General features: G+C 38.6%; 1 protein-coding gene across 1 annotated transcript; it reads right to left on the bottom strand.

Moving 5' to 3' along the window:
* Nucleotides 1-7,267: 7,267 nt before the first annotated feature.
* Nucleotides 7,268-53,008, bottom strand: LOC149170987 (uncharacterized). Its single transcript, XM_089425801.1, has 2 exons — nt 52,805-53,008; nt 7,268-7,876 (listed from the first exon to the last, which is right to left on the bottom strand). The coding sequence occupies exons 1-2, from the start codon at nt 53,006-53,008 to the stop codon at nt 7,268-7,270; spliced, it is 813 nt and encodes a 270-aa protein (XP_089281927.1).
* Nucleotides 53,009-72,089: the final 19,081 nt, after the last annotated feature.

Genomic DNA, 72,089 nt, shown 5'->3' on the forward strand with positions numbered 1-72,089 from the left:
AATTTCCCCCATACAATCTTAAAAAGTGAAACGTAGTACAATCTTAATCAATGAAATTAAGTAAATATATTTGTTGTACTAATGATAATTAAATATATTTGTTGTGATAATGATGAACCAAACTTGTACTATGAGTAGAAGCTTGGCAGATCTGAATATAGATCGGGAATATGAAATTCAGATTCTTTCTCATTAAAGAAAACTGAATTCTCAAAAAAATTTAGTAATAACTGAAATATTATTTCATGTATTACATCTTTAACAAAAATAGATACGAAATAAAAGTTCTGAAAGTTTTGTGAAACTATAACGCAGCAAAAGTAGAACTTCAGCTTAAGCAAAATGAACAATGTCGGTGAAGAGACTTTAAGTGAAGCTATACGCAAGATTCAACTATGCAAAATTAGAAACTCAGCTGAAGAAAAATGAAGACCACGCTTCGGCAATCGTCTTATAACATAACATTTTGTGTGAAACGTTATGATTTCGTCTTCACAGCTATGATTGTTTGGCAAATTAACACTGAAAAAAAAACATTTTCAGGTGAGACTATGGTTTCTTTGCCTACAGGAGGGAAATTTTCTTCACATACATACATCACTGACCATCGTTGGCGGTGGCATTCACCCATGAAATTCCGTTCCAGTAATTTCAAATTTTGCTTGTTGTTGTGATAAAAAATCATTTTGAATCATCCTCCGAAATATCATCCTGCCAAAGAGACTCATAAAAAATGTTGGGTATTTTTACATGGAGAAAATACCAAAAACCAAATAAACAAACACACAGAGGCAATGCTCTGTTTTACCTCCATAGGATCTTTTTGTGCACAGACAACTTAAAAAAAATTTCACAGAGAGACAGAGTATTTCACCACCATAAGAACATTCTATTCATTAAAATCTGATGCAAAGATTTACCACTGTAAAATCCTTTTTATATTCACTGGTGTGAAAAACAACTTACTGCTGTAATAAAAAGATTTACATAAGTTTACTGCTGTGAAAAACAAAATTACACAGGCTTACAAAATTTCACGCTCCACCGTTTCCTTTATCCACTACTTGTCCAAAACCACACATGGTTTTTCGGTTTTTACTACATCTTCATTTTTCAATGCTCCACACAAAAACATTACAACATATTTGTGCACTGCTGTGCATACACCCTCTGGTTCTTCACATTTTACACACTGCTGTGTGTTTTTCTTTTTACTGCACCCTCGTATTTTTACGCTACTGTGAACACACCAAAAAAAAAACTTCCCGTGTGCCATACATTATATTTTTAACACATGCCGTATATAAGAAATATAAAACATATATAAAAAAAATTAAAACTATGCGCCCATGCCCATATTAATGGGACTCCACCAAAAATTACGTATGTGCCCATAATCATTTAAGACGGGCCTCCACCAACCTTCGTAAATGCATTAAAGGCCTCAGCGTTTCCTCCACGGCGGTCAACGGAAAAGACAAGCACTCCACGCATGAGTTTTAATTTGATGTAGGCCCGTGCACCTTCAGGCGATCGACGGCGGAAAACATTCAACCAAATCGGACGGTGGACAAAGACATCGGAAGCCCTCACTTGAGTGAACGATAGCTCTCGATATGTCAGAGTTGCTTACGTCAGGCGAGAGCCACGTGCCTGCACCAAAACGCATCGGAGCAAAACATACGGAAACAGCTTTTCGTGGGAAGGTTGTGCGATGAGCTCTGGCCGGTTTTGTGGTTTTCATGCTGGTGGTTTTGGGTGAGAACGCACGGCTGCGTTGAAATTACATTTTCAACACTCCCCTTTAATTTCAACTGCTGGACATTCAGTCATACCGAGACACTTCCTCAAAAATTCAAAGCTCTTCTGATCCAGTGGCTTTGTCAAGATGTCTGCAACCTGTTCTTGAGTCCTGCAATGTTCTAAGACAATTTCTCCATTGTTCACTAATTCTCTGATGTAGTGAAACCTTGTATCGATGTGTTTCGTTCTCTTATGAAACACTGAATTCTTTGACAATGCAATAGCTGAGCTATTGTCACAAAAGATCACTGTCGCTTTTGCCTGCTCTTGGCCTAAGCTTCTCAACATTCTTCTCATCCACACTGCTTGACATGCTGCTGCTGTAGCTGCCACATATTCAGCCTCTGCTGTAGACAATGCTACAATGGACTGCTTCTTAGAAGCCCATGAAATGGCTCCTGAACCCATATGAAAAACATAACCGGAAGTGCTCTTCCGATCATCTACACTTCCAGCCCAATCGCTATCTGTGTAGCCAACCAAATCTGAATTTTCTGAGGCATGATATAGAATTCCAAACATTTTAGTGCCTTTGACATACCTCAAAATTCTCTTTGCTGCCTGCCAATGTGCCTCCTTTGGCCTCTCCATGAACCTGGAAATTAAACTAACAGCATACATTAAATCAGGCCTAGTTGTTGTTAAATACATAAGGCTGCCCACAATGCTTTTATACAAGCTAGGATCAAAATCCTTGCTGCTGTCCTCTCTGCTGAGCTTTAATCCCATCACTGTGGGAGTGATTGCTGCCTTGCATTCTTCCATCTTAAATCTGCTCAAAATTTGATTTACATATCTTGCTTGAGATATAAAAATCCCTTTTTCATTTTGCTCTACTTCTATGCCTAAGAAGTATCTCAACAAACCCATGTCAGTCATTTCAAATTCATCCTTCATGACTGATTTAAAATTCTCAATAAGATAAATATCATTTCCAGTGAAAATAACATCATCTACATACAAGACAACAATTAAAATTTTACCATCCTTTTCCTTGATGTAGACTGTGGGCTCTCCTTCACATTTGTCAAATTCATTATCTAATAGATATGAATCTATCCTGCTGTACCATGCTCTTGGCGCTTGCTTCAGCCCATAAAGAGCTTTCTTTAACTTGCACACTTTGTGCTCTTCACCTTTCTTCTCATATCCGAGAGGTTGTTCCACATAGACCTCTTCCATTAACACTCCATTTAGGAATGCTGATTTCACATCCATTTGGTAGACTTTCCAATTTTTTTGTGCTGCTATGGACAGCACTGCTCTCACGGTTTCCATCCTTGCAACCGGTGCGAAAGTCTCCTCATAATCTCTCCCATACTGCTGCTTGTACCCTTTGACAACCAGCCTTGCCTTGTGCCTTTCTATTTTTCCTTCAACATTGCTCTTGGTCTTATAGACCCATTTCACACCAATGACTTCTTTGCCTTTTGGTAACTCAACCAAATCCCATGTTTTGTTTCTCTCTATGGCATTCATCTCCTCATCCATAGCTTCTATCCATTTCCTATCTTTGATTGCATCCTTGAAATGAATAGGATCATCAACATGACAGTACAAGGCAAATAAGGAATTCATTCCTTCATCATAAATGTCACTTAGATTTCTAAACTTCTTACCTCGTTCACTTGGTGTGCAAGTGCTTGAAGATGCACTTGAATTTTCTCCTTGTGGTGTGCTTGGAAAAGCACTCTCATTGATCCTTAATGGTGTACCTTGCTGTCCTTGTGTTGTCCTCAATGGTGTCCCTTGCTGTCCTTGTGTTGGCGCTGCTGTTTGGGGATGTATTTCAGCCACCTCCTCATCATCTTCATCATGAGACAAACAGTTTTTGATATTCACTGTTTTCTCTATGCTTCCATCCCAAGCTTCTTCTTCAATGAATTGAGCATCCCTGCTGACAAAGAACTTCTTGGTAGATGGAATGTACAGCCTGTAGGCTTTGGATTCATCACTGTATCCAATGAAGATGCATTTCTCCCCTTTGTTGTCCAACTTCCTCCTTAGCTGATCTGGTATGTGTGCATAGGCCACACACCCAAAAACTCTCATGTGGGTGACTACTTGCTTTCTCCCACTCCATGCCTCTTCAGGCACTTTGTTCATGACTGCCTTTGTAGGACACCTGTTCAAAATATAAACTGCACAATGTACAGCTTCAGCCCAATACTCATTTGGCAAATGCTTTGCCTTCAGCATGCTCCTCGCCATATCCATGATGGTCCTGTTCTTCCTTTCAGCAACTCCATTTTGCTGTGGGGTGTACCGAGTTGTAAACTGTTTATGAATTCCATTTTCTCTACAAAATCTTAGGAATTCCTTGGAGATATACTCACCTCCTCTATCAGTTCTCAAAACTTTTATATGCAGCCCGCTTTGGTTCTCCACAAGTGCTTTGAAATTTTGGAATTTCTCAAACACTTCACTTTTGTTTTTAAGGAAATATATCCAAGTCTTTCTTGTAAAATCATCAATGAATGTCAAGAAATATAGGCTGCCAGCTAATGATGGAGCTTGCATTGGTCCACACAAATCTGAATGGATAATCTCTAAGGGTGCCTTTGCCCTTATGCTTTTCCCTGATGGAAAACTTTCTCTATGTTGTTTTCCCAATATGCAGCCTTCACAAAGGCTGTCCGGCTTCTCTATCAATGGCAATCCTTTCACCATTCCTTTCCTACTCAACAAATTCAGACCTCCAAAATTGAGATGTCCAAATCTCAAGTGCCACAACCAATTCTCATCCTTTGGCACGCTTTGGAAAGCCTCTTGGGTAACTGCTGCAATTTCTCCTTTGTTTTTCAAATCTGCCCGGATCCTGAGAGGGAACATCCTGTTCCTTGTCATCTTCACTTCAGCAATGCATCTTTTGCTGGGTGGTATATCCATGATGGTGCACACATCATTTTTAAAGAAAACATTGTACCCCTTATGGACAAGCTGTCCAATACTCAAGAGATTACATCTCATTCCGGGGACATAGTATACATCTGCTATGGTTTTCCTTTCTCCTTGCTTTGAAAGTATTTTTATTTCTCCTTTTCCCATAACAGACACTTTACTATCAGTTCCTAGTGTGACTTCTGATTTCACATTTTTATCTAGGGCAGAAAAGAAGGCTATGTTTCCGGTCATATGGTTGCTGCAACCTGAGTCTAAAAACCAAATTTCCTCATTGTTTGTTTCAGCCATGTTACAGGCTAACAACACATTACTTTGACTGCTGTTTTCTCTAGTAACATTTGCATTTTGTCTAGTGTTCATATCATGCTGTTTCTTTCTACAATCACTTGCATAATGTCCATACTTTTTGCAATAATAGCATTGAACATTAGATTTATCATACCTTTGTCCTTGAGTATGATGTTGTCCTCCTTGTTGGCTGCTGCCTTGACCTTGGTTCTGATTTGGATTGCTGCCTCTTCCTTGTGCATTTGATGGGCTGTTCCTTCCACCTCTGTTCTGGCTTCTGCCTCTTCCTCTCTTGTTTCCTCTGCCTTGACCTCTTCCTCTTCCAAAGGACATCTGGGTCTTGAAGGCTTGCTCTAGAGATGAGTTTTCATTTCTACTCAACCTCTGCTCATGTGTTATCAGTGATGCATGTAGCTCATCAACTGAAAATCTTGAGAGATCCTTTGTCTCTTCAATGGTGGTGAAAATGGCATCAAACTTTGAGGGTAAGACCCTCAATATTTTCTCCACAATCCTCCTATCTTCAATGGTTTCTCCATGAGTTCTCATTTGTGTGATTACACCAATCACATGAGTGAAAAATGAGTCAATGTTATCTGACTCCTTCATGTTCAAGTTCTCAAAATCCTTTCTCAGCAGTTGTAGTTTTGTTGTCTTCACTCTCTCCATGCCTTGATAGGCTGTCTTGAGGGTTTGCCATGCTTCATTGGCTGTCTTAGCTGCTGCTAACCTTGGAAACATACTCTGGTCTACTGCTAGATACAACAACACACGGGCTTTTGAATCTTTCTTCCTATTACTCTTCAACTGATCCTTTTCTCCCTGAGTTAATGCATTGAACTCAGTTTCATCTGCTGGTTCTTCAAAACCTTCCTCAACTATTTCCCATAAGTCTTGAGAAGCAAACAAGGCTCTCATAGTTATAGACCAGTAGTCATAGTTCTTCCCATTAAACTGTGGGAGCTGGGTGTTAAACAAACCCATACCAGTGCTTGTGCTGGCCATTCCTTGTATTCTGATCTATGCCTCTAAATCCTTGACTGTGTGTTTATAACAAATCACTGCTTCTTCAGCAACACAAAAAAAACTTTTGAAATACCTGAATCCTTTGTTGTCTGAGTCTTCTGTCTGCCTGAGAAGTTTTGCTGCAGCGACAACCTTCTCCCTTCAGCTTCTTTGTCACCTTCAAAGAGCCTAAGCCTGCTCCGATACCACTGTTGGGTATTTTTACATGGAGAAAATACCAAAAACCAAATAAACAAACACACAGAGGCAATGCTCTGTTTTACCTCCACAGGATCTTTTTGTGCACAGACAACTTAAAAAAAAATTCACAGAGAGACAGAGTATTTCACCACCATAAGAACATTCTATTCATTAAAATCTGATGCAAAGATTTACCACTGTAAAATCCTTTTTATATTCACTGGTGTGAAAAACAACTTACTGCTGTAATAAAAAGATTTACATAAGTTTACTGCTGTGAAAAACAAAATTACACAGGCTTACAAAATTTCACGCTCCACCATTTCCTTTATCCACTACTTGTCCAAAACCACACATGGTTTTTCGGTTTTTACTGCATCTTCGTTTTTCAATGCTCCACACAAAAACATTACAACATATTTGTGCACTGCTGTGCATACACCCTCTGATTCTTCACATTTTACACACTGCTGTGTGTTTTTCTTTTCACTGCGCCCTCGTATTTTTACGCTACTGTGAACACACAAAAAAAAAAACTTCCCATGTGCCATAAATTATATTTTTAACACATGCCGTATATATGAAATATAAAACATATATAAAAAAAATTAAAACTATGCGCCCATGCCCATATTAATGGGACTCCACCAAAAATTACGTATGTGCCCATAATCATTTAAGACGGGCCTCCACCAACCTTCGTAAATGCATTAAAGGCCTCATCGTTTCCTCCACGGCGGTCAACGGAAAAGACAAGCACTCCACGCATGAGTTTTAATTTGATGTAGGCCCGTGCACCTTTAGGCGATCGACGGCGGAGAACATTCAACCAAATCGGACGGTGGACAAAGACATCGGAAGCCCTCACTTGAGTGAACCATAGCTCCCGATATGTCAGAGTTGCTTACGTCAGGCGAGAGCCACGTGCCTGCACCAAAACGCATCGGAGCAAAACATACGGAAACAGCTTTTCGTGGGAAGGTGGTGCGATGAGCTCTGGCCGGTTTTGTGGTTTTCATGCTGGTGGTTTTGGGTGAGAACGCACGGCTGCGTTGAAATTACATTTTCAACAAAAAACCGCCGGAGTCACAGGATAACCATACACGGCATCATCTGAATACATGTTGGCCATTGAATCTCCATCCAAAAGGTTCATGATGATTCCAAGTTCAACAGCAGTATGGTCCACAAAGAAACTGAGCTCTGCACGAACATCGTCGTAATACGTCAAATTTCCTTCTGAATGCATGTCTCCTGTATCAGAAACCGAGGTCGCTTCAGGATTCCAGTCCGTCAGCTGTTTAATTATACTACCCTTCGCATCAACATCATCTGCTTGCCCTTTCAATCCGATTTCATCTTCCAGAGATTTCATAAGCCCGTTCAGCCTCTCGTCCTCAAGATGAATCGTAGTATGGATTTCTTCTGGATTACTGTTAATAGCATCCATATTATCGATCATCTCGAGCAAACCCATGAGATAACTATCTTGCATCAACTTTATGCTATTGCTTCTCTTTGCATCGGGCAAAGTCGATTCCCCATTCTGATACTCTTCTCTGCCTCGCTTATTCTGGGAAACTTGGGAAGAGGCGGCCAACAAATAAAGCAAAAGAGGGCCCGGTTTATATAAGATATCCGTTTTCCTCGAGCTTTGATAGTTATATATAGTCCTCTCATAATTAGACGACAAAATTTACTAGGACTAAAATTTTCCACCGAACCACTAGGCCATATCCATAAAACTCCAAAGTTCATTAGACCACATCCACAAAACTCATTCGAACTTTGATAGTTTCAAAGCCTTGACTACTGACTTTTCAACTATGCAGAGCCCTATCAAATATAGAGAGTTAGCTGTATGTTGAATGATAAGAGATTGTAGATTTTGACCAAAGTGTCGCATGAGGTGAAAGATTCCTAACCAACTCGATGTTGTTTCTTTTACTTTGCTTCCTTGCACCCGGCGAAGTCGAAATCATGTTGCCGAGGTACAGACGCCCTTTCAAAGTTAAAAAAACACGTAGGTCATTTAATGTCCAAATTGACCACATTTATGATTCAGATCTCCACACGTAAAGCTACTACAACTGCCAGTCTTCTGTGCTACTCTCAGGGTTAGTTCAACATTCAAAATCTCTCCGGGATTATCATGATCTATGTAGACTGAAGTCTTCGCGAATTGCAATTATCTCAACGGTATTCAACGCTCATCGAATTTTGAAACCTATTTTGTCCAGTAACTTTATATTGACTTAATCTTATTGGGCAAACAGAAAATATGAACAAAAAATTTCAATGATCCGCTACTCGCGTCATAGATTTAATTTGATTGGGCAATTGACTCTTTCTTGGGACACATGCGGTTCTGACCTTTCATGAATTTGATGGAATTGGTCAATGGGCATTACGATGAAATTATTTGCTGGCGTCATTGATTTAATTTGACTGGGCACTTGACTCTTTCAGGGAGAGAAGCGGTTCTGACCTTTCATGGACTTGATGGGATTGGCCATTACGAATATTCTAATTTGAAAAAGTGGAATTTGTAATTTTATAATATTTCGTAAACATTGCATTTTTATAAATGAAATGGTTGATTACACACACGTTTGGTTTATATTAGAATTGTTTGGTTTATATTAGAATTGATTTGACGAATTTCAAATAATGTTCGAGATTTGATAATTGGATAATATTTTTATTTTTGTATTCAAGCTTATGTGATCTATAATGAATTAAATAAAGTCTTTCAGTAGAAATCACATGAGAGAATTTTTTGGCCGACGTGTTTCGAACCAACAAGTGTGATTCATTATTAGGACCAGATGAAGAGGCAGACCATGGCAAAGGCTTAAAACGTCTACCTCTTCATTTGGTCCTGATGATGAACCACACTTGTTGGTTCGAAATGCGTCGGCCAAAAAATTCTCTCATGTGATTTCTACCGAAAGACTTTGTTTAGTATTTTTTATCTTATATATGATTTAATTTAATGGAAAGTAAGGAAAAATTGTGAATTTTTTGAATCTCTTAAGTTTGCAAGTCATTTTAATTCATTAAAATATAATTGTGCCATTGAAACACTGTGACATGGTTATCAATATTCTGAAACTTTTGCGTGAAACATTTGCCTTCCTCAAAGTGCATGAGTTGTACACCAAGTGAGACATATTTTACTTCCTCAAACTGCATGATTTGTCCACCAAGTGAGACATACGACTATGTAATGACATGGTTATCAATATTCTGAAACTTTTGCGTGAAACATTTGCTTTCCTGAAAGTGCGTGAATTGTACACCAAGTGAGACATATTTTACTTCCTCAAACTGCATGAGTCGTCGACCAAGTGAGACATATTTTACTTCCTCAAGCTGCATGAGTTGTCCACCAAGTGAGACAACATTAGAAATTCAGATCGAGAGCATAGAAAGTAATTATACAACACAAATCACACACTATATTTTATTCATCACAATAGTTCCATATATATATATATATATATAAGAATACATAACTTTTCTAGATCTTAGAATAGTGGATCTAGATAACTAATATAACTCACACATAAGAAATTGACACTTCTAGATTGACACCTAGGCACCCACAATGACAACTCACAACTACTTAAAACACATAGAAGCATTACTTCCAACACCCTCTGTTAATGTGTATATGTAGCAAATATAGAAAACACACATTACAATAACAAGACTGATTTTTCTCTCATAGTCTTCATCATCACTTACATCCACTCTAGAATCTCACAAACATTTCCCTTTCTTCACCACCACATCTTCCAGTTGTTACTTGTCCTCCATTTAAGACATAATTACCTCTTACCATCATTAACGAACTGTGTACAATTGATGCTTCTTGACCACCCTGCAGAATATCCTAGAAACTCAATATCTCTATCAACATGCTCCCATCCTAGTAGTATGCATCGAAATACATACTTCTAGTTATATAGGTAAGTTGTCTATGTATTGAGTTTATCCGACAGTGCGTCATACCACTGATCTTTTCACATACACACTTACATAGTCACAAAAATAGCTTATAATTGATGCTCTTGAAGCATGAAGCACAACAAGACCCATCAACGTATAATAGAGTCACTAAACAAGTCAATAATGTGTTTTCTCAGCGTTGAAAGAATGTCGAGAAACATTAACTTGAAAGATGTTTTTATGTTCATTCACTAGTCTTTCATATAATTACAATAGATTCATGATAACTTTATATGTCAAACCTTAAGAAAAAAATTCAAAATAAACACTAAAACATTGACCCACTATAGGCCCACAATGGATCTTCTCATTAACATCAAGTCATTGCACAGATCTATATTTTCTCTAGCATAGATACCCTGCAGGATGTATATTTCAGTAGTTTACACAGGTCCTCTTTGAACTTGTTTGATTTTCTTTGCAGCATTTATTGTTTTGTATAAAAGTTCATGGGTTTGAAATCCATTTTGAACCATGGAATTTCCATAAGTCGGGACATATTGATCCATTTCTTTAGATTGGGATCCAAAAGTTTTGACAGTAGCATCTTAAAATCAGAGGAAAACCAAGGCGACACTTTAATTATCCTTTGCAAATTTTTTATACATATCCATTAGATTGACATCATGGAACGACAAATAACAAACCATTAGAATGGTGCAACAAATTCTCTTACATGATTTCCTGAACCCATATTTGCCAAGCTCGACCATGTCGATTTTAGTGAGCCTTATTACTACATTTTAAGCATGATTGTTAGAAATTGTAATTACTCTCGCATGTGGAGTTGGCTAAACATAAAGAGTCAGTTAACTGAGTGATTGAGTGGTTGAGTGTTGAGTCATGTCAAGTGTGATAGATGACTTTTAGTGTGTGGTTTCATGTGGTTGCATGTCAAGATATTTTAGGCAAGTAGCTAGTTGGAAAAGGATAAATACCGTTCACTGGGTTCATTGTAAGAATCATGTTTTGTGTGATCAATAGAAGAGTAGCAACTTGTGTTTTGTGTGAATTCATGCTTTGTCTCCTCTACGATTCCAACAAATTGGTACCAGATCTAGGTTAAAGCCATAATATCTTAGTGTGTTGCAGCCCCAGATTGCAAAGCCACTGAAGAGAAAATTCGTTATTGTTGGTTGTAGAAGCCGTGAGCAGCCCCAGTTGTCGTCAACCACCATCGCAGCATCATCAAAGAAAAATGCGTGCTAGAGAGTCGCAAGGGTCCTCCTACATAAGCCACAACCTATGTTGTTGCCACCACCGTGAATCCTTGTTGTATGTATAGACTGTCACCGTTGTTGTGAGCAATGCATAGACAATGTGAAGAGCATTACTCAACACTTGGCTAAATTTTTGAAGTGTGCATCGACATGTATTTTTTTTTAAATTCCCATTGGTGAGTTCAAAAGTTTGAAAAGAATAAATTATTTGAAAAGGTTGTTTTTAAGGGTCGAGGACCACGTGGGCAAATACGATTTTATTTTGAAAGAGCATATATTTTTTTAAAGTGGGTTTTATTTTCAAAGTGGTTTTTTTCGTTTCAAAATGCCAAGTCAAAAACACTGGGTTAAAACGTAAGTTATATATGTATATTTGTGGAGCTGCATTATGAAGCACGCTTTTTTCATGGAAGAGATTTGAAAAGATATTAAAGGTTTTGAAAAGAGTGTGTTAGGGTCCAACCCTAACCCATTTATTTATGTAATAGGGTCGAGTCATCGTTATAGTTAGTTAAAGAGTCAATAAAACCCATATTAATAATTGTAAGTGGTTGACCCGCATTTAAAAAAGGGGCCACAGTTAGTTGCAAATGGGACATGGTAGTAGATAGAGGGTATTGAGAGAACCATGGTACTAACCCATGGTATTGCATGTATGAACCCAATATAAAGGATAGAGACTCCCCATTGAGGAGCATTGTGTCTTATTTTGTAATCGAGCTCTGCTTTGTTGTAGGTTACCTCCTTAAAGAGGCATGTGAACATTGCTTTCATCTCTGAATAATAAAATACTTGTTTTTTTTCTCATTTTATTCTATGTTCTAGGTTGTATTTCTTTGTATATTTGGTATTCTGGCATCTTCTCACATGTCAATAGCATAACAAGTGGTATCGAAGCGCTTTCCAGGGCCGGTAGTATTTCCATTTTTGGAAAAAAAAAATTAAGCTAGAGACGTGTTCAGGTGTCTTTAAACCACGGGATTTGTCGTTAAGCGCGTAAACCTGAGGATTTGGAGAGTTATGCACACAGGAATACAATAGGTGGTAACGCTTGTTGGACTCCCTTGTAATCCCTATGGGTACCCCTTCGAGTAGTAGCACATTAGATAGAACTGTGCACGAACTATCTTCCACATATGATCTAGGTATATCGGAAGCCCCCCTAGGCTCATTTGAAACCTCGCCTTAGATAAATCGTTGGCCATATTTCTGCTACATTACACCAAGAAAAACACTCGGGGAGATTACTCATGCGTACGATAGGGTATTTGGGTAGTACGGCTAAGGGTACAATTGATCCTCCTTAGTTAGTGCCCTGAAAGATTGGGCTGAGTACTATTGTTGGACCCTTATGTATATTGCGATCTGTAGCACCTGACACTCCTTGAGACCATAGTTCCCTTGACTCTCTGATGATTGCCCATTATCTTCTTTGCCAGATCAAATGTAGCAGTTGAGGTTCTGTCGCTACCGCAGTCCAATTCACATTCAACAGTTGGGGGTTTCACAGGCAGATCTGACCATTTGTGTAGTGAGGCTTGTGGCTCCTATACCCTGGGGCAATTCTCGTAGGACATTGGGCAGGATTAAGTTTTCTGAAAATTGGCCACTACAGTATTGATAAGCGGGGAGTAAAACTCCATTCAGAGTAAAAAAAAAAGTATGAGGCCTTCCCAGGACACTTATAAGGGACTTAGCCCATAAGAATCAAGACGACAAGTTGATCGTCGTGGTACCATTCACTTGTCAGCTTCAATTTTCAGGCAGTCTCAATTTTTTTCAAAGTGACGACAAGTGACCAGGATGTGTGTATGGTAGAAAACAGAGCTCAAGCCATGGCCAATGAGAAGATCGAGAGCCTTGAAAAACATTTGGTTTCTTTCAAGAACCTAGTGGACTAGATGCAGTAATTCATGGACGCATTCAAGAGGATCACTTCGGGGTTGCATTCAAAGGAACATGGTATTAATGAAGACCTTGAAGGAGAATATAGCCATCATACTCACTTCCATGGAAATCACCAACATTCCCACCCTCGACCACCAAAGCTGGACATGTATAAATTTGATGGCTCTAATCCGGAAATATGGGTAGCACAAATGGACCAATATTTCATTTTGAATGATATCATAGATGAAGAAACTAAACTACGTGTGGGAGCCCTTTACCTGGACCAAGAGAGATAGTAATGGTGGCAATGGCATCGAAAATGCTATCCTGGGAAAATTACTTGGCAGGTGTTCTCAAAATCCATTTGTGACCGCTTTGACCGTGAATCTAATTTTTTGGGTCGTCTTACTAAGCTTCGACAAACAGGCACAATAAAAGAATACATTTCAGCCTTTGAGACATTGGCCATCCGCATAGAAGGTCTGGGAGATGAATTCTACTTGGAATGTTTTATAAGTGGTCTCAAAGAAGCCATCCAAGGCCATGTCCGGATGCACCACCCACCTACATGGATGGACACTTGCACAAAGGCTATCGAAGTGGAACGTGCTTTAGCTTCCCAGTCACCTCGCCCAAATTTCATAGCCAAGGGATGCAACACCCAGGCTCAGGGCACTACCCAAACACTTGAGGTTCAAAAGGTGTCCCCAACAGAAATGGCTGAAAGAAGAAAACAAGGATTGTGCTACTACTGTGATGACAAATACTCCCTGGGATATAAATGCAAGGAACCCAAATTCTTTCAAATTTATGTTACTAATCACAGCTCATCTGAGGAAGCCCCACCTTTTGAGGGACCAGAGGAGGAAGTTGACGACACCTAGTAGGACAATGAGCTCCCAGCTACGCCAGAAGAACCAGTTATCTCACTACATGCTTTAGTATGCATTTTTGCGCCCCAAAATATCAAAATCAGAGGTTTTATTAAACATCGCCCTGTAGTAGTATTGATTGATAGTGGCAACACTCATAACTTTATCCATGAAAACTTTTCATTGTATTGTCAGGGAAACCTCTAATTTCCAGGTCCAGATTTCTGATGGGGGGATAATGCAATGTGAAGGCGGCTACGAAGATATCAAACTGCAGATGAGAGACTACCACCTAATGACCCACATGTTTGCAATAAACATGGGTGGTTGTGACAATGTCTTGGGTGCTGAATGGCTTCGCACACTATGCCCAATCACAATGGATTTCGAGGAGTTATACTTGAGTTGTAAGAAAAATGACCACATGCATACCGTCCGTGGAATCTAGGCAGGTGCTCCTTCTATCATTAGCTCACATCGAATGGAAAAGTTGTTGGCCATCATGGAGTTATCACCCAATTTAATGTCATCCATGCCATCGAGCCCACTTCTCTTCATATTCATCCTAAGATTCAACAAGTCTTAAACCGCCACCAGCAGGCCTTTGAAAAACCTAAAGCACTTCCACCCTCGAGAGGGGAACACGGTCATAACATCACTTTGGTCCCAGGGTCACAACTGCCGAATGTGCACCCATATAGATATCCTTTGGCGCAAAAGAACGAAATTGAAAAAAACATCAAGGAACTCCTGGAAGTCGATGTCATTCATCCTAGCATCAGTTTTTATTCATCTCCAGTGGTCATGGTGCTCAAGAAAGATGGGGAATGGTGCATGTGTCCAGACTTCAAGGCCCTCAACAAGCTCATAGTCAAAGACAAATTCTCTATCCCGGTTGTTGATGATTTGCTAGATGAACTACATGGTGCTCAATTCTTTACTAAGCTAGATCTTTGCTCGAGCTATCACCAAATACGCATGAAAGAAGTAGACATTACCAAGATTGCTTTCTGAACTCATGAAGTCCAATATGAATTTTTGGTCATGCCATTTGGTCTCTGTAATGCCCCACCCACTTTTCAAAGCCTAATGAATCACGTGCTCAAACCATATCTCAGAAAATTTGTCCTCGTTTTCTTTGATGAAATTCTCATCTATAGCCTCACCTCGGAAAAACATCTTCAACATGTAGACATGCTCTTACAACTGCTCAGGAAGTATAAATTATTTCTCAAATTTTCCAAGTGCTCTTTTGGCATGGAAGAAGTCTAGTATTTGGGCCACATTATGGGTCGTGAAGGTGTCTGGGTGGATCCCAAAAAGATACAGGCAATGCAGGATTGGCCCCAACCAAAAACCTTGAAGATTTTTAGGGGATTCTTGGGTCTCACAGGCTACTATCACAAATTTGTCTACAATTATGGTCGCATTGCTAGATCCTGCACTAACCTTCTCAAGAAAAATTCATTCCTCTAGACTAATGAAGCACAACAAGAATTTATGGCTCTCAAACAGGCCATGTGTTCCACTCCCATATTGGCACTGCCCGACTTCACCAAATCTTTTGTGATTGAGTGTGATGCTTCAGATACTGTTGTTGGTGTTGTCTTAATGCAGGAAGGTCGACCCTTAGCTTTCACCAGCCAACAACTTAGTGGGAAACACCTGGGACAATCTACCTATGAGAAGGAAATGATGGCCATCTTACGTGCAGTAGATACCTGGCGACCATACTTATTGGGGTGGCGTTTCCAAATATGCGCAGACCATCAAAGCCTCAAATATTTTTTGGACCAACATTTATCCTTGCCCTAGCAAAATAAGTGGCTGGCCAAAATGTTGGGATATGATTATGAGATAATTTACAATAAAGGGAATGAAAATGTAGTAGCAGATGCTTTATCATGCCAATTTTAGGATGAAAGCACCCTCCTATCAATCTCTCTTCCCGTACCAGATTGGATTGAAGAAGCCCGCAAGGAATGGTTTTCACATCCCTCTCTCTCCCAACTCATTAATAACTTGAGAGAAGATCCTAACTCCGAAGTGGGATACTCTTGGAAAGATGAGATTCTTCGCTACAAGGATAGAGTAGTGATATCACAAACATCCACCCTCAAAACGCAGATTTTGGTAGAGTTGCACTCATCTCCCACTACAAGCCATGCAGGCTTTCAAAAGACTTATGCTCGCACTTGTCGTTCTTTCTTTTGGACAGGCATGAAAACTGACATTCTTACTTTTGTAGCTGAATGTGATGTGTGTCAAAGCCACAAAGGAGAAACAGTCAAGTCCCCAGACACCTTACAGCCGTTCCCCATCCCTTCCTCAATCTGGACGGATGTTTATATGTATTTCATTACTGGTCTTCCGAAGTCAGGAAACAAGTCAGTCATCATGGTGGTTTTGGACAGGCTTTCTAAATATGCTCATTTTTGCGCCCTACCCCACCCATTTACCCCCACTATGGTGGCTTAAGCGTTCATGGACCAGATCTTCAAACTGCATGGCATACCCACTTCCATTGTGTTTGATCGTGACCTGATCTTCACCAGTAACTTTTGGCAAGAACTTTTCAAGCTACAAGGAACCCAACTCCAACTAAGTACTTTCTATCATCCCCAAACTGATGATCAATCTGAAGTAGTCAACAAATGTTTGGAGACCTACGTAAGGTGCCTCACTTCAGAAAAGCAACATCAATGGGTACAATGGTTACCTATAGCTAAATGGTGTTATAATACTAACCATCATGTAGCCACCAAGATGACTCCATATGAAGCAGTGTATGGTCAACTCCCACCTTCACCTACTTCTTATATCCTTGGATGATCTAAGGTGCAAGCAGTGGATCAAATCCTATAGAACCATGCAACCACGCTAGTCTGTCTCAAATATAATATCCGTCAAGCTCAAAATCGCATGAAGTAATAGGCAGACCAACATCGTTCGGAACACACATTTCAAGAAGGGGATCAGGAATTCCTAAGGCTGCAACCATACAAGAAAAAATCACTCAAAGACAAGGGTTGTCAGAAATTAGCTCCAAAATTCTACGGACCTTATCAAATACTTTAGCGCATCGGAGTAGTAGCCTACAATCTAGCATTGCCACCAACTTCAAAATTCCATCCTATCTTCCATGTATCATGCCTCAAGAATGTGGTGGGGAACAATTATAGAATTCAAACCAGTCTACCTCAATTCGATGAAGAAGGTTCACTCTGGCTCCAACTTGAATAGGTCCTTGACATGCAAGAACAACATTTGCGTGGCCGCACGACCAAGGAAGTCCTGGTTAAGTGGAAGGACACCTCTCCAGAAGATGCGACCTGGGAACCAACCACTATTCTTCAGCAGTTTCCCAGCTTTAGCCTTGAGGACAAGGCTGTTTTTTTGGGGTCGGGCATGTTAGGGTCCAACCCTAACCCCTTTATTTATGTAATAGGTTCAAGTCATAGTTATAGTTAGTTAAAGAGTCAATAAAGCCTGTATTAATAATTGTAAGTGGTTGACCCACATTTAAGAAGGGACCATAGTTAGTTGCAAATGGGCCATGGTATTAGATAGAGGGTATTGAGAGAACCATGGTACTAACCCATGGTATTGCATGTATGAATCCTATATAAAGGATAGAGACTCCCCGTTGAGAAGCATCGTGTCTTCTTTTGTAATTGAGCTCTGCTCTGCTGGAGGTTGCGCCCTCGAAGAGGCAAGTGAACATTGCTTTCATCTCTAAATAATAAAATACGTGCTATTTTTCTCATTTTTTTTCTGTGTTTTGGGTTGTATTTCTTCATATATTTGGTATTTTGGCATCTTCTCGCAGGTCAAGAGTCTAACAGAGTGATTTTTTTTATTTGAGGATTAAAAAGAAAATAAACATTGGAAAGTGAATTTAGGATTTTGCAAAAGTCTATTTATTTGCAAATTTTTTTGCTGTTTTTTCAAGCATGATAATTTTTTTGGTGAAGACTGTGCCTTACGAGGGTGCATATTGAAAGTAATACTTTTTTTCAGAGGCGATATGAAAGACAACCTCATGCAATCAACAGAGGTGTTATAAAACAAGGAATGACAGTAGTCATGGGTCGCAAAGCACGACTAAAGAACACTAAGAAAATGAATAAAATACAAGAGGCAGAGATTGTTGCCATGGTTAGAGAGGTTCAGGTCGTAGATGAGGAACTCAAAATATAGCAGAAGATAAAGAAGAAATCAAGGGTGATTGGTGTAGCTTTGATCTGCTACCACCTCGTATGTTTACAGGTGAATATTTTGATCATTATACTATCAAGATGTTAACTTTTCTTAGAGCTAAAGAGTTTATTGAGTATGAATCTAATAACCCATATGATGTAGTATGTGATGTTTTAGCATTGAATTTTATAAAATATGCATTGGAATAGAACTGTTTGTGTAAGGTTGAAAAAGATACAACTTCCTTAGAAGCATGGAAGATCTTGGAAGCAGAGTTTGGAACAAAGGAGAGTGACATGCAACAACACGTTATGTCACAAGCAAAGAAGTCAGCTGCAAATCTGAGGGTAGACGAGCAAGACTCTGAGAGGAAAACAGAGCTTGGAGAACCCCACTCAAAAGTGGATGATGGTTTTCAAGACCATAAAATTGAAACCCATTATGCAAGCATGCATATGGATGAAAAATTTGCAACAAAGATTGCAAAGAGAGAAGCTGAAGACTTTGTGTGTGAAACAGAGAAAGATAAAATAAATGCTCAAGGAATCCATTGTAACATGGATGATACAAATGATGGTGAATCCCACTGTGACGAGACACATGTGGATGATGACTGCAAAGTTATATTTGAATTAGTGAATCCAACCGCAGCTGATGGATTTGGTGAAGTTGAAATTGACAATGAGCACATGCATGCTCAAATATCCCAACATAGTGTGGATGGACATTATATTGATGATATGTGTGATTTCTTTTTTGAAACAGCGATTGATTGTTCCAATATGGTAAGCGCAATGTTTGATGAAACATTGAAGGTTGAAGCTTCCACCATAGCAGCAAGATATGAAGCAATTGAAACTGCTCATGAAGTAGTATGTGATCTAGTGGCAGTTGATGATCAAGAACAGGATAAATTGATTGAAGAGTTTTTGATGAGAATATCCACTAACGGCATAACAGTGGAAGACAACCTCCATGCAGTTGAAAAGAAGGAAAATGTAGAGCAAGAAGCTCTCACTAAAGAGAGTCATATTAAAGATGTTTTTAACATTGTTTTTTAATATGCAGGTGTTCAAAATAGCATGGGAGTAGAATTTGAAAACAAGGTTGTTGATATATTTGATGCAGATTTGAAGTTCATTGAAGAATGGATACAAAAACCAATAGAACAAATTGATGCGAGTCTTAAAGCAACAGCTAGAATAAAAGAAGAAGTACCTGATGATGAAAGTGAAAAGAATGATATGAAATACAAAGATGAATGAAATCAAGAAGAGATAAGATTCTGCTATCAAGAAATATGGCAGATAGAAAGTCAAGAATATGAAACGCAAGAAGCAAAGAAAAGAAGACAATTTGAAGATGCGATGTTATGGTAGTAGTCCATGGTTGAACGAATATTTGAAGAGGCATATGTAGTAGACAAGATCAAATTGTGTTTTTACACAAATTCAAGACAAGTCAGACAAAAACTCCAGCAGCACCAAGTGATAAAGCCTCCAACAAGAAAGCTCAATAAAGAATGAAGCAATTTCGAGGATATAGAATCTGGAAGTACAGAAAAAGAAAATGAAAATTTATAAAATCCGTGAGTCATTGTAAGCCTAGCTGAGACATAGAGCAATAGACATGTTTGTGTAATATTTAATTCATGCTGAGTCATGTTTGGTCATATAGTCGTAATTAAGGGGGAGTGTTAGAGATTGTAATTACCCCTGCATGTGGAGTTGGCTAAACATAGAGAGTCAGTTAACTGAGTGATTGAGTGATTGAGTGGTTGAGTGTTGAGTCAAGTCAAGTGCAATAGACGAATTTTATTGTGTGGTTGCATGTAAAGATATTTTAGGCAAGTAGTTAGTTGTAAAAGGATAAATACCCTTCACGGGTTCATTGTAAGAATCATGTTTTGTGTGATCAATAGAAGAGCAGCAACTCATTTTTTGTGTGAATTGATACTTTGTCTCCTCTGCCCTTCCAACAGTGATGTATTCTACAAGTTCTTTTTCCATTGGAATACACGCTTTTGCTTGAAAACTATATGCAGAAATATTGATCGATGTTGTAAATGGCCATGAAGCCAGGTCAATGCTCATTCCATATCTACGCAGCTGCAAGAATACCTCATAGCCGAAGAGATCGAGTCTCATTCTTTGTAATATCGCTAAAGAACGTTCACCAACTCAAACCTAGCTAGATGCTACTGACATTTTAAAGCGTTAAATGGCTATGCGATTGATGATAATGAGAATCGAACCAACATAGAACTCTCGTTGTTGCAGTTTTGGTTATCTCCTGAAGCATAGACAATGCCATCTCCTTCAATTAATTCACAACCATCAAACAAGATAATCTATCCCTCAGGAATGATAACACCAATATTGAGGGAGGGAATGGAACACCCCACAGCCACACCTAGATTTACAATTGAATCCATCAACAAGGGAGTGAACAGAACAATACACAACCACATCCAGATTTACACGACACTTTTTGTGAGGGAGTCAAGCTCAGATCAACTCTGATACCATATTAGAAGCAGAGAGAGCAATTACACAACACAAATCAAACAATATTTTATTGAACACAATGATATATATATATATATATATATATATATATATATAACTCTTCTAAATCCTAGAATAATGGATCTAAATCGCTATTACAACTCACATATAGGAAACTCACTACTTCTAGATTGACACTTAAGGACTCACAATAATAACTTATAACAACCTAAAATACATGGAAGCATTAATTCCAACCATTACTTCTTAAAAAGATATAAATTATATATTTTTTTGATATCAAAAACGTGTTCATCCTAATGTATTTTCATGACTTAGATATTTTCTAAAGAGAGTTGATGATCATATCGAACATCTAAAGTGGGGTTTTTTTAAGGGTGTAGAAAAACTAGTATATATATTAGTAGATCCCTCATCCCAAGAAATATTTCCTTGCGATAATAGAAAGCATATTATTAGGACGTTTTGGGGTTGCATAGTGGGTCATGCCTATAAATCATTTAAATATCTCAGCGTAAGAGTTAAGAGGGCTCATGCAGGTTTAGTGTGCCATTGCATTATTGAAGACTAGTAACCCACATTAAAATGGGTGTAATTTCTTCTATGAAATTAAACACGTAACATATAACTATTGATTTGAAATTTGACCTTTATCTTCGATTCACGATGTTTCAATATTTTTATTATTGTTATTCAATTTATATTCACATGAATTAACATTATATCAATGTGAAATTAAAAACACTTAAGAAAACAAAATGTTATTAAATTGAATTAACAGTATATATCAATGTGAGTTAAAAAATATTTATGAATACAAAATGTTATTAAATTAAATCAGAAGAGTTTATAATTTATCATCAAATATTTTAATGAAAACAATGTTTAACTTAATAATAAATATAAATTGAAAAAATGTAGTATCTGATTATAATTTCTAAATTTTTAATAATATCTTAATTAATAAATTTAGTTTATCTAAATTTTTAATAATATTTTAATTAATAAATTTAATTTATTAATATAATTTGAATTTAATATTGTTGAAATAATAATTAAGTCATATTTATTATCAACATAGATAGGATTTATATTGGAATTGGGGTTGATAAATTTATTTTTTTAAATAAAGAAATAGCTCAGATTTAATGTTTAGCCATTCTTCATCTAATATCGACATGGAGGGATGTGATTTATTGCATATGAACATGTTGTGCATTATAGTTCTGTTTAATAATTTTTATTTATTTGGTTATGTGTTCTCCCCTCTCCCCACGCCAGCTTGTCTTCGATTCAAATACTCTTGCAATTCTTCTCATTCACATTGTCCTCACCAGTGTTGGTAGTCACTTGCATATGTGTGCAAGTCGAATTCTTATCAGTCGCTCGATCACCATGAGAGACTATGATAAGAAGAAGAAGTTGAATTATTATTTATAGTAGGCGTAGCAGAAGTCCCCTTTCTCTCGAAAGCTACATTGGCAAGCACAGTCCTGCAACATATCGCAACCAAAGCTCGCCTTATCGAAACTGTCAACGTATCCCTAGTAATAATTACAGGCACAAACATTCCCCTAGCAGGGGTGGTGAATGCTTATGCCTTGTAGGTATGCGAAATCTCCATTTAAATCAAACCTAAGTAACTTGAATTGCCACAAATTATGCAATTGCAATTAAGCTAGTTAGCTCAACACCATGGATTGGAGGATTAAATCCACTTGGTTTTTGTTCATGTATAAATATGTGTGTGAATAGTGTGAATTATGAAACCTCAGGGATCGTCATATTTAGTGCAAAGAGGAGAGGAAAAGCTCCAATCCTCCCTTTGTATTGGCATTGTAGATAGAGAAGGGAAGAGTTGGGTGTTTGGGAAGGGTTTTATTTGATTATCAAGGGAGGAGCTAATTGAGGAAAAGCTCCAATCCTCCCTTTGCATTGGCATTGTAGATAGAGAAGGGAAGGGATGGGTGTTTGGGAAGGTTTTTATTTGATTATCGAGGGAGAAGCTAATTAAGAAATCAAAAACTTACGGGGCTATGATATTTTTGTTGTTTGGGTATGATGGCATGAATATTATTAAGAGCATAGTTACAAAATTCACCCGAATGAAGCGAAAAATACGAAAATTCGACAGTTTGATTTGTATACCGAATACTTCGTTGAAATTCGATTCGATTCACAATAATAATAAGTCAATCGATGGGTTCATGGACTTGAATAAATTGCTGAGTGTCTGAACACAAAATAGATAGCGGGATAGCCACATAGCACGGATCGAGGAATGAAAGGTAATTATTAATTTGGAATTTTTTTCTGGAAAGAATTCAGGTAGTTATTAATTTGGAAAAAATTTTCTCGACAGAATGCAAGGTAATTATTAATTGGTAATTCTTTTTTAAATTTCTATCATGCTTTGAATGCTTTATAAATTCATGAAAACAACAAAGAATTTGAACATCAACATTGAAAGAGAGCAAATTTGATAAGAGGAATTGATTTTCTTTTAAAGAGATATCGAGATAAATAAGTTTTGAAAATAATTTTTTTAAATATATATTTATTTTGAAAAAATCAAATATATTTCTAGTTTAGAGGCATCTAGATAAATAAGTTTACAACATAGATTCTTTAAATATGTATTTGTTAGGAAAATATTTTATGTGAGTTTTGAAACTAAGAAGGGCATAAAGTTTTGAAACGAAAAGAGGTTCTTTTTTCCAATTATATTTTAAATTTTTTATATTGTTTATATATATATATGTATTTGTTAGGAAAATATTTTATGTGAGTTTTGAAACTAAGAAGGGCATAAAGTTTTGAAACGAAAAGAGGTTCTTTTTTCCAATTATATTTTAAATTTTTTATATTGTTCATATATATATATATATCGATTTTGTTTTTCTGATTGAAAATTTTTCATCCGAATATTTATAGTAGAAGTCGAATTTGAAATTAAATTCAAATTTGGTAACTCTATCATTTTCTCTGCAAAGAAGGTAGAGGGTAGAGAACCCTTAGTTGTGTTTTTTCAAACACCGTACAAAAACTCTGCTCTATTCTAATTTGACCTTCTCTTGTTGAAGAATTTTGTGCCGAGCGTTGTCTTACGACCACAACCTGCACATACAATCCTGACAACCTTGGTTTTCTCTGGCCATAACACAGTGCTTTCAAATTATTTTAATTTTCCTTTCAACCCAACTGGGTGTTCGACAACATACTTCAATGGGGGTTTGTCGCATACCCTGCACCTACAATCCTGACAACCTTGGTTTTCTCTGGCCATAACACAGTGCTTTCAAATTATTTTAATTTTCCTTTCAACCCAACTGGGTGTTCGACAACATACTTCAATGGGGGTTTGTCGCATACTTTGGACACGCATTCGCAACACATCATCCAAAAGTTGCTCCACGTTGCTAAATATCAGGTTATAAAAGAAAAAAGTGAAAAGCGCCTACATAAATATAAGAGTCCAAAAAATTAAAAAGGTAAATGGGAAAGGGAGAGAGAGGAAAAGGTCAAATGCAAGTCCCCAACCATTAAATGCCTCAAATCGATACCACTTAGAGCTTCAACATATGGTCCTTTACTGTTCCATCAGAGCTCCGAAGGCTTGATACCATACAAGACAAGAATAATATTAACCTCATCTGACCTCTACTAAAATTTCCTTCAACGTGTGAAATAGTTCATCTAGAAACCATTTTGATTTCATATAAGTTGATGAGAAAATGGTGATGTGGATGAAGGAGGTTTCGATGGCGTGTCATATTTGATGAGTAATATTTTTCCCAACTTCCAGTTCCAGTTTGTCTAGAAAAACTCGTATCCCACAGGAATTAATACTACAGTATAGATTGATGGCGAAGGTGGTCTTTATGTCAAGGCCACGATGATTGATAAAAACATCGTAGCTTTTATAAGAAATCAGGGAAGAACACGAGGCCATGGAGGAGGAGGAAGCAACATAAGCATTGTCATTGTTGTCGTTTGTTTGGTGTGCCATTGGAATATGGATTTGGATAGACGGAAAAATCAGATGGATATAATAATAATAAAAAATGAAGAGAAAGCAAGTAGACCAAAGTGGTGGAAACTTAAGAGTTATGAATAACTTTACAATTGTTATGTATAGCCACTCTACTCCTACCATTTTCCGTGCTCCGTTTGCTTTTTCATTGAAAGGTAAAGGTATTGTATTTATGCATGTCCTTCTAGATTTTCTTAACAACCTTTGCAATCAACGCGTAGCTAGATAATCAACTCATGTGTTAACAACTTACAATTAGTTGAAGGAAAGTGTGACCTAAACTCACGTTTTCCATACGCTGACAAATTTTTGTGTTGGGTTTGTTGTGGAATGTACTATTTCATAATTCAAACCTTTTGCTTCCTTTTACAGTATCGTCCCTTCCATTTTATTTACATTTACGACAACAAATGATGTAATTATGGGTAAATTTATATTTTTACTAATAGTTAGTTTTGTAATGAATAGGAGTTATGTAACGAAGGAGAATCCCATATTAAATTTGTGAATGCCCGAGAGGCTGTATCATGGAGAATCATCTTTGATTAATAAATATTTCTAATTACTTGACCCATGGAGGTTTCCTTGACACATTGTCAAGGTTTTACCACGTAGATTTATTATGTCAATATGTGTGTTTATGTTTCTATTTATGCCTTTCTTGTTCAGTTATTGAATGATTGAATAACTCTGTAAACCCTACAACCTTGTCGATTTCTGGAAGTCCCCAAAAAGTTGTATCAGAGATAATTGGTGAGAGAAATTTTCCATCAGAGCTGTGAGAGAAATCGCGATCAGAGTCGTGAAGGTAGCATAGTAAATTTGTTTTTCAGAACTGCACTCTCGAGTTTGAGTCCAATCAAACGCAACGTAAGAATCGTTACTTTATGTTGATTGCTGAAGATTTTTCGTTGTCAAGTAAAGAGCCCTACATTAGAGCCACCAGAGAGAGATGTTATTGATGTCGAGGAGCGAGCGCCGGTGAAAAATAGAAATTTATTTTTTTAGTGGGTCTGGAAAATGACAAAGTATCACAGAGGAGCAAGGGGACTACCGCTAGCCAAGAAAAATACATAGTTCCATAGAGGAGCAAGGGATTATCATGTTTGATTCCGCAGATTTGCAGAGGGATTATGCTAATGCACAGACCCATTGGAGGAGTCTCAAAATATAACATCGTCGCTGGAGAAAGTAGTTGAACCGAATCTGTCAGAGTTGAAAACAGAGATTGTAGCCACTGAGAAAGGAAGAATGGTTAGCCACCAATTTTTTAATGCCAAGGTCCTTACTGGTTTGCTAGTTGTAGAAGAACTGTAGGGACGTGAAGTCTTGGAACAGGAAGCCCAATCAAAAAAAGGAATGAGGGTGTTGTGGAAGAGAAACATTCCTTAAGGAGTCCAGATGAAGAAATTCAGGTACAATTACTTTTAAACAAAAGAAAGAAATTTACAAAAAAAAATTGAAACAGAGTTATTCTTACAAAATCTGAATAGGGTTTAGAGACAAATTCATTGAAGAGGGTTTTTCTGTGTGAAAATTGTTGGGTGAAAATTTATGGAAATTGAATAGGGTTTAAAAGCAAGTTCTTGAAATTGAAACCAAAAGAACTTTTTTTAAAAAAGGAAAGCATAGTTGAAGAAAGGAAATCATAATTTTTTTGAAAGCATAGCTAGAAATTGAAGAAAGAAGGGAAACTAGGAAACCATAGTAGAAAGGTTTGTAGTAAGAAATGACCAAAATGACGAATGCAAAGTTCAAGGTGGAAAAATTCATCGGCAAGAACAACTTTTCTTTATGGAAACTGAAAGTTAGGGATTTTCTTGTGGAACAAGGGTTGCACAAAGCATTAGACAGGGTGAAGAAGAAACCTGCTAGCGTGAAAGATTTGGACTAGGAGGACTTCAATTTCTCGAGCTCTCAGCACCATCAGGTTATGCTTGGTGAATGAAGTTCTCTTCAATATTGTTGAAGAAACTTCAGTAGTAGGTTTGGGAGAAAAACTTGAGAAATTGTATATGAAAAAATTGTTAACCAAAACAAATTATTTGAAAAGACAATTGTATAGTCTTCGGATGAAGGAGGGTACAAAAGTTGTAGAACATTTAAATTTTTTTGAGACACTTATTTTCTAATTATCAGATATGGAAGTTAAAATTCATGAAAAAGACAAAGCTATAACCTTGTTGTGTTCTCTGCTGGAGTCGTGGAACCACTTCATAACTTCAATTAGTTTGAGCGACATTGATTCTTTTAAATTTGAATCAGTTGTTGGAGCTCTATTATCTGAAGAAGTACTGAGGAAATCAAGTATTGAAACATCTGCACCAAAAGCCATGATATCCAGAGGTGAAAGAAAGAGGTTCTTCCAAAAAAATGAAAGGGAAAGAAGTGTAAATCTAAATGATAGTACTACAACAAAATTGGACTCCTCAAGAAAAATTGTTGGAAATGGAAACGGATTGAAAACCAAAAGAAGGAAGAAAATCAATTTGATTCAAGTATGGTTGATGAAGTTTTATCTGCTGAAGTAGGAATAGTAGATGAAGCTTTACATTTTTGTAATGTCTATCAAAATGTTGAAAAGTGGCTATTAGACTCTGTTGCTTCTCATCACATGAGTCCACACAGAAATTGGTTTACTTCATATGAAGTTGCAAATGGTAGTTCTATGTTTATGGGTAATAATTTATCCTGTCAGATTGTTGGGATGGAAAATATCAAAATTAAAATGTTTGATAATACAGTTAGAACACTAACTAATATTAGACGTGTACCTGAATTAAGGAAAATTTTCATTTCTTTGGGAGTGTTGGACTCGTATGGTTACAAGTTTACATGTCATAATGGCATGTTTAAAGTGTCGAAAGGCGCTCTAGTTGTTTTGAAGGCAGAAAAGGTCAGAAATCTTTACAGACTCAAAGGATGTACTCAGGTCGGTGAGGCAGTGATTATGTCGAAGAAAGAAGAAGAAGTTACTCACCTATGGCATCACTAATTGGGCCACATGAGCAAGAAAGGTCTTTAGGTACTGATGAACTGAAAATTTTTCCCTGATTTGAAATCCTTGAAGTTGGATTTCTTTAAACATTGTGTGTATGGAAAACAAGGTAAACATAGATTTAAAACTCGAATTGATAATAGTAAAGAAATTTTGGACTATATTCATTCTAATATGCGGGGACCATCTCGTACTGTATCATATGGAGGTGCATTACATTACTTAATGTTTATTGATGATTTCCCCATAATGTTTGGGTTTATATGTTAAAAATAAAAGCTGATGTATTTAATGTTTTTAAATAATTTAAAGTAATGGTGGAAAAGAAAATAGGCAAACCAATTAAATGTTTGAGAACTGAAAATGGTGATGAATTAACTTCTCTAGAATTTGAAAAATATTGTAAGGATGAAAGTATTGTTAGGAATAAAATTGTTGTTTATACTCCTCAACAAAATGGTGTCGTTGAACGTATGAATTAGACTCATATGAAAAGAGCCAGAATCATAATCAGCGATGTTAACCTGCAAAAGGGGTTGTTGGTAGAAGCAGTATATATATATTTTTTTATTTAGTTAATAGATCACCTTCAGTTGCAATTAATTGTAAAATTCTTGAAAAAGTTTGGTTAGGTAAGTCTTGTGATTATTCACATTTAAGGATTTTTTGTTGGGATGCCTATGCTCTTATTCATAAAAATCAACGCTCAAAATTAGACCCAAAATCGAAATTTTATGTCTTTGTTGGGTATGACTATGCGGTGGAAGGATACAAGTTGTGGGATCCTTCTTCATAGAAGATAGTCATTAGTAGAGATGAACATTTGATGAATCTTCTCTTCTAAAGTAGGATGTTGAAAAAGTTGAATATGAACAAGTATTGCCAAATCAACAAATTTAGTTGGAGGCTAGGCCTTTTTCAGAAAGACGAAAGGAATGAGACACTTCTGAAGAAAAAAGTGAGGAAGATGCAAAGGAAACTATTGATGTTCTAGAACTAGTTCAACAACCAGTCACACTAAGAAGGTCTACAAGGGAAAGAAAAAAACCCAAAATGTATGAAGATTCCTCTTCATATTTTTTATTGATTACTGATTATGGAGAACCTTCTTGTTATCAGGAAGCAGTGGATGATGCAGATAGCAAAAACTAGAAGAAGGAAATGGACGAAGAAATGGATTCCTTAGCTAAGAACAAAGCTTGGGATCTTGTAGAACTTCCTGAAGGGAGAAGTGTTGTTGGATACACATGGATATTCAAGTTGAAGTGAAATGATGATGGAAATATCGATAGGTATAAAGCAAGGCTAGTTGCAAAAGGGTATTCTCAGGTTGAAGGCATTGACTTTCATGAGATTTTTTCACCAGTCAAAATACTTGTTTCTATTCATATTGTGTTGGCACTAACTATATTAATTGACCTTGAGTTCTAAGAACAGTTAGATGTTAAAACACTTTTTTTAGATGGTGATTTGGATGAAGAGATTGATATGGAACAACCAGAATGTTTTGTACAAGATCACAACAAAATATTATTTTTCAATATCATTAAATCATTGTATGGCCAGAGGCAGACACCTAGGCAAGGGTACAAGAAGTTTTACTTCTTCATGGTGAGCCAAAACATTATTAGAAGTGAGTATGATCAGTGTGTGTACTTCAAGAGTTTCAGTGGCATATTCATTATCTTGGTTTTGTATGTTGACAATGTTCTTATTGCAAGAAAAAGCATGGAAGAGGTCAATATGTTAAAGGCTCGACTCTCTAGGATGTTTGATATGAAGGAGCTTGGAGTGGAAAAACATATCTTGGTCATGGAAATACACAGAGACGGGAAAAATGGAACTCTTTGGTTATCACAATAGATGTATGTAGAAAGAGTACTTGAAAAGTTCAGTATGAACAATGCGAAACATGTAAATGTTCCATTAGCTTCCCATTTTAAACTTTGTTCGGTTTTGATTCCTAGAACTGATGAAGAAAAAAATTATATGTCTCGTGTACCATTTGTAAATTTTGGAGGCAACTTAATGTATGCAATGGTGTCTATAATACCTGACATTTCACATGTAGTTGGAGTTGTTAGTAGGTTCATGGAAAATCCAGGTGAAGAGCATTGGTGAGCAGTGAAATGGGTGCTTCAGCATTTAAGAGGCACAAATGACCATTATCTTTAAATGTGACAAATCCAATATTTATGCAAGAGTGACACCCATTAGCTCTTAGTACCAAAAATGCTATGAGAGGAACTTGGAGAAACCAACTAATGAAAATAAATTATGGATATAATAGATGTCACAGATATTTGGTGTTTGTACCTACTTGGTCAACATTTATAGATTATGATATAACATTGGAACCTAAAATACTTCATGGAGCAAAGGGTTTCATTCCTAGAAGTATGAAAATTGGTTACAAAAATGTTGGGAAATTATGATGAGATAATTTATAAGAAAGGAAAAGAGAATGTGGTAGCATATTATATCTCTTAAAAGTATGAAGAGGATGGTCCCTCTTTTCACTCTTCTTCATAACAATAAACTAGTTGAATGACATCCATAAAGAATAGTTAACAGAACCTAAGACAAATGACCCAAAAAACAACTTCAAATGAAACTCCATGCATATAAGGACTATACTTGGAAAAATTAAGATATTGATTATAAAGAGAATATGTATTTGACTAAGTTCCTGGTATTTAAATCAACAATGTTATCTAAACTCTATGCCTCTCCAATGGAAAGTCATTCAACATTTTATAAAACATATGAAAGGGTAAAAACGCTAATTTTGTGGGAAAGGAATAAAGAAGGAAATCCACACCTTTGTGGTAGAATAAAACAATGGAGAAATAGTGAAAAATGCAAGTGAAATCCTACCTTTACATATTTTATTTTTTATTTATTAAGTTTTATGTGATCCTTCAGGCTTAACCTGTGGCTTGAGGAGACGTGACCAAGTGTCATCTAAACCTTCAAAATCACTTGTGGATCACACCTACCCTCGGCCACACCATCCCTCAACTGACTATATTTTTTTGCACGTAACATCCCCCTAGCATAAGACACAATCTCCCCCCTTGTGGTTTGATCCTGGGTCGCCTTGCTGATGAGGCCCATCCTCCACCAGTTGTGCTAGTGGGACTTGACACAACCTTCACATGTTTTACCAACTATAAGTATTGACATTTCTATGGACTTCATAAGGAGGTTACCCAGATTTGGAAATAAAATAACATCATGGTTGTGGTTGATTTCATTTATAATTAAGCTCATTTTTATGCTATTCAACACCCCTTTAAATCTTCCATGGCCAGTCAAGTATTTATGGATAATATCTTTAAACTTCACGAATGATAGACGATGACCCCACTTTCAATAGAAATTTATAGCAAGAGTTGTTTCAATTCCAAGGCACTCAATTGAATCTTAAAATTTCATGTCACCCATGCACCAATGGTCATACTAAATATATGAATGAATTATTAGAAGCATATTTTAAGAGCTTCACTTTAGAATGACAATCACAATTGGCTCATTATTTACTTATAACATAATGATAGTATAATACAACTTATCATGGTGTCACTCAAATGAATCCCTTTGATTTTTTTCATGGCCAATAGCCTCCATCATTACTATCCCACTTTCCTAGATTTTCTAAGGTGCAGGAAGTATAAAATACCATTACACATTAGGCTAACATTTTCTACACCCTTAAGCATAATTTATTCATGGCTTAGAATAGGAAAAAGTAGTAGGTTGATCAACATCGTTATAAATTCAACTAAAATCCACTTTAAAGAAGGGAATTAGGTGTTACTTGATTTACAACCTTATAAATATACCTTCCTCAAACATAATTTCCACCATAAGCTTGCCCTCGAGCTTTATGGGCCTATAAGTTCATCATCTATATTGTTCCTTTAGCTTGAAAATTGAAATATTTTTTCCGCTATAAATAATCTCTAATATTTCATGCGTTTCTTAGAGAAATTTACTGGATCTAATTGTTGTTTTTAAACTATGATTCAAAAAAATGGATGGAAAATGTCACATTTGGTTGTAGCTATAGTATGTTATTCATAAAAGAGAGTGTCATCTGTGCCAATGCAATATTTAGGAGGTTCTTATATTGTTTAAGAATACATTGTTTTAGCATACCACATGGAAACCAATCAAGATGCTTCAACAATTCCCTCCAACTTTGAGGATAATGTTGATTTTTAAGGGACACATCTTCTAACATTCTATCCTAACCCTTAAAGTGGATAGATAGGTTTTTGTCTATTAGGTAATGTATAGCAAATAAATCTCATGTAATAGTGTGCATGTAACAATTGTAAGAAGGATTATTAGAAGGTTCTACCTACTAGAAAATTCATTCTCGAACATTCTCATATGAGGTATCTATAACTATATCAAGAAGTAAAAGCATTGTAATGAAATTCCTTGTGAATTATATTGCAATCATGTCTTTTCTCATTTTGGATATTTTCCCCTTAATGAAGCAAGTGAGCAGTGCTCTCACTAGAAAAGTATAGCATTTTGTGTTATTCCAATTATTTTATGGCTATTGTGGATTGTAATATAACTTTATTGCAATACATATAGGTAAATTTTGTTTTCTTTACTATGCATTTTCCAACTTGCTACTAAAGAACACCACATAGTTTGTGTCATACCTATTATTCCATTCATGTCATGCACATAACTACCAACGTAATATCATATATTAATGATATGTTTTTAAAAGTGAAGAATATATTAGGAGATTTATTACTGTAATATATGAATATCTGAATTTTAATATATAGATGGAGATGAATATATGGCAAATCTAGAAATTGGTCATTCTACAAATAAACCATAACATATAATTTTTGGAGAATAGAGGATATACAAATGAAAACAAAATTCATTGCAAGAGGGATAATTCCATTAGATAAGCTTTTAAACTCAAATTCAATACCTATGGAATCCTCCATGAAACCATAAATATTAGAAGTCAAGGACTCCAACCTAGGCATATAAAAAGATCTCAAACTCAACCAATTATCGAATACCCTATCTTAAAAAAAATATATTACTGCAATAGGTGTCTAAAGAACTCAAGCATGAATTTGCATGGAGGTATGAAGAAATTAAAAATTATGACCCTACCATTTTCTAATATTTATTTCTCTTGAAGGAAGATGTCCAAATGTTCATGTAGAAACATATCTAGCCTAGCCCCATGTTGTACCCTTTAGTACAAATAGAGATGGAAAACTTTAAGGTACCAAAAACATTATTTTGGTCAAATATCTAAAGGGGGTATAAAACATGGTTTCTATCTAAAAGAAAAATTGTGAGATAAGGCTCTCTATAAAATTCAAGCATTTGACTAGAGATTCCATAAAGGAAAATTACCCCTAGCCAAATAATAAAGATGGACCAAATGCTATAAGGAGTGGTTAGGTTGGAAATGATGTCCATGTTGGGTGAATTTTTAGGTATAATAAACTCTAAATGGACCTAGAAGAAGTACTAAAGACTACTTCTACCACTAGGTGAGGAATATTTCACTATGTAAGGATTCCTTTTAGGTTGGTATTGTTGGGGTTAATTTTTAAAGTGCCATGGGTTACATATTTTTTGATATCATGTATATGTTTATTGTGATTTATTTTCATGATAACTATTTTATAAAATTTTCATGGCAACTATTTTCTAAAAAGAGTTAATGACCATACTTAACATCTAAAGTAGGATTTTGAAAGGTGTAGAAAAAAAATTGTATCCCTCATCCTAATAATATTTCCTTGCAATAATCAAAATTAAATTATTGGGACATGTTGTGGTTGTATAGTGGGTGACGATTAATTTAGAAAGGATAAACACAATAAACACTATCTCTCTCCTCATCCCAAGATAATTCCCAATTACATTTCAATTCATTTGGAAAATGGAAATTCTTAGAATATGACAATGTTACCTTTATTGATTTGATGAAATAAACAAATTTAATAAAGAACAAAGTTTCCAATCAAACGGGAACTATGACCTCAAAACGAAAAGTGTGTATGTTGGAATGACTTTTTCTTTCTTTTATTTTTGTTTTGCATGCTAAATTTTATACATTTTTTTAAAAATGACAATGAAAACCAATTTTTTTGGCATAGAAAACACCTTAAAAATGAAAAGTGTTGATGTTGGAATGGTGTTTTTTTGGGGAAATTTTCAACATTTTATAGCAATGACATTAAAGATAAAATATCATGACTCTCAAGAACCTTAAAATTCCAACAATTTCCAAGCATGGGATTAAATATAAAATATCACGTCTTTGAAAATAATTAAAATTCCAACAATTTATAACCATGGTGTTAAAGATAAAATACATATAATTGTTTTCAACCAAAGCATTAAAGATAAAATATCACGACTCAGAAAAGACCTTAAAATTTTGAAAAAATTTCAACCATGGAATTAAAGCCAAATAACATGTCTATAAAAAACCTTACTTTTTCCACATATTTCAACCATGGCATTATGGAATAATTATATGACTAATTTTCTTTTAAAAATGAACAGTTGAATGAAAGAGTCATTATATCAACAATAATTTATTTTTTAAATGCTAAAAGTATAGCTATTTTAAAATCTTAGCTTAAGGCAACTTGACACATTGCAACGAAAATTTTATAATCAACCATCAAATTGGCATGCAGTATAGGAGACCTTCACCCATTGCAATGAAAACTTAAAAATCAGCTATGAAATTGACACATAGTGGAGGCGAACTTGATTGACTGTAATGAAAACTAAAAAATCCATTGTCAAATTGACACATATTGGGCTCAAGTTACTAGTTGAACATCGACACAATGGCTACACGAACAAATAAATAAATAAAAAAAACAAAATAAAAATTAAGGAAAAAATTAAATCATAACCCAAAAAAATTAAAATAAAAAAATAAAATAATAAGTAAAAAATAAAATTAAAATATTGAAAAAAAGAAAAATAAAAGATGAAAAAAATATATATATATATATATATATATATATATATATATATATATATATCTAACATAAAAATTTAAAATAATAAAATAAAAACAATTTTTTTTTAGAAAATACAAAACCGTATATATATACATATATATCTATATATACACACACACACACACACACACACACACACACACATATATATAAGATTTCTTTTTTATAATTTATATATGAATCGGCTAGCCACCACCTTGGCACGCTATCTCTTGGCAGTAAGGAGGGGCTGGCGGACCAATTCCTAAAATAGGCCTATCACCATCGCCTAGCCATGAAGGCGTCGCAAGTCAGGGAGCCCCTTTATGGCTGGGCAGGCATGGAACCCCTACATGCTAGTGGAACTAAGGGTCATGGGCGACTTGCCTTAGCCCATCTCCCCTTTATGGTTGAGTTGTTTTGGTAAGTCAATTCTAGAAATCATTCTGCCACGCCCGTGCAACCGTAAAGGGGTCATGGGACAGGGCACCTACCCTCGCATGTGACCCCTTGGCAGTTGGACAGGGGTGCCCTGTTACAGGGAAAAGTGTCTACATAGAACTGCTTATCCCACTAAGGTGTGTAGCTACCTTAGAAACAAACAAAGTAAAGCTACTTTCGTTTTTCCTTTATGAAGTATAGACGAGAGAAGAACAAAGAAGACCAACCTCTGTCTTGTGCTAATCTCCTAGTTCGATTCCTCTCTCTCTTAATAGTCTTTCGCTACTTGCTTCCTTGTACGCCCAGCTTCACAGAGTACCTGTAGGATCACAGTAGCATAAAACTATACAAGAACATGGATCTATAATCATAAACAATCTAGGATAAGATGTAAATTGACCATACAAATGCATAAAACATAAATGACAAAAGAGTATGGAGGAAAACTTGATTAGCTTTTATTGATAAACAAGAAAGAGCCAAGGGAGTTACAACCAGTTGTTCTGACCCAGCATCATCCTCTCAACAGGTAAGCCCTTCTTCACCTCATACAAAGCTTAGATCACCCAACACTCTGATGTTGTCTCAAGAAACCAACAACAATTCCTTACAATATGAAAAATTACAGCCTCTGGATCTCTGGGATGAGGGATCCATATATAGATATCTGTAAGGGAGATGAGTCAGCTTGTGATTTGATTAGTTTCTTCCCTCTCATAGTTCTTGCTTCCACTTGGAGATTGATGTTCTCTTACTCATCCTTGGTCGAATTCGGAGAGGCATGTGTCATAGGAGAAGTTTCTGGAAGACTCCATGCCTCTCCACCTTGCGGAATGACACTGCCATTTGTCACTTCTCGCCCATCGCACCCCATAGAAGGGCTTTTTGAAATGCAACGCACCCACATAATGTATTTAGGTGAGATGCAACGCACTTTGCCTATGGAGCAGCTGAAATGATCCTGTTTTGACCAGTTCTAAGCAGTTTTTCATGGAGAACTTCTGGGAGAAGATGTAATCAGTTGACCTTGCTCCTTTAAGGGATAGAAAAACACTTTTAGGGACTTAGGAGCCCTTTTTTTATGGACATTTCATGCTTGGGGTTGCAGTGCCCAAAAAATGTCTATAACAGTTGCCCCATAAAGCATGAGGTCGTTAATCTTTTGATGTCTGGTGAAATGCTTTATTATGAGGATCCAAAGTTCTTTCAAGCTGGGAGGAGACCTGTAATAAGATACAATACAATACATTATCTTCATAATATTTTCATGATCTAGCTGAGGCGGGCATTCCCATGCTCAACTTTATAAATTAATTTTCATGTACATAGGACAGACAATCGTCTGAGTGTAGACTGATGATTCTGATAGAGTCATCATCCCTTTGATTGGATGATTATATGTGCAGCAATGATGTACATTTGATGTCTTTATTTCCCTGAATATATATCATAGCCCGGATGGATGAAACTAGATCTGGGGTCTTCAATCTCGTTCGATCTTCACTCGAAGTACAAGTCTATCCATGTGAGAGATGTTCTGAAGTCGAACATGGAAATACATCTCCTGATTACCAGCCAATGATGTAAGATGTTAACAAATTTGAGAGGAATCACCGATAATGATAATGACCCTCAAGGTACTGCAGTACAATTCACGTGGTGTGAATAAAGGACTTGGCGTCGAACACCACGCAAAATCTTTCGGTCGAAGGCTATTGATGTAAACCTGTCGCCGGAAGTGAAAAAATTGCCATTGAAGCATGAAAGCTTCAAAGTACTGAACGGGATGTTCCTAGATCGACTTCTTGGATAATGAGCTGATGTCGACAAGAAGCGATTCGTAACAGGAGGGCCTTAATGAATCCCACATCAATGACACGGAACGGAGCAAATGATTTTAATGGAGGTGAAAACAATCTGATGACATAAGGTTCAGGGTGGCAATCATGAAAGAATGGAGTATAAATGTATTGTAGCGGGTGAGACACAGGTCAATTCTCTGAATGACTTCTCTTGAACATATCGGCGACACTGACGTGATGGATTGGTATCATTAACCCCAAATGTGGATGGTGTGATGGGACCATGGTGATGTGATCGGTGAATGAAACAACCCAACCCGACTTGGATGTGGAATGAAAGTGTCATGTTCAAGAGCGACTTGCTACCAACAAAGTTTCTTCAAGTTTTCTTCCCAATTTTTCCCCAGTCATTGCTGACCAGTACCTCTTTATTTTTGTCAAGCTTGAGGAGGATAACATATGCTTGTTCTATAATTTTCCCTTCGGGCAAACCCATCGCTATGTTTTAACGAGCCTAGAGATAGTGAAACTCGTTCTTGTCTGCTATGGACAAGTTTGTCGCTATTAGGTTTTAACGAGTTTAACAACAAAGATAACTCGGTCCTTTTCAATTTTAGAGAGTCTGAAAAGGAATGTAAAGGAAACTCCAAAATTCCTTTTTCGTCATCTAATCCCTTAAGTCCGAAAAAGTATAAAACAATACAGAAGGGATGAATTTTCGATCCTTTTAATGAGCCGAACAAAACAAGCGCTCGATCTTTTTGTGTAATAATCCCTCGGGTTCAAAAAGATTAAAATCTAAAGGAGGGATAGCACTTTTGGTCCCTTTAACGAGCTGGAGAGGCCAATGGCTCGGCAATCTTTTCATATTTTACGAGTCAGTTGAAAAGAGCTTAAAGGAGACTCGTCTTTTGAGGAACGAGTGATAAACTTGGGTAGCAGCTGATTCCAGGTAAGGTTTGGAATTTTCCAATCACGACAGTGTTACAAGGATGGCTAGTGGGATCACTCTTCGCATCTGTTCCTCAAAAGGGGTAAACAATCAAATGGAGGTGAATGATCGGCCAATACAGAGTGGAGGTGATGATGAGAACACGACCAGGGATTTAAAGGCTGAGGTACTACATTCACGATGGTTATTTACCGGAAATCGGTTCATTTTTTTTTATTGAGCTTAAACACTGGGGGAAACATTTGCTCATGACTTATGTTTATTTTTTAACGAGATTGAACTATGTGCTAAAACGGCTCGATTACTCCAGTCGTATAATAAGAATGTCCCATTTAAAAACGACAATTTTTCAAATCTTTGCCCCACATCCTTTCTTTATGCAAGTTAGGAAACGACCAATCCAAAAAAAAGATAAATAATCGCTCTTTGCTTGCACGCCAAAAGGTTTGCATGCCCCCAGGTATAAAACAGAGTTTCAAGGTCACCTTTCAAATCTCCAACAAAACATTTGTTTTATCAGGAAATGTCTACCTCTTTCAGGTTACCAAAGATTGTTTTATTCACACCGCAAACAAAACACTTCTTCAGCGATGTCTACCGAAATAGACAAAGGTGAGACAATCCACTCACATAACTTTGACGAGAGAATCTTATTCCAGTCTAACCCCGTCTTCTAATCACGGACGGGAGTACAGTCCAGTCATATATCTCTCGCGGAAACCTACCCTATACCCGAAGTTTTCCTACCGAAGCAGACCAGGGTGCATGCCCCCTGGGTTTCAGTCATGTCTCCCGAATCACTCGCGCTCATCAGGTGGACGGACTAGGGATTGATGAGACATTCCTTGTGTAAAAATACCATTTAGGGATGGTATATGACTATTTGCTATGCGTGATCCGGGAAATGAAAGCTGGTCTACGAGCTTGACCACTCTTCTTTCGTGCGGAAAACACATTACTCTAAAGAGTGATGAGACAATTGCTCCCATGCAATAAATATAGTCTCGTCCAAGGAGTAGATTATAATCCAGGGGTCCTTGAACTACCATTACGTTCATGTGAACGGTTTTCCCTCTCAATGTTATGGGCACATTGGGAAGGATCCCTAACGGTCGACTGGTTCCTTTGTTAAAGCCTGTTAGATTTCTTATCTCAGGCAAAAGCGATGGCGAACCAAGCGCTTTCCAAGCAGTCGAGGAAAGGATACTCACAGAAGCCCCTTCATTTATGATGGTACCAGCCATAACCATTCTATATATTTGAGCAATAATTCGGAATGGTACACTAGCTGGTAAACGGGGTCTGCCTAGTTCATTCCAGTCGAAGGAGACAACTAGGTTGCTTGGAGGTGGGACCGAATAGATGGCCAGGTACGACTCTGACGAACTTCCTTCCTGCGGTAAAGGAATGGGTAAATTGCCCCCATGTTCATCGGAGTCTGTGCTTACGAAAAGAATTTGGACGATGTCATCCTTATTCTCTTTTGTGACTGTATCATCTGAAGATGGAACCTCTGAAGGCAAGACCGGGTCAACTGACACCTCGACCTTTTGACTTCCTTCTGGTATCGGTTTAGATGGTTTGTCTTCAATGATAGATGCTTCGGTCGACCACCTAGGCGGGTCAGCTATATTTTTAACTAGTGATGGATTCGGCAAGAGTTTTTTATATCCAGGAGGAAGTCGTAACGGTGAAACCGGACGATCGTCCAAAACTCTTTTAGCCTCGTCTAAGAAGGGACAACGGTGGACGGCATGATCACCTTCGCACAGTTTACAAGGAAATCTATATTTTCCTTTTTGTCCTGGGGCTTCACTTTCACCAGTCAATGGTGTGTTTTCAACATGATCATCAGAGGTTGACGACACCGGGTTGTGCAAATGAGGAGACCAGTCCCTTAAGATCCAAGGGATACAAGGAAAATCTCTATGATAGTGGTCTCGTTTGCAAATGACACATGGTGATTTAGGCCTGGTCGGTGCAGTGTGTGGATTTTCGCTAGACGACGCTTGGTTGTCCCCTTTCGCTTTTGGCTCCTTCTTCTTCTTCTCTCTCTTCTTCTTTTCCTTCTTCTTCTCAGGTACTTCATTTTTGGCTTTACCAACCCCATCAAGCAAAGAGGAAGGAGGAGAGGAAGAGTTGGAGGAAGTAGAAGGTTGGTGGGTAACTCTGGATTCGTCTAGTTGCTGACTCGATTGTTCAGGAATTGCGGTGCTCTGAACGATAGAGGTTGAGAAGAGCCATACGGGCAAGCCGATTGTCAATCCTGGAAGTGACAATGTGGCCATATGGGGTGCACCAACATCTCCCCAAGAGGAGAAGGGACTAGGATTTCCTCCAAGGGGAATTCCTTGGTTGGTGGGTTCCATTTTCTCAACCTAAGATCAATGTAGGAAAGGGTGATGATTATTCCGTTTAAAATAAATTTTAGACGCTTTGACACAACTTGTTTTTTCAATTTTTAAGAGTCGAGAAAAAACAAAAGATGACTCTAGTCGCCTTCGATTTTTAATGAGCCTGAAGTGACAAGTGCTCAGATGGACCTTTTCCGTTAAGGAGTCTGAAAAGGAACGAAAGGGACTGCTCTGGAAATCTAGGTAGAGGGATTACCAAACCAATCGCAAAACTGCAGAATACTTTTTACGGTACGACACTCAATCTTCCTGAATGTTGTGTTTAGTGCATTGTGATCGATAGGGTGGCAGACACGGCTTCCTATGGATAAAGGATTAAGCCTGTTGTGGTCTCCCAAAATATACTCGACGGTACGTGGGAGCACAAGTCCGTACTAGCACTTATCGTCTCAAAGTGGAGGAATCACCCAACCATGAGTGAGAACAATAGTTGCCAGGTTTTACGACGCTGGAATACGTCTCTAGCCTAGACTTCTAGATGTTGTGCGTTAGGTTCCAAAGCGTTGTTAGGTTCATTGAATTTATTTTATAGTTGATCTTGCTTAAGAAATTTGCATTTTAGGTTCACCGCGAGATGTAAATGTACAATTCCTAAAATGCAATCTAAGATGATAAACAGTGTTTTATCTTCTTTGTGCAATGAAAATCCTAGCTACTAAGGAAAGAGAGACAATATTCTTTCACAAAGAGCAAAGAGCACACACTAAATGCACTGTCCTAAATGAAACCAATCAAACAGTCTAAATGAAAATGCACATGCATGTATTTGTTTTCGGATTTCTTAGTATGTGAATGGTAAAAAGAAAGCTAATGCGCAAATCTGAATTACTTTTCAAGCAACAATTACTAACAAGTTTCTTTTCAGAATCAAAAAATGGAGACAATCACAACACTTTACGATTCGGAAATGAATACTTGCTTTCGACACTAGAAAGACTACAAATTCAGACCAAATACAATAGCAACAGGGCAATCGACCATCAATAGCAGCCAAACTCTTTCCTATGACTCAAAACGACAGTTGTGACACTTTCAAATCAAAGGACGACTGTACAATTACGTTACTTTTTGCAAAGGAGAACTAAAAATGACTCAACAAATACACAAAAACATTTACAGTTCTTTTGCACAATGGAGGCGGAATAACCGCAAGGAAAAGGGGTTTCAAACAGAGATATACTGATTATAGGCAACAAAATTCATGAATAGAACTGAAAAGAATGAATCACAGAAACCAAAACTGAACAATGCCTAGTTTGATCAGCGCACCTGTAACACAGTGAACTTGAAATGCAACGCACCTACTACACTCGGGAAGTGCGCTGAATTTTAGATTCACAGAACAGTACCTGTGCTGGGCCAGAGACGAGACTTTGCTTGCGTTCCGGGTCACAGTTTGCAGTTCAGTTGATGGGTTTTGGCCGAGCAAATGGTAATCAGTAATGCAACAATCAGGGGTAGATCTAAGGAGGTTCTAAGAGCTACCACAAGGGCAATCAGAGAGTTTGTAAATAAGTTGTTTAATTTATAAACAAAACCCGGAGATTGACTGAAGCGACATTCATCTACTTTGCAAATGCAGTTCGAAAGCTACCTGGCTCGACTTCAGGCTCCATCTGTAAGTTTATAAAATAGGCAACAAGGAAGATAAACAAACAAACTAATTCGTCCCCAGCGGAGTCGCCATTTTGTTACAGGGAAAAGTGTCTACACAAAACTGCTTATCCCACTAAGGTGTGGTAGCTACCTTAGAAACAAACAAAGTAAAGCTACTTTCGTTTTTCCTTTATGAAATATAGACGAGAGAAGAGCAAAGTAGACCAACCTCTGTCTTGCGCTAATCTCCTAGTTCGATTCCTCTCTCTCTTGATAGTCTTTCGCTACTTGCTTCCTTGTACGCCCAGCTTCACAGAGTACCTGTAGGATCACAGTAGCATAAAACTATACAAGAACATGGATCTATAATCATAAACAATCTAGGATCAGATGTAAATTGACCATACAAATGCATAAAACGTAAATGACACAAGAGCATGGAGGAAAACTTGAATAGTTTTTATTGATAAACAAGAAAGAGCCAAGGGAGTTACAACCAGTTGTTCTGACCCAGCATCATCCTCTCAGCAAGTAAGCCCTTCTTCACCTCATACAAAGCTTAGATCACCCAACACTCTGATGTTGTCTCAAGAAACCAACAGCAATTCCTTACAATATGCAAAATTTCAGCCTCTGGATCTTTGGGATGAGGGATCCATATATAGATATCTGTAAGGGAGATGAGTCAGCTTGTGATTTGATTAGTGTCTTCCCTCTGATAGTTCTTGCTTCCACTTGGAGATTGATGATCTCTTACTCATCCTTGGTTGAATTCAGAGAGGCAAGTGTCACAGGAGAAGTTTCTGGAAGATTCCATGCCTCTCCACCTCGCGGAATAACACTGCCATTTGTCACTTCTCGCCCATCGCACCCCATAGAAGGGCTTTTTGAAATGCAACGCACCCACACAATGTATTTAGGTGAGATGTAGCGCACTTTGCCTATGGAGCAGCTGAAATGATCCTGTTTTGACCAGTTTTGAGCAGTTTTTCATGGAGAACTTCTGGGAGAAGTTGTAATCAGTTGACCTTGCTCCTTTAGGGGTTAGAACAACACTTTTAGGGACTTAGGAGCCCTTGGTTTATGGACATTTCATGCTTTCGGTTGCAGTGCCAAAAAATGTCTATAACATGCTCGCCCTAGCTCGTGGCCCCTGGGTAGCTAGGTGGGGCGGGGTAGGTTGATTTCGTGAATCAACCTACCACCCTTACCTAAGGCATGGCCCCTCAGCGGTTAGGAAAGGGCGGTATATATATATATATATATTATTTTTTTTTTTTTTTTATATATATATATATATATATATATATATATATATATATATATATATATATATATATATATATATATATATAATGTTTTCTTTTAGAAAATTTTTATATTTGATATATTTTTTTAATTTAAATGGTTAAATTACTAACACTAAAAAGAAAATGCATACTTAAGATATAAAAAAAATAAAGTGTCGAAAATAAACCCAAAATAAGGGGTTATGCTGCATCAACACTTTTCAAAATTGGCATGAAAATCACTAACATTTAAAAAAAATGTACATATTCAATAATTAAAGTATCAAAAATATGTTCCAAAAAAGGGTTTATTCTGAATCAACGCTTTTCAAAATCAGATGGTTTTTTCCTACGTCTAAAATGTGAGAGCTTGATCAAGTTTTCATTTGATTGGTAATTATGTTAAAACAAATACAATCATAATACATGATTCCCAGCCATATTGAAGAACAAAGAAATAGATATAAAATTGATCAAAATATACATTGTAGTAACCATAAAATCGCTTGATAAAAGTAAAATTATAAATTCCAAGTAACTTCAAACATGAATGTAGGTTAGCTTGGCATTGAAATAGTATAATAAAAATCTTCATATCCATTTTTGTTGACATTTATTTCAAAAAAAAAAAAAAAAAAAAAAAAACCTACAACATATTAATTGAATCTCATAACTTAATTCCCATATGGAGGAAAGGAAGAAAATCCTAAACATTCAAGCACACAAACAAAATTGATTTCTCCAAAAGTGATTAACGAACTTCCAATTCCACAAATATGAAAGTAGTTCCATATCATGAAGTCTCAAAAATGCCTTATAATATCATCTTCAATGTTTATCTATAAATAGAATACAATAATTATAGAAAATTGAAATGACTCTTTCCCTAACAACTTGGACAGATGATTATTCCCTAACATGTTGGAGAAAAGGAAGAGTACTTTCATTTCTGAATTGAGTGTATATTAGTCATATTTTGACTTCTAATGGAGTGAAAAACTCTTGTTCCACGGATTGCTTCACAATTATGTGGCAATGATCTATCAACCTCACCCATCACAATATTCCAAAAGTACTTGCTTGAGAAAAAAAATTCATGTAAGACAAATTTCGTGCAATAAATATAATTTTTTCTATATAAAAGAATGCCACCCCCCTCTCGCCACACACACAAACACATATATTTATATACATCTATATGCTTACCTAGGTACATGAACCATCCTTGGATTCGATACATGGATTAAATTTTTATTACTCCAGTTAACAACATCATATGAATCTATAAGTTAGTAAGCAGAGTAATTCGTTGATGGTTCCTATGTGCATGTTTTACACATGCCCCATCACTATCACGATCTCCTTTTCCATGCCATCTCTCAAAGAAATTCCATGTATTATGAATATTAGTTTTCTTATGAAGATGAGACAACCATGAATAATCGTGTTGATTTAAACTGACCAATGCAACTAACTGACCATAACCAATGTTCTTAAAAGTGATATCTCATCTTGATAATTCATTATAAATAATAATAACACAATGTTGAATAGACCAAGTATCAAGTGTACAATCATCACTAATGTAGAAATTGTACTATTTAATCTTTTCATGATGATTTTCATGAATACCATAACCATCGATACCAAGATTTGCATGGCTATAAAAAATATGCACAAGTATAAACACCTGGTCTGAATGATAATAATCATTTGGTATTTCCTTATGTGGAGCAAATGTGTAATTCTTGGAAAAATAAACCACTGATAATATTGTTCCATGAACTTCTCCATAAAATATGTCACGGAAATGTTTCCTTCAAGTAAATCAATCTTCTTGATGTAGTCGTTGAATTTATAACAAGAGTGTACAAAACATATTCATAAATTTTCCACATCACAGTGAGATTTGACAATAACGAATCATTAGGATCAATGGGATACTTAACATCAAAGTGTTCCAAATGAGAAAAATCATTGGATTTTCTTCCACCAACGCATTCTTTCTTATAAAATAATTGGTTATTTCCTCGTGCACATAATATCTTAGATAAAAAGTCACGAACACTTAAAGGAGAGAGATCATTGGACCAATATTGTATGCCTAATTTTAGAAATGTCTCATAATATAATTGGAATTATACATGGTATTGAAAGAAACATGTGTCATGAGGAGTGATAGGCCTCACATACAATGTCTTAAGCTTCAAGAATGTGCTAAGGGAAATCTTCACATAAGGTTACTCTCCATAAAATTATGGAATAATTCACCTTGACTAACCCATGTTATATGTTTGACATGAGTTTCATAAACCCCTCCATATATATGATGTCACACAACTTCCTTTTCATTTGATGACACATAGGAATTAACATGCCAAAACTCTTTCACCCTACCTCTCACCTTATTCAAAACTCTATCTTGATAGGATTTTCCACATATATTATCCCAACATACAATTTCATCATTCTCATATAATTGAATCATAAATTATTATACCTCCATATAATTTTTCTTGATGTTTCGTATATTTTTGTTGCCGTTGACATCAATCGATTTGGTGCAGTTCCTTTTCCAACAACACTTGTTAAAAATGCTCTACAAACACTTCTATCTTGAGATTGGTTTTTTGCAAGTATGCCAAGTGCCAATGTCATATTTTTGATACCAACTCATTTACCTTCACCTATTTATAATTTCAAATTTCATTTTGATCGACACATTTACTCTATCTCAATTTTTCCTTTCATTCATTGGTGGCCCCATTTATTTGATTTTAGTTGAATCCTTATTCTCTAGAAAATTATCATCAAGGACGATGTTCTTTTAACTACTAATTAATCTATATGTTTTTCTAGATGTGGTGGATCTTGTTGCAGGTTAGATGTTTTCCTTGAATAAAAAATTATAAATTTGTAATTTGCACTTGAAATGTACATTGAACATTTTTAAAACTTAAAATGGCGACATTGAAATAATTTAATCTAAAGACTACAAAATTCAAAATTTAATGAATTATTGACTCACTAGTACTGGTGATATCAATATTGTCTTCTTCATTTATGTGGTCAATATTCTTGTTGACAAGTTCCTTGACATATTTCATTTCCTTATCATTTCCATGTACATCCACATCTCTTTCAAGCTCTCTATTTGTACCTCCACATCTCCTTCAAGCTCTCTATTTTGTACCTCTATATTTCTTTTAGGCTCTCTATTTTCCCTTAATTCTCTCATGTTTGCTTGTTTCTCATTTTTTCTTTTAAATAAATTCTTGTGCAATCATACTTTCATTTACAATTCCTTTAATTCTCTCATGTTTGCTTGTTTCTCATTTTTTCTTTTAAATAAATTCTTGTGCAATCATACTTTCATTTACCATTCCTTTCGTTTCCCATGTCAAAAACTTAGAAATATCAAACTTGGTTCAAAAATAACACAAGTGACTTCAAGCTTTTCATACTAAAAATCACTTAAAACAAATTCAAATGCCACTTCCCATGATTCCAATGCCATTTCCCATGGATAAACAATTGGCATAAGATACAAGCCCTAATCAAACTACTAGCTCTAGACGCGAGTCCTACAGTGTTGTTCTCATTTCGATAGTAAATAAGCACAATCAAAAGAACACGTAGTTCTCCCAACGCAAAAAATAAGGGCAAAGACTTTACCGCCCATAGCTATTGTTTAACTATGATAACGGGCAAATATGAACACTGTAACCTTCATTATCTCAGGGGGTTTGTAAAAATCCCAGAAAGGCTTAGATGGCGGAGGGTGACGAGGGTCAGTGCACTGTGCGACAATAGATTCTTGAGGAGCAGAAACTCTCAGGTTCCCATTATGCCGTCACTTTGTGTCCGTCGTTGTCCTCATCATCGTGGCTTATCCATAGAGCTGTTTTTCAGCAATACAAACATTATTTCTAATTCAAGAAATACTGTGTTTCGTCAAGGCTCCCACGTTTGTCCCCGTGATCATTGATTTCTAGCGGTTTTCCGGACCATCAATTTTTACGAATAGTGGTTTTTGTGTTCGTTGCTTCATCTTTCGAGTGTAAATCAAACCACGAAAGCTTCAAATCCAAATTTCCCAGAATAGGGCATTTTGTTTGGTTGCTCTGATTGTGTTACACTCAGAGAGAATATAAAGGCGTTAGCATACAGACGTCACAAATTCACTTGTTATTTTTGGTTAGAATTGGTATATTTTTTTTAAATCTCACTAAAGGAGTGTTTGAATGAATTTGATGGTGGAAACGGAGTCAGCACCATTAAAGATTCCTAGGTCACTCAAAATCATGAAACTTATGAAACTTAGTAGCTGTAACACCCTTTTCCAAAAAAATTGTTGGATTTTATCAAAAATTTGTCTGAATTTCCATTATTTTCTAAGCAAAAATATGGCTTCATTAAACCACTCTGAACATAAGTCTAAACAAACATAACAATTAAGTAAAGATTCCAAAAGACATTAGCATTCAATTTCTCTTATATCTCTATATCATAAAATGGAGTATAATACAATGATATATATCCTCTATACAATGGTATATACCCTCGATGAGGTGTCATAGTGCATGGACGGGATCTCAAGTATAGGCTTAATTAACTAGTTATGTAAACTAGTTAATTATGCTAGTAGAATCTCAAAGATAACTAGAGAATCAACATGAATAAGTGGAACTATATTGAAGTTATATGTCACCTTGTCCTAGCTAATTAGAGAACTAACATGCAATTATCAGTTAACTATTTCATGGCTCATGCATGACTCCACTCATAGTAAAGAGAAGTAAAACTCATTCATACATGACTCTCTCCCTATTAGCAATAGTGATTACTCCTTTAATTTAGAGTTGAGTTAAGTTAAGAAAATCATGTCGAGCGAGAGGTTTGAATTAAGCCGAGTGTAATCAAGTGTGCATGATTAACCAGAGAAAAGTCAAGACTAGTTAGAGTTTGCCTGATTCCATATTGTAAAAAGTTTTGTGTTTTTATACCAGTGTTTGGTTCATTGTAATGTGTGAAATCCAAGAGCAACATCTTGGGTGGATGTATATATGGATCAAGTTTTTTGTTTAATAAAATAATTGAGCTTATGCTTCCCTCCTCTGCCTTTCCAATGGATTGGTTTCCTCTGCTTATCTAACGCCTTTCCAACAAATTGGTATCAGAGCCCAGAAAAATTACAAAATACGACAAGCTAAAAAGAGATGAGCAACTTGCAGAGCTGCCAAAGTATCAAGTGATCAACGCAGATTAAAAAAATATATATATCCCGTCAAAAGGGATCGACACAGCCCTCCAGCATAAACAGTGCGACGACTTCGCAAAAAGACGCACCCCGAAGAAAAGAGAATGTGACGATATCGCAAAACTTATGAAACACTGAATTTTTCAAAATTGTCGTGAGTGTTCTCTGTCGAAAAGTGCGTCGGCAATTTAAACAAAAGAAAGCACCGGTAAGAGCTGCGTTCAGCGTAAATAAAAAAAAAGAGGGCTAAAATTGTTTGAAAAATCAAATCTAAAAGGTACTTACTTTGTCAGCAAACGTCCAATCTTGGTCAGGTTTATGTAATTTTTTGCCGTCGGCCATTTTTAAATGCGAAGTGTGATGGTATGTTTTACAGAGGACTTATTTTTTAAAAAGGAAAGGGTTATAAAAGCATATAAAAGTTTATTAAAGGACTATTAAACGTTTTTTTAAAGGTTGGAGATTATAGAGGTTTATAAAAGGTTTTGAAGCTCAGTAGATTTATTTAAAAGGTTTGGAGACAAAGGGGTTTGAAAAAGGTTTATTTGAGCCAATAAAATGGATTTTGCTTCCAAGGATTTATCTTACATTTTTATTAAAAAAAAATACATTTAGAGTGTTGTGATCTGTAACAACAGCGCCATTGCTGGAAATAGTCACGAGCGGTTGTGAGTGGCCTGGAATGCCACGGTGATATTGAGAATAGATTCCTGTGTCGGTTTATAAAGATCTCTATTTTATCATGTATGAAAGTATTTTGGGTTCATAAAAATTACTTTTGTATGATATGGATACATGAATTTGGTAAAGATTTTGCCTTAAAAATTATATTTTTTTCCAAAGGTAATATGGAACATCACTAATGCAATAAGAAAAGAAGCGAGAAGAAAAAATAAAGACAACAATCATGGGTCACAAAGGGAGACTGAAGTAGATTAAGGCAATGAATCGAAAGGAAGAGCCAAAGTATTTTGAAAAACTAATAGAGGTTCTCATTGCAGTCGAGGAATATCAAAGACAAGCAAATGAAGTAGAACAAGTAAAAGATGCATGGATCAGAATGGATCTAGTAACATTGTCAAATTTTACACGTAAAAATTTTGATTTTTGGGTTGTCAAAATGCAAACCTTTATTCAGTGTAAAGAGTTTAGAATTGGTCTGATAACCCATATGATGAAGTTTATGATACTTTAGTATTGGATATGATAAAACAAATATTAGATGAGTAATTTTTGTGAAACGTAGCAAAAGATACATCTTCCCAATAAGCATAGAAGATCCTAGACGCAAGATTTGGTACAAAGGAAAGTGACATGCAGGAGCAAGTTCTGTCGCAATCTATTGAACAGTCAATAAAGAAGTCAGTTGCATGGCTGGGAATAAATGATCAAGACTCTAGGAGGACAACAAAACTTGGAGAATCCCACTCAAATGTGGATGATGTCATGAAGACGGTAAAAGTGAAACCCATTATGCAGACGTGCATATGGATGAACAAGATGCAAAAAAGATTGTAGAGGGAGAAGGTGAAGCTTTTGTGTGTGAAGTAGAGCAAGATCATATACATGCTTAAAAACTCCACTATAACATGGATGGTGAATATGATAGTTAATCCCACTATGACAAGACACCTGTGGATGATGACTTCAAATTGAGACGTGAATTAGTGAATTCAACAATAGTTGATGAATTTGGTGAAGTTAAAATTGTTAATGAGCACATGTATGTTCAAATATCCCACAATAGATTGAATGAAAATTATGTTAATGACATTTGTGGTCTCTTTTTTGAAACATGTATTCATTTTGGCAATATGGAAACCACTATGCTAAAGTTGTTGCTGTAGCAGCAAGTTATGAAGAAAAAGTTGGAGCTACTCATGAAGCAGTGCGTGAACTAGAATCACTTAAGTTTGGCATAGAAAAAGCTACCAATGAAGAAGCAAGTGGTTTGGTGGATCCAACAATTGAAATTGTTGATGTTAACTATAATTAAGAACAATTAATTAGTGATGAGTGGTTATACATGATGCAACAAAAGCAATTCATTGATATGTTGTTATTTGGTGAGAGAAGAAAACATATTTGCAGCAGCGATGGTTGGCAAAGAAGTGGAAAATGAAGAGAAGGAAGAGGTAGAGAAGAAGGAAGAGGAAGAGGATAAATATCTCAATGGAGAGCATAATGAACAGGGTTTTAACATTGATTTTCAATGTGCAGGTAAACTAGATAACAATCTAGTGGAAAGAGAATATGAAGAAAAAGGTACAGCAAAGGACATGGAAATTTCTAAAGATGAAGAAGAAAGCATTGAAATAACCTTTCAACAAGGGATTCAAGAAGAGATTAGATTCTTCTATAAAGAAATGTGGAAGAAAGAAAATCATAAAAATGAAGCACAAGAAGCAGAGTGGAGTTTATAATAAAATTCTAGCATTGTTAAAAAAAAAATTGAGTCAATCGTTGATTGTAAGATAACTGAGACTCAGACCATGTTTAAGTTATGATTAGTCATGATTAGTCGTAATTAAGGTGGGTGTTAGAAATAGTAATTAATCTAGTAATTGAGAGTTAAGTTAAGTTAAAAAAAATCAAGTCGAGTGATAGGTTTGAGTTAAGTCGAGTGTAGTCGATTTTGCATGAAGCAGATAGGTGGAGAGAAGTCAAGTCTAGTTAGAGTTTGCATGATTCCCTATTTAAAATATTTGGTGTTTATATACTCGTTTTTGGGTCATTCTAATGTGTGAAAGCCAATAGCAATAACTCGACTGGATGTCTATGTAGATCAAATTTTTTGTTTAATAAAGTAACTAAGTTGCAACTTACGTTTTTGTGTGTGAATCGCATTTATGTGTATAAAATTTGTGCTTTTCTCCTCTATCTTTTCAACATCCACTAATGTGACTCAAATATAACTAAATGTGACTAAATAAGGAAAATACATAAAAATGTTATAAGTAATCACAAGTGGCAAGCAGTTGGAGATATGTTATTTGGAAGGATGGCTACATATTTAAAAAAATTATAACTCCAAGAAGAGACTAGTTTTGTTTCGTCTAACATCTAAACTCTTTGGATAGCGATTATGAGAATAAAATGAGCAACAACATTATTTGGAAAGAAACTCGTGGCTACAGTAAAGTTGATTTGAGAAAAGTGTGAAGCAATCTTTATTATAATAAAGATTTGATATACAAGATAAGTACAAACTTGAATTCAAAGATAGCAGTGTAGTGCACCGCAATATTACATAATACCAATTGGGTGTCTGACCAAAAAATTATACAATAAACATAATGAAGGATAACGAGATTCGATTAGTTTTAATCCAAAAATCATAGACTTTCCAACAAAATTTGACCCTATTATTTCCTACCTTCTAGTCCTCCCTTCTTACATTCTTGTCATTCTCATTATTTAATTAGAATTTTATCAACTTTGTATGGTTTGAATGGCGAAATCGATTCAATAGAATTGCATAGTCAGTGTTCTTAGGTTTTTGAGTTATCTGATGCAATGTGTGGCATCGGCGTAACGTCCCTTTCAATAAAAATTTTGGACATATTTTCAAATTTGGCTCTTAGCTTGTTTGTTTTATAATGGATTTCAAACACTAAATTCTTGACAAAAGTAAAATTCATAGATTAGGAATTCCCACCCTATGTGTCACGCCCTTACACTGGCGGTAATCTTCCAACCGCACTATAGCGAAGTGTGGCACCACCAAAAACTTTCTTTTCACCAATACTTATGTTCAGGGACTACGCCTAACATTCATACTTAGTTTATTTTTCGTTACCAAGTATTATCTTTGTCTTTTATACAAATGAAAACCCATACATATTCATCATCAACAACATTATACAATAGAAATGCACAACAGTATAAAGGGAGGGGAAATTCCCTGCAATATGAGTCTACCCGATATTAATATATATAATTTTCCACTTTTACAAAGTATAAGCTAAATATTGGGAAACCCCAAATTTACACTTAGCCAAATTTCCAACTTCAGCAAACTCGGTTTCCCAGCTCGTCAGCGTCTCTGCACGGTCGCCACACGACTCACCAGCCCACCGTTCACCTCATCACACGTCTTCACGTGACTCGCTCTTTGTTTGTTTAGCAAACGCCCAAATCGTGCTATCCTACCCGACCTCCATATGGTGGACCACACGCAGTCCCGCCTGCCCAAATCTCGTTCACGACCTTCGATTCCAACCTTTGTTTCAGTGTGCACAGTGCGCCCTCGCCCGACTGCCCATCTGCACATTCACCCACGCCTTCGCACGACTCACCTGAGTCACCTTTGCATGACTCACCTAAGTCTGCCCGAACACCTTCACCCGAACTCGTTCACCCAAGTCGCCACACGACTTCACCTAGGTCACCACACGACTTCACCTGGTTCGCCCGAAAGACCTCGCCCGAGTCACCTGACGACCTCACCCGGTTCGCCCGAACGACTTCACCTAGGTCGCCTGATGACCTCACCCGACTTGCCCAAACGACTTCGCCTGGGTCGCCCGACGACCTCACCCAGCTCGCCCGAACAACTTCACCCAGGTCACCTGACGACCTCACCCAGCTCGCCCAAACGACCTCACTCAATTTTTCTGCTTGACAACCTCGCCCGATTTTTCTGCCTGATGACCTCGCCTGATTTCTCTGCCCAAGTTTCCTGCACGAGTTTCTCACCCAAGTTTCTCACCCGACTTGCTACCTGAATGCCTTGCCCTAAGTGTGGGCACATCTCCCCGTGCCTTCGCACTTCTCAACCTGCATCCAACTTCGCACTCCAACCTCAGCTCATAGCTCGAACTTGTTGGTGGAATGATCGGTGCCTTTGCCTCCACAAACGCATGCCAATATATATGGACGGGTGGCGGGTTGTGTCACCAGGCAGACCCATGCCAAATGCCCAGCCGACTCATTCATGTTGCGATGTCTCGCCCAAGAGGAGGGTCGGCCCGCCCAACTCGTGGGACCGCCCCCTCAACGCTCGCCCAATTCCTATATGAACTCGTCCAAGCCTTTCAATTCGCATTTTTCACAAGTCCTTCGCATGGTGGAGTCGCCTTGCCCGTCGCGTGAATCGCAGGTCCTTACATCCTCCCCCACTTGAAATCATTGTCGTCCTTGACAAAATCTCATCCCAGCAACCATCTGTCACCAAGATATCCATACCAAGGCATAAACCCCATCAGTATGTCATACATCGGAAAATCATCTTAATCCATGATCATCAACCACCCTGTCACAATCTCCACATGCTGCTCCCCATCATGGAAGGCTGGCCCCTCCATCTCAAGCTACATGCTTCCTGCAACATATCGTGTCGACCTCATCATGTATCATCACTGTGTGAACTGCTGCTATGATACTCCAACATAATGCTAACACATCTCTGTGCACTGTCGACCCCTATGACTCAAACTAGTGGGGTGGCCAATCCAACTGTCCGCTCAAATCATAAGAATGCACATCCTCATGCCGTCATCAGTCGTTTCTCAGAATATCCTGTCACATCACCAACTTGATCAAGAATCCATCTCCATGTAAGTGTAAGCCATGTCCAGGTCCATGAAGTAGTCTCCATCTCGTCTGCAACATGATGTCCATGATGTTTGGTGTCAATGTGCTACATGAAATGAGTTGCATCTATCCCAACATCATCATCTATCTGCAAAACATTCATCTCTTCAAAGTGAAGAGATCATCTCATCAAGACCCCGACTCTCGATGTGCCACATCCAGGTCCATGAAGCAACCTCCACCATCTTTGTATGTTCCATCCCTCAAGTCTACCATAGAAGCAAGTATACACTTGTCTCAACTATCCATGTGCTACCCATGATCATAGATCAATCAGCTCCCATGTGTCAAAAGTGGTTAAGTCTCAGCTCAACCCATGCCCAAGTGTTGCCACCAAGGCATCACCATCGTTGTAACTCCATCGCTCCAAAGTGTCTCATATCGATCCTCCACATCAAGTCATTCTTTCAAGCCACACCCATACATGTACTCGAAAGTATGCATCCCATTCTGCATCAAAGTCTCTGACCTCAGCTCCTCAATTCATCAGATCCTCCAACTCCATCGTATATGAAGTCCCCAAAAGTCATAACCTCATGTCATCATGAGCTCCATGAGTCATCTCCAACCAACACTCTAGCAAGCATACAAGTCTCGGCCCAAAGGTCTCTGCAAGATGCCTCAGCTCTCCATGTAGTAGGAATGGCCCATAGTCTGCTCACAACTCCATCCAAGTCCATGGCCTTGTTGTAAAAGAGTGCACAACCTCTCCATCGGCTCATAAGTAAAACATCTCCATGTCACACCAACAAATCCATCTGCACAACATCCTTGCTTTGGCACTCCTCATTAGATGTCCACAAGTGACACCTCTGCAAATTCTCCTGCATAATGTCCCTGCATAAGACTGCCATGCTCCATTTTTCCAACTTGATGTCCATGACTAAGTTGCCCATGTTGTCCAACCAAGTAGACCCATCACAACAATCGGTCATCCTCATCCAAGCCTGCAATCTTCGGTCTAGTGAACTCGGTCACCCAACCATATCATCATCACATGAGTCCCTTCCATCATAGCTCCCCCACTAAGGGTTCCACGAAGACTTGCTCCTAGTCTCGGCCATGAGAAGTTCACCCAAGCAACATCAAACTCAAGTGTGTGCCCTCCTCCAATCTGTCCATGAGTCATGTCGGGAACTTAGCCAATTCTCCATGTGGCTAAAGCATGAACCATTCCTTCGCAACGATCATCATGTTCTTCCCTTATCACGGGCTTTTGTACCTTCTACGACAAGGTCACAAACAACCCCAACAAGTCCTGCAACAAGCAACAATCCTTGCTTCTCCATACAAGGTCTCATCGTAGACATCCATGGTAAGATGTTCCCTTGCATTGGAAAACTAACTTTGCTCTTCCCTGCATAGGGTTCATCTACCAAATGCTCAAGTGAAACACAAGTATCAACAATTGATCCAAATCGGATCCATAAACGATTGTCATAGAACCATTACTGTATTGGGACGAAACAAATCCTTGAAGAATCCAAAACAGTAATCGAAAACACCTTGAACCAGTGGCCATGGCAGCCGACGCGGAACGATGAGGACCTCGGTCAAAGCGTGCTGAACAAGGCCCATGGAGACTGCGCAGGAGGTTGATGTAGCCCCTGGGAGCCTCGAAACGGGAAAAGGATCTGATTTTCAATGTGCGATTGAAAAGGTAGAGCCTTAAGCACTCGGTCACATTGGGAGCCAGAGGACCGTGGGCGAAGAAACGAAAAGCGCTGACATACGAAGGTGGGACCCACAACCTAGAAACTGGCGGATTGATCGGGGCGCCCTTGAGTGGTAAGAGGTTTTGGAGAAAGCAGAGCGATCACACTCAACAATCGACGCGTGCCAGCGGAGGTGAGAGAAAAACCGACGTGATCGCACATTATCGGTCGAGCAAGTCAACCACACTCGACGTGCGTACGACGTTGGATCTGGGGGATCCCAGATCGGACGGCTGAGATTGCGCTCGATAGACAGAAGCGGAATCGACAGGGAATTAAGTTGCGATTTAAGGGGATTTGGAATCCGTTGACCGCCATGATGGAGAAAGAAATGAATCAATGAGCAAGCTGGCATAGTTCCGATGGGGACACATGGCTACTTCTCGAGCATTCATGCTGATGCCGAACAGGGAACTCCCAGCACACAAGTGGAAGGAGAATCGACCCAGAAAGGAGAGGAACCGAACGGGCATGGAGGTCGAATGGTTAAAGCCATGAACAGAGACAGTTGAAGGAGATTCAGATAGAGAGAACGAAGAGTCCAAGCGACCAAGAGAGACGGTGAACAGTAAACCCTGAGAGGAGGACTGAGCATAGAGAGCAGTAAAGCCAAGCAGAGGAGACAGAGGGCTGAGCTGACCACAGGCAACATCGAGCACTAGAGAGATTTAAGAATCAAGCCTTCCCATAGAGGAATCTATCTAGATTGAGCACCATAGTTGGCTCTTTCCATTGTAGACGAATGATCACAGAGCTGGTAGGAATAACAAGAGTCTATGTACTCCGAGTGGCTTGGGGAATCCAAGAACCACCCTGCCAAGCAAAATCTGCTTCAGGCGAACTCACATTGAGTCCCTGTATTGTAATTTCTATGCTGAAAGACACAATAAAACAAGGCCACCACTGAAGCTGGACCGGAGATGTAGCCCTGGAGAATAGGGTGAACTCCTTATTAAAAAGTGTTCGTGTCTTTGTGTTGCTTACTGTATTTCTCTGTTGTCTTTCCATTTATTTTCTGTGTATTAGAAATCTGATCGATCCATTGTTTCAATAACATAGAACACACACACACCAAAACTTGGGTCTGCAATACCTTTTTTTTAATAAATCTTCAACTAAGGTCACTCATAGGGTGATTTTTAGATCAAGTGGTATCAGAGCTCTAGGCTGTAAGGTTAGACAAGCTTGTGTTGGTTTAGATGTGAATGCTCACTAGATCAAAGCTAAAATTAGGAGAATGAGAGTTGGTGGAAACTAATGCTAAAATTGGGAAAGTCTATTCTCGGAAGACAATGTCAGACGAAGGTTCTATAGGGCCAGACTCTCAATTCATAGAAAGTTTCCTAGTATAAATTCTATGGTAGAAGAAATGTATAGGGACTTTAGAAAGCATAACGGTGAAGAATCATCAGGCTTTAAGCAAGATAAAGAAGAAGATGAATCTCATTCCCATGACAACTCCAAAGGAAAGGGGAAAGAAGAAAGCTTCCCTACACCTCCTAACAGCCCTGTGCATAATAATAAGGCATCTTTGATTAAGTTAGATGTTAAATTTGATTTGCCTATATATGATGGAGAGCTAAATGCTGAAAAGTTGGACAATTGGATTAGACAAATTGATGTGTATTACAGATTACAACATATAGACTCATACAAGAGCAAGATTCAGCTAGCAAGCCTTCACCTAGGGGGAACTGCCTTGGTTTGGTGGGAAGGCAGAACCCAAGCTGATATGAGGAAGCATGGTAAGACCATCTCTGTCTAGAGTGAATTTGTTACTGCAATCAAAAAGAAGTTTTATCCATTGGCCTACATGCAACAAGCCATTAAGAGTTGGCAAACTCTTCGGCAGCTGAAAGGACAAAGTGTACAAGGGTATACTCAAGACTTCAGAAAGAGATCATTGATGTTGGGTATTTCATTAGACTCACCAGAAACTCTTTTGAAGTACATTGGTGGTCTACAAAGCTACATGAGGCACACCATCTTCATGTTTAATCCCACTAGTATAGATGAGGTATTTGTACAAGCTACTCATCTAGAAGCTAGAGGAAAGGATGGAAATCCAGAAGTTGGGGGACCATCCCAACCCACTGTAAGCGAGAGAAAGGAGAAAAGAAAGCAGAAGTGGAAAGCAAGGAAGGCTAACACTGCACAGAGAGGCAAAGCTTCATGCACTCACTGTAAAAAGGAGTTGCATGATGATGAGCACTGTTGGATTCTGCATCCAAAGCTGAGACCCAAGAAGTCCGAGGGCAAGAAGAAGAAGACTGCTCCAGCTATTCAGAAAGATTTGGGGTCAAACTCAGGAGATGAAACAATCATTGCAGCCACAAGTATAAAAGGTAAGAATTCTGAAGCATCTACTAGTAATTCTGCTCAATCTGTCATTGATGAAGAACAGAAGAGAAAAAGGCATGAGCTTTTCCATATTCAAGTTGTTTCCAAAAATCAAAAGATTGATACTTAGTTTGATAGTGGCTCACAAGTAAATCTGATTTCTGGAGAAATTGTAAAGAAATTGGTATTAGAAACTACACCTCATAAGAAGCCATACCCATTAGGATGGTTGAATGGTAAATCATAACTACAAGTGACTAGACAGTGCAAACTCAAATTTTCTTTTGGGTCAGCATTTGTAGATGAGGTTGAGTTAGATATAATTCCTTTGGATATATGTGGAATTGTTTAAGGAAGTCCTTACTTGTATGATTGAAAGACTACTTTCTATAGAGCCAAGAACAAGTATCTACTTGTTAAATATGGAATCGAATACTTTGTAAGAGCTCATAAGCTCAAGAATAATTATACACTCATAAACTCAGGACAGATGAAAAGAATGATAAATTCATGCAAAAAGTTCTTGCTAATGGTTGTAAAGGAAAAGAAAACTGATAAAACCAATGTATTTGAGGGCTGTAATTCTGATCAACAAGCTAATATAGAAAAGATTGTTTCAGAGTATGATGTCTTGTTTCAAGAACCTCAAGGTCTGCCACCCAAAAAGGAGATAATACATGATATTATTTTGTAGCAAGATGTTCCTTTGCCTAACATTGGGATGTGCAGGTTATCTGCTTTAGAGAATGCTGAAATCAAGAAGCAGGTGCAGGAGTTGCTCGAGAAAGGGTTCATCAGGCCTAGCACATCAGCATGTGGGTCACCCATTGTTTTGGTGAGAAAGAAAGATGGTTGGTGGAGAATGTGCATTGATTATCGAGCACTGAATAAGATAACGATCAAAAATCGTTATCCCCTTCCTTGCATAGATGATCTTTTAGATCAATTGAAGGAAGCTGTTTATTTCACCACGCTGGATTTGCACATTGGATACCATCAGGTTAGAGTTGCAGAGCAAGATGCACGGAAGACTACTTTCAAAACAAAGCAGGGATTGTATGAATGGTTGGTTATGCCTTTTGGCTTGACCAATGCCCCTGCTACTTTCATGAGATTAACGAATGATGTACTCAGTCCTTTTCTTGATGATTTTTTTATTGTGTATCTGGGTGACATTATGATTTTTAGTAAAACATGGGAAGAACATTTAAAGCATGTTAAGCGGACATTAGATGTTTTGAAAAGAATAAAAAATTATGTTAAACTCTCCAAATTTGAATTTGGCAAAACCTCTCTAAATTATTTGGGTCATATAGTAGGGGGAGGTGAATTGAAAATAGAGCCCTCTAAAGTGGCAGTCATTATAAACTGGCCTAAACCCAAGTCTGCTACAGAAGTGAGAAGCCTCTTTGGAGCAGCATAGTATTGGAGCGAGTTAATTTCAAAATTTTCCTCAATTGTAGCTCCTTTACATGCTTTGACTGGATTGAACAAGGTGTTTCAGTGGGGAGGTAAACAGCAGAAAGCTTCGACACCTTATAAGATAAAATTAGTACAGCACCTGTACTAGCACTGGCAGATCTACAAAGACCATTTGAGATCCAAACTGATGCCAGTGACTATGCCATGGGAGCAGTGTTGACACAACACGGTAAACCCATATGTTACCATTTTGAGACTTTTAATCCTGCAGTAGTTAACTATCCTACCTATGATAAAGAATTGTATGCATTAGTTTAGAGTGTGAAAAAGTGGAAACATTACTTAATGGGCAAAGAAATAGTAATACATACTAATCATCAGCCACTGCAATATCTACACTCCCAAACTAAGTTGCAACAATCAAGACATTATAGATGGATGGGTTTTCTACAATAGTTTCATTTAGTCATCAGATATAAAAAAGGGATACATAACAAGGTTGCAGATATGTCATCTAGACCCATTATAAATGCATCTACCATACTTAAGCATAATTATGTGCTGCATGAAAGCTACATAGAATAGTATGCTCAGGACATGGACTTTAAAGATGCATATGCAACTTTGAGTCAAGGCAAAAGAGTAGAAGAATTGGACTATCATGTAAAGGACCGACTCTTATATCATTGTGGGAAACTCTCCATTCCACAAACTGAGAGAGCAAAGATAATTAGGGAAGCACACACTTCTTTGATATCAGGTCACTTTGGGGTAAGTAAAACAGTTGCACAGCTACAAAGGTTCTGCTATTGGCTAAGAATGAGTGAGACAGTTTCTAGATATGTAAAGGGGTGTGCTATGTGTGCTAAAAGCAAGCCCAACAATAGAAAACTAGGCTTGTACACTTCATTGCCAGTTCCCCCTCACCCTTGGGAAAGCATTTCCATGGATTTTGTTGGAGGACTGCCTAAATCTAGGAAAGGTCATGATTATCGATATGTTGTTGTGGATAGGTTCAGCAAAATGTGTATTTTGATACCGTGTAGTAAACAGATTACAGCTGAACAAACAGAAAAATTATTCTTTGAACATTTATGGGTTCATTTTGGATTACCCACTTCTATTATATCTGATCAAGACACCCGATTTGTGGGGAAGTTTTGGTCTAGTCTGTGGGAACTAATGGACACCTAATTAAAGAAAAGCAAAACTTTTCATCCATAAACAGATGGCCAGACAGAAGTAGTTAATAGGACAGTGATCCAGTTACTGAGATGATATTGCAGCAAACACCCTAAGCTTTGGGATGAACAATTGTGTTATGTGTAGCATGCTTACAATAGAGCCAAACATTCTTCTACCCCGAAATCTCCTTTTGAGACCTGCTTTGGTTTCGTACCAAGGTCTCCCTTGGATTTTGTCTTTGGTAAAGATACCATGGTTGATGGACATAGTGATGTGGACATGGCAACTAGGTTCATTGAACAGATCTAGGAGATCCACCAGGAAGTACAGGAATAGCTAGAAAAGAGTCAGGCCAAGTACAAGGCTAGGCATGATAAGCATCGGATGGAACATAGTTTTCAAGTTGGAGACCAAGTCTGGCTGTATATCAGCGAGGACAGGATGCAAGGTGAAGGTAAAAAGATAAAACCTATCAAGTATGGACCCTTGAGTATATTAGAGAGGATTGGTGAAAATTCTTTTCGCCTTGATCTGCCAGCTTACATGCACATCTACTCAGTGGTGAACGCAGATTGCTTGAGGTTGTTTGAACCTTCAATGATTGAGGACCCTGAAGGGCAGAGTCAATTTCCTTCTGTTGACAACCTACTACCTGAATATCTTAATGAGTTGTAGGAAGATACAGTGTTTGACAGGAAGGTAAGGACGACGCACAGTGGACAGGTGGAATACCTCAGAATTGGGCTTAAAGGTTCGAAGTCGAGCAGTACGAAGTGGATTGAGATTAGACAAGTGAGACAACAGTTTCCTCACTTAGTCGATGCTTGAGATACAAAACCAACTTTTGGTGGTCCAAAAGCTTTTCAGTAGGGAGGTCGTGATCCAAATCGGATCCATAAATGACTATCATAGAACCATGACTGTATCGGGACGAAACAAATCCTTGAAGAATCCAAAATAGCAATCAAAAACACCCTAAACCAGTGGCCATGGCAATAGGCGAGGAACGACGAGGACCTCGGTCAAAATGCGCTGACCGAGGCCCATGGAGACTGTGGAGGAGGTCGATGTAGCCAGTGGGAACCTTGGAATGGGAATAGGAGCTGATTTTTGATGCGCGATTGAAAAGGTAGAGCCTTAAGCACTCGGTCACATTGGGAGCTAGAGGACTGTGGGAGGAAAAACAAAAAGCGCCAACGTACAAAGGTGGGACCCAAGACCTAGAAACCGGTGGTTTGATCGGGGCGCCCTTGAGCGGCAAGAGGTTTTGGAGAGAGCGGAGCGATCACACTCAGCGATCAATGCGTGGCGGCGAAGGTAAGAGAAAAACACCGTGATCGCGCATTATCGGTTGAGCAAGTCAACCGCGCTCGACGTGGGTATGTCGTTGGATCTGGATGAGCCCAAATCGAAAAGCTAAGATTGCGCACGATAGACAGAAGTGGAATTGACAGGGAATTAAAGCGCGATTTAAGGGGATTTGGAATCTGTTGACCGCCATGGTGGAGAAAGAAATGAATGGATGAGCAAGCTGACGCAGTTCCAATGGGAATGCATGGCTACTTCTTAAGTGTTCATGTTGACGCCGAACAGGGAACTCCCAGCACACAGGTGGAAGGAGAATCGATGCAGGAAGGAGAGGAACCGAACAAGAATGGAGGTCGAATGGCTAAAGCCATGAACAGAGACAGCCGAAGGAGATTCAGATAGAGAGAACGAAGAGTCCAAGTGACCAAGAAAGACAGTGAACAGTGAACCCTGAGAGGAGGACTGAGTGATAAGCCCCAATTTTTGGTAACAATTTGGGCTCATTTGGCCTACTTACCTTGCTCAACCCTTCATCTTTTATCACTTATGCATCATTTCTTATTATATTCGTGTTATTTGTAGGAAGAAGGGCAGGCATTATTCCTATGTGACTAATACATGATGATTTCAGGTTTTTTGACATTAAATGGAGCAAAGACCACACAAATGGAGACAAGGAGACAGCAAAGGTGGCATTGCGGGATTATAGGGAGGTTGTCCACAGTCTTGAATGACCTCCCTCGTGATCTCCACCCCAACTCCGAGCTCCAACAACTATCCCCACCGAGCTGAAAGGCAGCCAACGGATTCTACAGGAACAGCAGTTCACTTTCAGTTGGACAGCCAAGCTCCACTAATTGAGGAAGCCAGCTTGATCCTCATCATGTATAAATATTGAGGCCGTAGCCTTTGATAGGAGCTTTTTGAACTTTTGAACTACTGTTGCAATTTCTAAGCATGAGCTACAACTTGGTTTTTGCTTTTTGTAAGCCAGTTTTGGCATGTTGTTAGACTCATGGTTATGATCTTTTAATAAAGGCAGGCAGCTTTGGATTCAATTCTGAGTTCTTAAGGGAGCTATAGCTCTCAGGTTAGGGCCCAACCTGAGAGCAATAGACCTCATTTTCCTTGTATTGTTACTTGTCTTTCCTTTCAGCACTTTGTTTCTTTGTTTTGACATGCATTTGGAAAACACAGTCAGCTAATTTAATTTCTTTAATGTGATTGAGTAGTATTAGTTTACAGTTAAAGTGCTGTCAGCAGTTTGGATTAGAGTAGGAGGATTAGAATTCATTAGAGCTCCAAGAAAAGGTTGATAGTGCACTCATTGCCATCTCTGTTTAGAGATTGGAGGTGTAGACCGTACCAACCACCAAAAAACGTAGTCTTATACGTTCATGCAAGCTGCAACACAATCATTCCAGTCATAGAACCGTCCATGCATTCTAATCTTAAGCAATACTTCTTCATTCCAACACCATGCACGATTTCTCTCCACAATTTACATTGTTGTTCGTTGGTTAACTAACACAGTTAGGATAGGTTGATGAATTCTCGGTTTTGTGCAGATTTGTTTCCTTTACACTGCGTAGTATCACTCTGTTATCTTCTTCTTCTTCTCAACCACGCCTAAAACCACCTACCCCACCTCTTTTCAACTCATTTTCCTTCCAACCCTTCTACTTTTCACGTAGCTCCATCTTTTTGACCTTTCATTACTTCCACCCTTCTATCCACCAACCAACCTTACCCACTCTTTCTCCATCTTATCTCTCTATCCCTGAGCCATCACAAGCTCCCTTTTCATCCTACCTATCCACCCTTACAGCTCCTCGACTCCTCCATCACCCGAAACTCCAACTATAGCACATCCTGTAGAAGTTAGCAAACTTCCTGTAGAAATCCCGAGCTTCCTGTAGGATCCCCTGCAGACATCCTGTAGAAGCCTGCAAACTCGGTTGCCAAGCACCTGAACGTTGTGGACTTCTGTGGAATGATGTTAGGAATCCCCTGGAACCTCTCCTAGCCCTCCTGACCTTTTCCAAGCCTTCCTTCCCTTCGAACTACCCCTGCACAGTCAAACCCAATAAGAAACAAAATCATAATAACTCCAACCACCTAAGCAAAAATATAAAAACAATGTTCTCTTCAATAGAAGTAGTTTAAATTCATGCATTTCATATCACTAGAAGTAATGGCATCATTGTTAGAAGTTACATTCTCATCGTTGCATTGTAAGGATTAAGCTAGTCAGATTAGGGTTTACTAGGGTTTCCATGTTTGGTTGGCTTTCAGTTCATTCTTGCAAAGTAGGTTAATTTTCCTTGAGATAGTCTTCGTTCATCATTTAGAAAGCTTCTTCTGAGAACATATAGAAGTTGGCTTGAGCCCTAGCGGACTTGTGCCAGCTGACCAAGTGACAGCTGCGACAAGAGCTAGTACTTGTGCATACAGCACCGTCGCTTCCAAGTTTGTTACGAACTACCGGGTTGATAAAATTAGAGAAGGAAAGCTCCAGGAGTTGTAGCATTATTGCTACAATACTGGAGCCCACCATCTTTTTGGCGCCGTTGCCGGGGAAGCGTCAGAGTATTAGTAATTGTTGCTTTTCTTCTATTTTCTTACTCTTGCCTTCTGCCAAGTAGTTTATTTCATTTCCATTCTGCAAAAGTAGCATAGACATTTCCTGCTTTCATAGATTAGCATTTCTAGCTTTCATAGATTAGCATTTCAATTCTGCAATTTCATTTCTGCAAGTGTAGATTAGTATTTCAATTCTGCAAGCGTAGACTAGCATTTCCATTCCTGCAATTTCATTTGAGCAAAGTAGATTAGTTCTTTCCTGCTTTCAATTTAATTCTGCATCTTTATTTCAATAAGATAGTTAGTTGTAGATCAATCTGTTTCAGTTTTGCACGTACCAAAGAAAAAACAAAAGCAATCAAAAAAAGTCTTTCCATTTCATGCCTCGTAGGAATCGAGATAAAACAGGCAAATTCTTACCCAACACCCCCACCACATCACTGAGTCACCCTTCTCTCTTCTTCGGTGACAGTGATCCAGAAAAACCTATAGGTGAACCTCCTGAGATATACGAAGATCCTATAGCAGAAGAAGAATTAGAGACCATCCCATCTGAAGCTATGGCTGACAATAGAGGAGAAGATGAGAGAATAGAAGGTGCATTCCCCATCCGAGAAACCAATGGAGAGATGAAAATGAAGAACATTAGCCCCTCCGCTTTACCTCACTTCCATGGACTGACTACTGAAGATCCTGATACCTTCGTGTTTGAGTTTGCTGTCCTTTGTAGAACCTATGACTATACTGAAGATGAGCAGAAGCTGAAACTCTTCCCCTCCACTCTTAAGGATGCAGCATTGCACTGGTTCATGGGCTTACCTGGGAATAGTATCACTACTTGGGCTCAGATGCAGCAAGCTTTCAATACCAAGTACCAGGACTACTGTAGGTCCAAGGAAACCAAGGGAGAAATCTTTCGGATGACTATGGGAAACGATGAGTCCTTAGAGGATTATGAGGAGAGGTTCCAACTCAGCTATAAGCGGGCCAGGTGCACACTTGACCTTGAATCCCTCAAGTTGGTCCTGCTCCGAGGAGTCCCTGAAGACCTCTTAGATACCCTTCACATGTTAGCTGGGGGGGATATTTACCAACTGCCTTATGAGGACATCAAGACTGTGTTTAGAAACCACTCCAGGGAAGCTCGGAAACGAGGTAGAGGAAACCTCCTCTCAACTGGTGTCCCTTTCTCCAAACATGAGTTTGCAAATCAATTAGAAGATCTTAAGAGTGAGGTGAGACAGACCATTGCCATGCAACTGGACACATTCAGGATCCAGCAGAAGAAGGAAGAAGCTGAGAGAGCCTTGGCTATCTTTTGCCCTAGATGTACAAGGAGACACCCTAAGAACGAATGCCCATTGCATTCGGTTGAAGTGTGTTTCGTTTGTGAGGAGGACCATCCCACAAACCAATGTCCAACCTTACCTGGATTTAAAGCCATGTACCAAGGGACAGAAGCTCCCACTGAACCTCTCTATTTCCTCAACCAAAGAAGGCCACAAGGATCTAGACCTTACCAGCAGGGGATGCAAGGGGCACCCCAAGCTTATTACAGCCCCAACCAATCGATTCCTATGCCTTCCTGGGGTCCCCCTGCTCATCCTTCTTGGTCTATGCCTCCTCCATGGTCTTATCCACCTCAGTACCCTACTCAACCCACTACTCATTCATATCATTCACATGCCCAGCCACAGCCTCAGTGGAATGCACCTCAGTCGGGGTGGAGGCCCCAGTACAACACTCCTCCCGCCATTTTGCCTCCACCACCAGTTCAACCTCAACCATTACCTCCTGCTCCTCCAAGGCAACCTCAAATGCTTGCTCAACCGAACCCGAAGCCCAACAACAGACGGGCCCAGCAGGTATACACTGGGGAAACATCATGCCCTACTTATGCTGTGGAGATCCAAGAGATCAATCTTCGATCTGGAAAGACTCTTCCAGATCGCCAACCTCCTCCCCCAGAGGATGAGGAAGATAAATAGGAAAGTGAACCAAAGGCTATTCCACCCTTTCGTGAGAGACTAACAGCCACCACACAACCCAACCCAGAGGAGGATGAGCTCCTGGGTGAGCTCAAGCAGTTGTGTGTGAAAATACCACTTCTCCAAGCCATCAAGGATGTGCCAATATACAACAAACTGGTTAAGGAAAAGTGTTTCAAACACCCAGGCAGGCGAAAGAGAGATGCTTCAACCATCAATGTCTTAGGACAACTGTCTGACCTTGTGTTAGGACAAGTCATCTGCCCAAAGTATCTAGATCCTGGGAGTCCTGTAGTAGATGTCCACATCAATGGCACCATCATACCTCACACTTTGATTGATTTGGGGGCTGCCATTAATGTGATGACCAGGGATACCATGCTCAAACTCAATCTTCAGGGTTCCTTGAGGAAGACCTCGACAGTTCTGCAACTTGCAGATCGCTCCACTGTGACTCCCGAAGGGATTGTGGAGGATGTCTTGGTCTCTGTCGACTCTTGGGAATACCCTGCAGACTTCTTGGTTCTGCAACCCAAGGCAAAGCTTACTGGATATCCTCTTATTTTGGGAAGGCCTTGTTTAGCCACTGCAGATGCTTACATAAGTTGTCGTGCAGGAAATATGACCATCAAAAATGGTCCTATGTCGAAGCAGCTAGTCCTATACCCTCCTGCCCAACCTTCCTTAGAGCATGACTTACCACTTTGGTTGGAGGAAGGAGAATAGGATGAAGTGTACTCAGCACCTTTGTGCACCCTAGATACCACTAGAAGAGACCCCCCAACCGAGGATGACTTGATTGAGACCTTGATCCAGAATCCACCTTCCAGTGCGCTATCCTTAGAGAAATTGGTGGAGGATGCCCAAACCAGCACCTTAGTGGATCTTTGTACGACCAACCCTGTCACTCCTAGAGTCAAGAATGTGGAGTTTGGCCCTGAGAGAACGTTAAAGATCAGCTCCTCCCTATCTCCTTCCCAGGAAAAGGAGTTGTGTAGCCTGTTGGCCAGCCATCTAGATGCTTTTGCTTGGAGCTATAAGGAGATGAAAGGAGTCCATCCTTCGGTCTGTACCCATCACATATACATCAAAGAGGATTGTAAGCTGGTTAGGCAACCTCAGAGGAGAATGAATCCAGCCCTTAAGGACATTGTCAAGGAAGAATTGCAAAAACTCCTGGACGCCGGATTCATTTACCCCATCTCAGATAGTGAATGGGTGTCCCCTCTGGTGTTGGTTCCCAAGAAGAATGGGAAGTGGAGAATCTGTGTGGACTACCGAGAACTGAACAAAGCTACCAAGAAAGACCACTTCCCTCTACCTTTCATAGATCAAGTGTTGGATGAACTGGCAGGAAAGAAGTTCTTCTCTTTCCTGGACGGGTTTAGCGGGTACAACCAGATCCAAATCAGCCCGGAAGACCAAGATAAGACCACCTTCACTTGTCCTTGGGGTACCTTTGCCTACCGAGTTCTTCCCTTTGGGCTATGCAATGCTCCTGCTACCTTCCAGAGAGCTGTCTTGAGCATCTTCTCGGAGCTGGTCCATGATGCAGTGGAAATCTATATGGATGACTTCACTCCTTACGGGTCCAACTTCCAGGAAGCATTGTCCAATCAGGGAAAGGTCCTAACCAAATGCATTGAGATGAACCTGTCCCTTAGTCCTGAAAAATGTGAATTCCTGATGACTGAAGGGACCGTGCTAGGCCATACCATTTCTTGCCAAGGGTTACAGGTGGATCCTAACAAAATTGCTCTCATCAAGAAGGTTCCACCTCCTCAAAAGGTAAGGGATGTTCGGAGTTTCTTAGGATTAGCAGGGTATTACAGGAGATTCATTAAATACTTCAGCAAGCTAGCCTCGCCATTGTTTGGCCTGTTGGCAAAAGATGTGGAGTTTAAATGGACTGACGGTTGTCAGAGGGCTTTGAATGAATTGAAGGACAAGTTGGTGTCAGCCCCAATCTTGAGAGGTCCAAACTGGGCCCTACCTTTCCACATCCACACTGATGCCTCGAACAAAGCCATAGGTGCAACTTTAGGACAAGTTGAACAAAAACTTCCATATGCCATTTACTTTGTTAGCAAAAACTTGTCCAAAGCTGAACTGAATTACACTGTAACTGAGAAAGAGTTTTTGGCTGTGGTCCATGCACTGAACAAGTTTCGACATTATATCACTGGCTACCAAACATTTGTACATACATACCATGCTACAATTAGATATTGAATGAATAAACCAGATGTGAATGCTCGGATTATTAGATGGTTACTTTTGTTGCAGCAGTTTGATTTGACCATTGTTGACAAACCAGGTAAAGAAAATGTTGTTGCTGACTTTTTATCTAGATTGGATTTGTCTGCAGATGAGGATGGGACAGTGGACGACCAGATGCCCGATGAACATCTGTTTGCTATCTCAGCACTCTCTCCATGGTTTTCTGATATAGCAAACTACCTTGTTTCAGCACAGTTCCCTCCGCACCTATCTTCAAGAGAGAAGAGCAGAATCATCAGAAAAAGTGCCTCATTTACTTGGATCGGGGGCAATCTGTTCAAGCTTGGCCCCGATCAGATCTTAAGGCGTTGTGTAAGGGAAGAGGAAGTCTTTGATATCCTCCTCACTTGTCATGATGGGCCTTGTGGAGGACATTTTGCAGCAAAGAGGACTGCCTTCAAAATCCTGCAGGCAGGCTACTATTGGCCCACACTTCATCAAGATGTCAGAAGATATATCAGCCAATGTGACCAATGCCAAAGAATGGGGAAACCGACTCAAAGGGATGAGATGCCTCTCCAACCTCAAGTGACTCTTGAGCCATTTGAGAAGTGGGGTATGGACTTTGTGGGTCCAATCAACCCTCCTTCGAGGCAGAGGTCTTACATCATTGTGTGTACTGACTACCTGACAAAGTGGGCAGATACTAAAGCAATCAAAGCAGCAACAGAAGAGAAGGTGGCCGAGTTCTTAAGAGAAAACATCTTCTACAAGTTTGGCTACCCCAGAGAGCTGGTCACCGATCAAGGGAGCCAGTTCACATCCAACCTAGTTGAAGATCTACTAGCTCATCACAAGATCAAGCATAGGACTTCCACCCCCTATCACCCTCAAGCAAATGGGCAGGTGGAAGTCACCAATAGAGCATTATAAGGGATCTTGACTAAGGTGGTGAGCAGCAGCAGAAAGGACTGGGCAGATTGCCTGGTTGAGGCCACATGGGCTTACAACACAACCTGGAAGACCACCACCGGCTTCATACCTTATGAGCTGGTCTACGGGAAGAAAGCTTTGCTGTCCATCGAATTTGAGTACAACACTTTGAGGATGGCAGCACAGCTGGACCTAGATCTCAGCCATGCGCATCAAGAAAGGTTGTTGCAGCTGAATGGACTGGACGAGCACCGAATGCAGGCCCTCCTTCACTCGGAAGTGGTTCAACTTCAGAGAAAGGTGTGGCATGACCAACACCTCAATGACAAGCAATTCCAGCCAGGAGATTGGGCACTGTTGTATGACTCCAGGTACAAAGATTTCAAGGGGAAGCTGAAATCCAAATGGTTGGGGCCATATGCAGTGGAAAAGTATCATGACAATGGATCTGTTCTTATTTGGACCATTGCTGAGGAAGCCATCCCCATGCTTGTCAATGGGCATCGATTGAAGATCTACAGGAAGCCTCTCTCAAGACAAGAGTTCATCAAAACTATGGAGAAATCAGTGTTGGTCATAGAGAAGGGTTCTGCCTCTGCTTTGGGCATACCCTGAAAGATCTAAAAAAATAAAAAATAAAAATAAAAATAAAATAAATAATAAAGATCCTTGGTTGAAAACCTCTCTGAGGCGCCCAAGGCAGGTGGTAGGGGTGAAAACCTCATTGAGGCGCCCCTATTGTCTTTCAAAAAAAGAAAAAAGAGATTTGAAAAAGATCCTTGAGTGAAAACCTCTCTGAGGCGCTCAAGGCAGATGGCAAGGGTGAAAACCTCATTGAGGTGCCCCTGTTATCTTTCAAAAAAAAAAAAGAGAAAAAAAAAAGAAAAAAAAGAAAAAAGAAAAAGCAATAAGCAAAAAAAGACAAGGACAGCAAGTTTATAATGTGATATTGCAGATTGCAGGTGTTCTATGGAGGAGAGGAAGCCTCTCAACTCAGAGCCAAGGATCCCTATCATGCTGTCAGGAGACCTCACCAGCACCTCCTCCAAGAATACTCCTTTTCTCTAAGGTATGTGCACAATTTCATCACGGCTTGAGATTTCTACAGGAAGATGCAGACTTTCTACAAGAAAAGCAAACTTTCTACAGGAAGCTCTGTATTTCTATAGGAAACTTCCTGTAGAAGTTCGGGACGGCCCAGAATTCATTTTATGAGGAGATCTAACGACTAAGGATCGGCTTGGACGCATGCAAGCTACTGTTGTCACCCTTGCACACTGCTGTCACCTCGTCCTACCATCCTTGTCGACATGCAACGAAGTTACCTGCACCAGCAAAGCAGATCGTTGAGTTATCAAAGAGAAAGCAATTTTTAAAATAAAAAATTGCTGAGATGTCATACCATATCCATCCCAGCCATCCATGAGCTCTGGGAGCGTGATCGTGAGGCCAAATCCTTCGTCGTGCAGCATGCACCCGAGGAGGAAAAATTGTTACAAGACGTCCTGCAGGAGTCCTGTAACAGTTAAGCCCGCTAGAGTGTACACCAATCACAGCGCTGGCCATATGCAATGAAAACGCGGGCGCATGCAGCCAAAGCATCCAATCCATCATCGGCAGCCTGTAAACATGAACCTCTGGGCCTGTGCAATTTCACCTGCAGCAGATAGATCCACTCATCATCGTCCAAGAACCGAAAAATCATGTTGCGGCCGCACAGGTAAGTGTCTCGACCCTTTCTTCCGTCAGATTGCATGAATTTTACTTTGAAATTGTTTTCAAAGTGTGAAGTGAATGGGTTGAGCAGTTGTATGGCCATTTGACTGGCCACGTCAACCAGTTAATGGTCTAGTCGGATGTTTGGTGGAAGCCATGGAAAAAGGAATGGGCAGCACACACGTGAGAGCGATCCCGTCGGGAAAAACGAGTTTAACAGAAGAGACGACGGCGGATCTGCGGGGAATGATGCGGCAGCAAGGGAACTCGCAGGCAAATGATGGGACGACGTCATCCAACGGTCCGGCGGGGACAGCTCACCCCCGCGCCACGGATTCCACCGATTCAA

This window comes from Pinus tabuliformis, chromosome 4_2 (genome assembly GCF_031772625.1).
Source record: "Pinus tabuliformis cultivar Carrire ecotype Pingquan chromosome 4_2, CPIR1, whole genome shotgun sequence".
Taxonomy (NCBI): Eukaryota; Viridiplantae; Streptophyta; class Pinopsida; order Pinales; family Pinaceae; genus Pinus; species Pinus tabuliformis.

What these genes read in the sequence shown, in the direction of transcription:
- LOC149170987 (XM_089425801.1), bottom strand. Translation starts at nt 53,008, where the DNA reads ATGTGCAGATGGGCAGTCGGGCGAGGGCGCACTGTGCACACTGAAACA. An exon ending in ATGAGGTGAACGGTGGGCTG is followed by an intron (nt 7,877 to 52,804) that starts GTGAGTCGTGTG and finishes TCTAATTATGAG; the next exon opens with AGGACTATATATAACTATCA.